The sequence below is a fragment of the Lethenteron reissneri genome, chromosome 65 (assembly GCF_015708825.2).
Source record: "Lethenteron reissneri isolate LAM-NWPU_2019-01 chromosome 65, ASM1570882v1, whole genome shotgun sequence".
NCBI lineage: Eukaryota > Metazoa > Chordata > Hyperoartia > Petromyzontiformes > Petromyzontidae > Lethenteron > Lethenteron reissneri.
In genome coordinates, this window is record NC_083843.1 from 13100530 (window position 1) to 13164737 (window position 64208).

Consider the following 64208-nt stretch of genomic DNA (forward strand, 5'->3'; position numbering starts at 1 on the left):
AAGTATGAGCAGTGCAGCAATAACACTTGAGCGCCTATGCAGAAATCAGCTGTCTGTCCACTGGTGTACTTCATGTTGGGAACTCTGTTGACTGCAGTTGAATCGAGTTTCCAATGCTGCCCTTGTGGTTTTATGGGCGGTTTAGACCGATAATTTTAACAACGTTAATGTGACAACAACAGAATATTGTGGCAGTTTAGATGGCGCTACTGATTTGTATCATTTATAATTGCCCAGTTAGATGAAACTATCTCTCGTGGGTTTTTTTCCTGCCAAGAAACTGGTCTTGTGTGACAAAATATATGGCTGAAAAGCTGCTCCTTTTTTAACAATAACGAAGGCAGCTCCAGCCAAAACCCTTCCTTATAAATGTGAATCAATACAGTGAGTAATTCATTCTCGTGGATAGGCAAAGACACGTGTGCTTCCTAAAAACTCCACGGTCACCGTGCTAAAATAACGTTTATATCATAAAAAAGGAAGTTTTTAATTCTTCCAGTCGAGGTCAATGACACCACCTGAGCCGTCCTAGGCTGGTTTTTCCACGGACCCGCCTCGGCTCGGTTTTGCAGTGGGAAACGGGCCTGTGGGATCCAAATCAGAACTCGGTATGTTAGGACACAGGTTCTCACTTTGTGTATACTCAGACAACCATTGCTGACACCGCCAGGAATGGTTGTTGTTCGCGTTATGAGTCACTACTGAAATTTGTTGTTATATTTTCTCAACAATTACACATTTCACATTTGCAGTACAGGAAACCAACGTTTAGATTTTTATAAACATGCAGTTTTGCCAATTTTACAGCAGGTGTCCACACTTTCCAGCATTTGATATCATAAGACGATGCATACAAAAACGGTAGCATGTGCCAATCGTGTACAAGTAATGTAGGCTCTTACTGACAATATTAACATAGTCAATTTACATTAAGCATTAAAGTAACATTTTCATAATAAAAAAATACACAAATAAATGAAGTGTAATTTACAAATATAATCTTCGTCAGCAGCTACAATGAATCCACTGCTGGATGACCCCCCCCCCCGCACCCCAAAGCCGTCACCATCCCTCACCTCTCTGCAATAATCCATCATCCCCCAACGTGTCCTGCCCATTCACTTTTGTTTATAGTTTACATGGCCGAATTTTTTAAATGATGAGAAAAACCCATAAGCAAAGAAATGAATAGTGTAATCCTGGAAAACCATGCATTCAAAAGCATTTAGCCTTCATGTATGGGGCAAAAAACCCCATCAGCAGTTCCTGAAGAAGTACATTAGCTGCCTATATTCTTTGACTCAACTCTTCCTCTTTTAGTCTCTCAATTTAAATTCAAAGCGTCCATGTGTCCATGCCTTTTTTCACAATTTCCTGCTTTTTGCGTTTGCTTTGTTTATAATCATATTCCTCAGCAATGCGTCGTTGCAGACAATACACACCGATTACAACCTCTCTCTCTCCTTTGAGCCCCTTGCTGTTGCTACTCTTCGTCGTCAATGCAGCTTCTCTGAGAGAACTCGAGTCGCCTCTCTAAAAATGTAAATCAACCCCAACGACAGCTCCCTATTATGTGTACAATGTAAGCACGATATATACATATACATGCAAAAATTCTTTTTTTCTCTCAAGTGCATTTTATTTATGAGACTGATTCGTTTTCAGTTCCAGGCACTTTAGCTGACTCACATATGGCACAGCAGAAGGTCACGTCAAGGCATAAAGGGAACTCAAGCAGATGAAAGCAGACGTGCGCTGCGTAGCTTTGTGTGGGTGATACGGTGGGTGACAAAAACACCAATACAGGTGAAATCAGCGGGGCTAAAGACTTTCCACCATATTACACCAAAGAGCGACATCATCTTGATGAGAAATAAAAACTACCAGAGTCAATGACCACTTGCCTGAAACAGAAGTGTCCCCCCCGTGCCCCCCTCCCACCTTACAGAGTTCATGAAAGCCACGTGCATTGTTTTAAAAAGGTAGTTGGTGAGCACAGCCCCAAAGGCCGAAAACGTCAAACAGCAACATTTTCATTAAATTTTTATCATAATTTTTTTAATAAGCCAATGTGTGGGCCCATTACATCTCGCTGTGATGCACGTTCACCCCGTCAATATAAAACTAAACCGGTTACAAAGAGCAGGGCATAGAAAGATGGGGAATGAGCAACGCTGTCCCAAACCAGACGGGTTCCCACCGAAAGGAGTAAGGGAAGTTTTTAAATGAAGTAATGGAAGGGGGGTGACAAGGTGAGGAGGGTCACCGAAGAACGCCGGAAATAAAGAAAATAAAAACACAAGAGGCGATCTTTACGAGCAAATTTCTTTCTTGACTCCCGTCCAATGGGCAGGGATTGTACCCCTTATCTTTGGCCCCTGTCTCCCGACCCTCGATCCGGCTGGCTTATTTCAGACATTGTATAAAAGTGGACCATCTGCCCTCTAATTCCTACACCTTTCCCTTGAGCTTATGGCTCAGATGCTCCATGCCAGAGTGTGTGAGGAGCGTACTGTACCACAGACTCGATGTAGGAGGTTCGTGGTTCTTCCAATTTACCAGAATAGCCTTCCTGGCTATGATGTTGAAACAGCAATTTTATGAAAAAGGTTTGGAAGTTCCTGACCTACTGGACAACAGCGTTGGCAAGGGAGCGGGTTAGCTTGAAGTGGCGATGTGGTCGTTCCCGGTGGATGCAACGTTTTAAGAGGAGGAATCTGCAGGAGCCTGCCTGTTTTCCCAGAGCACTCGCTGCCACTTCAGTCTGCCATGGGTAAGTGCCGTAGCCTATTCCTACTTGTGCAGATTGTTGTTGTTTCATTAGTTGTTTAAAGATCCTTTGTCAATACCTAGTGCTCCTGTGATTAAGCAAGGCAAACGGGATACGGTGCACCTGTTGTGATCTACCACAATGTTCAGAGGCAATCAATGGCCCAAATAAATGTTATCCAGAACGTTTGAGTGATTTTGGTAAAGTGGCCTTGCAGAAGACGAACTTGTGGCCAAATTTAGTTTAAAAGTTATACTGAAAATTAAGATAAATAGTGCTGTGACCGTTTGCTGTGTTTGAGTTGAGATGTTACCTACCTCGCCTGGTATACATGAGGTCGTGGGTTTGATCCCGACACTGACGCCTGCTGTATTTGGAGTTTGAATGCTCTCCCCGTGGTCACGTGGACTTTTCTCCAGGTCCTCTGGTTTTCCCCTCCACCTTTAGAAGCATGCGTTTAGGGTTAGGGGGTCCAGACCCTATATAATTAAAATCAAACGGAGCCTTGAGAACCAGGTGGTTTTACTTGACTAAAGATTCACGGGCAGGAGTGCAATCACCCAGCCACTGGATGACCACTTCTTCCCTTCTGCAGTGCATCCATGCTTCATCTCACACGTAATCTTCGAGTTATTTTCAGGTGAGAAGACAGACTACCCCCTATTAGACATTTTGTGTTTTGGCAGAAACATCTATCAAGATTTCAAAGGTATTGCTGAACATCCATATTAACATACGTGGAATGAATGTCCCTGACAGTGGTGTGTGACATGGGCAATATTTCACACAAATCTGGATATTTTTTTTTACGTTCAAAGGCTTGTGTGATTCAGTGGGATTTTTTTTTACTGGACAAAACCTTATCCCCATTTTACAAACATGTAAAATGGCTTGTTACACTCGCAATATATATCATGCACGCAGACGCACAATAGGATGCGAGCGGGCTTGAGAGACTCCAGCTACTGATGGGCTATGGAGTTTTTTTTCTGTGGAACGGTACTCCACCCATTCCTCAAGTATAAATTGACCAAAAACGATGTAATTAATTAGGCCAAAGCATGAAAACAAATTACATATGAATTGGGCCCTTGGGATGTTTAATGTAAAACAATTACCAGGCGGTAGCACTATGGTGCAGTGTGAACACAGTGCCATTTAAGAAAAAGCTAAAGTTTCAGTAGAACTCGGTCAAACCGTGGTGACGTGGCGGGTGGTTCGCGGGCCCTGTACTCCATGAGTTGCCGCCACACTACTCCAAAAATCCGTATCGACAGCATTAGCCAAAATTTTTGAGTTTTTAGCTGCGCTACTCCAATAATCTATTAAGAACTTGCATGGACTGTTGCATCTTGGGACTATGAAGGTTAGCAGCACATTTGGAAGGCCTTCATCTAGCTGTTCTAAATAGTAGATAATAAACATATTAGACAAGTATTCCAGACTTAAATAACAACAGAAAAGTGTTAAGCATTTTTTTTGTTAAGTACGAAGAAATAATTCAGCCAGGAAAGCCAGCTTCCCACGAATATTTTCAAGAGAGCATTGTGCGTTGGGAATTCACACGTGAGTGTTTGCCTTGTGGGAGGAAAACGGTGCGCCCAGAGAAAATCCTTACACATGATGGTGGTGCAACTAAAATTTCCACACAGACCGGATCACAAATCCACCTTTGTACTGATGTGTCTGGTCATCTCATAATTCGGCACGTTTGGGAGTAGCACACAAATCTCCACATAATCCACCAACCCTTGCCTGCAGAGTTGCTGGATTACGAACCGGCACCACAACGTCATACAGTGATGACACAAAATAGATATACGATTCAATTTTGAACTCTGGAAGGCCATGGATAGTAATAGTAAATAAAGGATAAAAAGCCTAGATTCACCAATTGAGTAATGACTAATGCAACCATTATTCACCATTAGGAAGAGGAATCGGTGGAAAAATTGAACTCTAATTCTAAACTAAATGCATCCGGTCATGACGACGCCTTACGTTGATTGGACCTATTTGCCAAACAGATTCCGATTTTCCGACGAAAAATTGTGTCAATTAGATTCAGAACCAAAGGTAGACTGGGTTAAACGCACGCACTTATACGTAATAGCGCCTTAAGCCTTGATTGACATCGGGGGAGTGTAACGTTAACGTGATTCAAATTTACAAGGTTGAGGTATGGATCGGCGGCGGTACGTGAAGCGGCAGCCAGCCCGGGTTGGGGTGGGGCGAATGAGGTGGAGCTAAAATTGCAACCACCTACCATTGATGAAAGGTCATGGCAGTAATTCTAAGCAAACGAGAGATTAATAGTGGAAGGGCATTTCCTTGGCTGTGTGACTATACAAGACCTAATTTCAAGGACACTAAGAATGCTGCATGTCACTCCGCTTTAAGGATGTGAATGTCTTTGGGATCATGCATTCTCTCATCGAAACTAGACAAAGACTCCCCGTGTAGTCTTAACAGACTATTGGGGCAAGTTCTGGAAGCGAGCACCCTATGAAGGCTGGCACGTCACAGGAGGGGGTGGTTGGCCAGCACAACGCACAGCCGCCCTTGTCTCCCCAATGGCGATGTTTACGCACTGCACCAGATACTTATTTTAGGCTGAGTCGACCTAGGGGAGGCCCAGGACTGGTTCAAATATGCGCCACTGTTATTGGTCGTGAGCGGATATCGAACTCAGGGCGCCCGGTTTGTGGTGCAGCACGCTAACCACTGCGTCACCGCTCCCCAACAAAACTAGACAAAGACACACACTGCGAGCACACCCCGTAAACCGAACGTTAAGAAGCTCACACCGCCGTGATGTGAACACCAATTAAGGCGCGTGATGTTCACTGGAACTGAACTCTAAATTCTCGTGTCAACCCAAGCTCTGCACACCACATTGTCAGACAATATGCAACGATTTCTTGAGCATTAATAATTAGTTCGCTGACCACCAAATCAGTCTCATTCAAAACAAACAATAGCTGTAAAAGAGAGGCTCGGCTATAATTAGTTTCAAGATAATAATGGAATTAGAATTGTACGGAGGAAGACTCAGTGCACGATGCAGGAATAAAAATGACTCATTCATGCAAGTATCATAACTATGAGATACTCCTACCTGGTGGGGAATGAGATAGCTGGAAGGGATTTCTTTTCCATGTGTATGCAGAGTCCCGATTTTATATGCATGATCCCTGGAAATAATATATGTTTTGCTTATATATGGAAAGATCCATCTGTTTAGTTTTCCAACACTGGCTTATCCAGGATTCCCAGGTGGGTTGGTTCGGCTTGTCGTGTGATGCATCATGTGGCAGCAATAATACGAATATTGTACAGGACAGTACTGTACTGTATTGTTATTGCTCAATAACAAGGTGGTGTTGCACAATCACAATGCTGGTGCAGTGGTGCTAAAGCAGTGTAGCGGTGGTGTAAGGGTTTTAATGGCAGTGGTGGTGGTAGTAGTGGTGGTGGCCCGGTGTGTAAGCATTGCCACTGGGGAAACAAAGGCGGCCGGTCGTGGTGCTGGCTAACCACCCCCCTGGTGTGCCGTGCCGGCCTTCATAGGTGCTCGCTAACAGCACTTGTCCCAACAGTCTGTTCAGGTTATAGGGGGATCTTTGTGTTTAGTCTGGCAAAAACAACCCCCACCTCCTCGATGGTGTCGGACGTCAACGCCGTTGTGGCTGTGAGAAATGCCATTGGGGGGAGTCCAATTCCAATTGGCTCTTCTCATCATTGCCCTCGTGGCTACCGCGGCGACAGACGGGGGCTCTGGACGAGTGCGAGAGGCTGGTGACCCCTCCACCTTCAATTCAATAAACACGAAACCAACCACGTAATGAATATCAAACCAAGCCTGTGCCGGAGGCCCCGGGGGGACACGTGTCGATGACGTCTCTTGGCCAAAGTCCATGTGGCAGAGCCAGGATATTGAACTCCCACCCTCAGGGTCCCTCTAGAAATGGCAAAAAGCCATTTCGAGTGGCCACGTGGAATGTTGGAACGCTCAATGCCTAGGAGAGGCTGCCACTCCTCTGCCGGGAGCTGTAGTCATCCACTCGTGACAGGAAACTGTCAAATAGGGAGTGCTCTTGTTTCGAACAAAAACATGCAGGGGGGCTTGGGAGTGTGACGGTGATGTGTGGGAAGCTGTAACCCCTTCCATCAACGGGAGGCGAGGAATGGTGGTGTGGTGGTGGTGATGGCTTACACCCCCACCGAAGATGAACATCGGTGATGGGATGGAGGCAAGGCCGATAAGTCAGATGCCTTCTACAGCCATCTGAACCAGGTGCTAGCTAAAGTGGTTCTTCAGGATATGGTCATCCTCTTGGGTGACTTTAATGCCGAAGTGGGTCAAGATGCAGACATCTGGTCTGGAGTGTCTTCTTGGTTCTTTCGGTAAAGTCACGTAGAAGGGAAGGAATAAAATAATAAAAATAAAACATAATAAAATAATTCTCACAACGTTTCGGCCACAACGCAAGCAGCCGTCCTCAGGTGGAGAACAGGTCCGTCAAGTAGACAGAGTCTGAATGTCACGCTTCAGGCTTGGAGCGACTATTTATGCTGGGATGGAGGAGCGAAGAGCGTCTTGACAAAATAATTTGCATATCAAGAGGAATTTAGCATATTTATGGGAAATGCGTAGGAGGTTTGGCGAGGGGTTGAAAGTCATAATGCCCATGCATTAGCAGCATCAAAGGGAGGGAGTAAGGTCAGAATTAATAAAGGGAAGGAATGCTAATAATATGGCCCCGCAGCAACTAATATGCTTATTGACTATACCTTGTCATATTCCACTATGTTTTAGTCTACCCACTCAACTGTATAGCACACTGCTATATATTCACTATAAAATTACAATACTATATATTACCTTATGCATTGTATTAAACATTACACTTTAATACTATTTTTTATTATATAATATGCTATACACTATACCATAAACCGTCTCGTGAAAGGTACTAAGAGGAAGCAACAAAATATGTCAATGGGAGCATGGTGGTAGGAAGCTTGCAGCGGAGCAAAGAATCCATTCCCTGCGGAGTGCATATCAAGAGGAAGTTAGCATATTTATGGGAAATGCAGATAAGCGATTAGGAGGATTGGCGAGGGGTTTAAAGTCATTATCCCAGCATAAATAGTCGCTCCAAGCCTTGAGCGTTGCCATTCAGACTCTGTCTACTTGACGGACCTGTTCTGCACCTGAGGACGGCTGCTTGCGTTGTGGCCGAAACGTCGTGAGAATTATTTTATTATGTTTTATTTTTATTATTTTATTACTTCCTTTCTACGTGACTTTACCGAAAGAACCAAGAAGATGAATCCCTGCAGTCACGAAAGCTTTAAATCGAAATTTGGTCTGGAGTGATTGGGAGGCATGGGCCAGATTAGCTCAATAACAATGGTAGGAGGCTGCTAGACTTCACAAAACATTATGGATGCATGCCGGGTCCAAGTTAGAACATATGGTGGACTACACAGTTATGCAGTGGCGGCTCCTGCAAAATCTCTCAGGGGGGGCAAATGTTTGGATGATTGATAAGGATAAGGTCCACCCATGCAATGGATAAATTAACAGCTTAAGCATGTTCTTAGGTTTTTTCGGTAAAGTCACGTAGGTAAAAAACATTAAAAAGTAAAATAAAATAAAAAATAAAAAATCACGACGTTTCGGAGGCAACACAAGCTTCCGTCTTCAGGTGACTCAACAAACCGCACCTCTCCACAACAAAGGCTCAGCCTTTGTTATGCAGTCTATTCTTAGTCTTAAGCCTCACCTTACCATATTAATAATAAGTATGCGCCCCTTGCACCACGATCTTCTCCAACCATTATATAAACGGAGTGGTAGCTACTGCAATCTCTAATTTACTTGATACAGCTGTCGTGGCTGTGACGGTACCACCTGAAGACGGAAGCTTGTGTTGCCTCCGAAACGTCGTGATTTTTTATTTTTATTTTATTTTACTTTTTAATGTTTTTTACCTACATGACTTTACCGAAAAAACCTAAGAATATGAATCCCTGCAGTCACGAAAGCTTCAAATCTATAATTAAGCTTAAGCATGTAAAGGCAACTTCACTACTTTAATATTAATGAAAAATAAAGTGACTCTTACAATACATCTCCTTGTTTGTTTCTATACTCACTATCATTACACTGCTTACATCACATTACTCGCTTAATACACTGCTTACTTATACTGAAATTTTGCTCTTCTCTCTTTCAAAGTAGCAATGTGATCAATGACTCTCTCATTGAAAGCAGGCATGTTCCTGACTAGTTCCCTCTCCATGGAAAGCATAGCCATTGCATTCAGACGTTCCTGTCCCATTACATTTCTCAGGAATGTCTTGATTTTCTTTAAGGTTGAGAAACACCTCTCAGCTTCAGCAGTTGTCATGGGAGTGGTTATGAGGATGTTCAACAGAGCAACAGTCTCTGGAAAAGTATCCTGGAGGTTGTACTTCAGCAAAGCCTGGTACAGCGCCAGTGCACCACAGCAGCCCTTGAATTCTGGACTCTCATAAATGAGAGACAGTTCAGTCTTCAGCTTCGCCTTATTTAACATAGGGTATGCCCTGACAGTGACGTTCAGAGCCTCAACAGGGAATGTATGGCCATGCTGTTGAAACATCTCTCCTTGTAGCAGCGTGGCACTTACAAGGTGGTCGGTAAAGGAGAACCTTTCTTTGGTGTGGACCAAGATTGTGTCGCAGACCTGACAAAATAAATACATTTATTTTAGTTATAAAATAAATTATTTATTATAATATAAATATTGAGATACAAGGTTTCTATCCCGATAGCAACAATGTATCAGGCAGAATCCATATTTTATATCTCCATATTTTTTCAAAAATTAATGCTATTGGTCACCCTTTACATCTGTCAATGTGTTTTACAAATATTTAACCAATGAAAAGCATTAAAAGAGCTTGTAAATTATTTTGGGGAAAAAACAGGTTTTCTTTCGTTTCCTGAAAAGTAACAGTTTTGGACATACAAGGCTTCCGTCCGACAGCGATGATTTGTGTGTGTGTAAATTACGTTAATTAACATTTTACCAAAATTCAAGCTCAAATGGAGTTTGACAAGGGTTTTTAACCAGTAAATGTATTTTCAATCCACTCAGTTTCTTTTATTAAAGATTCCACTAGGTGGCGACAAATAATATTGTTGACTGAAACGTGCTTACGTATGATGACGTAAGCACGTTAGTGCGAGCCCTCCCGGAAGCCATAGAGAATGCATTGGAGCGCCCGCCGTTCGAAAAAAAACATCTTTGAATGTAAGTCTATGGGAACACTCTGGGCGATTCTCAGCCAGAGTGAAATCGCCCAAAAAGAGGTGGTACTCCACAGAACGTGACATGACGCTGATTGGACTATATCCAGAGGCACAGTAACGGCTAGCGTGACTCTGTGGTTGAATGTTAATGTGATTGAAAAAGTCCCTTTCACACTTTGGTGGTGCGTCGCCCAATCGCCCTAATGAAGAAACCGCCCCTGCAGTTATGGAACAGCAAATGTGGGCCCACGTCCTTGACATCAGGACCTACCTGCCCGGCGTGAGCGATGGGACAGCCCAACGAGCAACCGCTGGCAGCCGGACCACCAAGGATGCCCAGCGGACAATGGGGCGGGGTAGGAGACGAGGGAGGAGAGTGGCGCCTCAAACAAAAAAAAAACCAAGAACGTCGCCAAATAAAAAAAAACAAGCAAAACTAAATAATGATGGAGAACAGGAAGAATACGGGCAAGAGAGAAGAAGGAAAGTGAGGAAAGGGATGGAGGAGGGAGAGCAGGGATTAAGCAGACGGTGGATGCTGCTGGCTAACACGACGCTGCCGCCTTTTGCTTCCTCTCCTGGAGGAGTGCAGCTGATTGGACTTTGCCGATGCTTGGAACCAGCAGGATTCAAGATCGGCCCCTGTGGACGAGGTTTGTGAAGGAAGCTAATGGGGAGTTTAAATAAATCATCCGTCAGCAGAAATAAGTCACCCGGAGCATCGGGTGGTTAAAACGAAGAGTTGGCACAATTGGGAGCACAGGTGGTGCATCTGTCAGTCATCTCAGTCAGTCAGCCCATGGCACCCTGGGTCTGTTCTATGACCTCCCGCCAGCGGGCCTTCGACACTTCACGTGGTCTCAAAGTGTACCTAGCATGGCACAAGCACCGTCATGACATTACTGCCACTTAGTGGGGAACGATGGTTTTTGTTCAAACTTAATTTGAAGCTTCTGTTCAGCAGATTAAGTGGTGTGGTAGTGGTGCACAATACATCACACATTCCCTCTGATACAAATGTATTAGATGTTCATTTTTAGAATTTTGGGGGTAGGAGTTAAACCCCTGCAGCCCCCTAATATTCCACCGCGCCAAGCCGGTCGTGGCTGTAAACAAACCTTACAGAATACGAGCCTCTGGGAGGCTATTCTGCAATAAACATTACAATACATTTTTTCCAATTATATCCCTGGATCTTATTACTGGGTGCTCGTGCATGTATGTGCTATGAAGAAGGGCCATTGCTTGAAACGTTGTCCATTGTATATTGTTCCTTTGAAAGCCACACAGTGTCGTTGATGAATGCGTTGAGTTTTTTGTGCGAAACAAGTCAGTACTGTACACTTCTAAAATGAATCTGGGAAAGACAGCAAGCTATCTTATGAGAGTAAAGTTAATTGCTATTTTAACCTTAGAATAAAGCAGCAATGTGGTTAGGATTAAGATCTGTTTATATCAGTCCCTCCAAGCATTGCATTTTCATCACACTGTGGTACAATTCTTATGATCACCAAAGCATGGTTAAACTAACGATTAATTAAATAAGGCAAAAATAATGTATCCACTCGAGCCAACGGGCTTGCTTTTTACAAAATCCAATTAGTTATTAAGATAAATAACCTTCATTGATCGCATAGTTTGAAACACAACATAGTCGTGGCTTGAGCGAATGCGCTGGAAAATGAGAATATTAAAAAGGCGAGTCTTGCTGGAAAACCCAATTAAATAAGATTAATTGTCACTCAAAAGTGCTTCAATTAGTCATGAACGTCATGTTTGCGTGTGTGGTTAATTTAAATTTTAAAGATAATACGTTTTGGTCATACCTAATTCCCCGCTGGCTTTTAACTTGGTTTCGATATTCCCTTGCGAGAGATGGCAGCCTTCAAATCCATGACATCCGCCTTGTAATTAATTGTGAGAAAGGCCATATACTGCTGTTGCAAGGGGAACACAATGATAAAGTACAAATGGAAATAAGGCAGTAATCAGGTGAGACGTTTATTCCATGGAAATTAACGTCCTCTAGTGCAGTAGGCAGCAGAATCTTTATTAATTGAATGTTTCCACGTTTGAGATTTTTACAATTCCCACTTTGCTTCTGTTCAGCAAATTTAGTGCAAACAAATTCTACTTGGAAAACTGTTAAACACCACAAACTGTGCTAAATTTGTGTTGTTGTGCTCGTTGTCATAGTTGCAAATATACTGCAGTCTCAAGAAGGAAATTAGGTCTCGTGTTCATTCTGACAACAGGTAATATATGAGTCAGGTTTCAGCTGGAGTCAGAATATTAATAGAATCTCGATAACGACACAGACTTTTGACATGTTTACTCATGATAACAATTTAATTGTTTCAGTAAATTTCGTTTGTTGCCCGAAAGCCCTTGTGGCATCCTCTGTGGCCCGTGAGGCATCTTGTCCCACAACTTCACAATCAAAGACGAAGATCCCCCGTATAGTCTGAACAGACTGTTGGGGCAAGTGCTGTTATCGAGCACCTATGAGGGTTGGCACAGCACACGAGGGGTGGGTGGCCAGCACCACGCCCGACCGCCTTTATTTCCCCATTGGCGATGTTTATCCATCGCACCAGGTACAAATTTGAGGCCGAGTCGACCTATGAGAGGTCCAGAACCCATTCAGATAATGGTCACTGGTGTTGACCGTGAGCGGGACTCGAACTCGGGTCACCGGGTTTGTAGCACGACGCACTAACCACGACACTACCGCTCCCCACACCACCACAAATATGATCAGCACTTCCACAATCACTGCCTTCACTACATTAACCACATCACCCTGTCACCAGCACCAATACCATCATCCACTACAACCGTCATTTGCATTACCTTTCTCAAAAAAAAATCTTAATTGATTTGTAAAAAAAAAAAAATCCATATTCAAAATGGCCCTTTGAGGTCTGGCCCTTGCAGTTGCATGTTGCCCATTGTTCACAAGCATCGATGGCTGTAGGCTTGCATGTTAATTTAAATTGGCATAGACTATGATGAGCTACGCTTGTATTTGAGTTTAGAGTCAATTCTGTAGATAATACAGTCGAGATGTAGGGATGACATTTCCAAAACAACGCTCGAAATGAATGGCACGTTCCAGGGGTATTGGGCCACACGTGGCGCCTTAGCATGTCGCTGTCTGGGTTACTTGAGGGACTCATTCATTGTCAGCAATGCAGCACACGTACAGGGCTGGATACACTGTCAAATCCAGCATGAAGTGGTGTTTCCTTGGCCAGCTGGCGAGGCTCGTATAACGTTCACTCGCACACCATCAGTTTTGAGAGCAGTGATTGGCATGTCTTTGATCCGTTCGCATTGCCTCATTTGTAGTACTCTTGCTAATTGTATTTTCGTGTGTTTGGCTTTCATACAAAATATTTATCTGGCCATGAAGGATAAGCCTGCATACACATTTTTTAATCACTGTTGAAAACTTTTCCGAAACAATTGACGATTTACAATGTAACTTTTCATTATATTTTATGATAATGTTAGTTTCCATATGAAAATCAGTTGTGAAATTGTATGTTTTACTTTGCATAGAGAAACAGGGTTTGAGTGCTTACGTTAAAGCAATTTTTTTAAATTAAGTCAACGACACCCGACGACTGTATACAAGTGAACTCTGCTCCTTTTGCTGAAATCACACAAATAACGAATGACCCAATTAATAAATCCACTTACACATATTTTTTTTTCTTCTGTGACCTGTATAAGCAAGCAATGTAATGAAGAGTGCCGAGTGGGCCGAGTAACTTTCCACTTGAAATTGCATTGAGAATATTCATTGTCAGAATCCAGAAACCCCGAAGAAAATTGGAAATATCATTACATGGCCCAACCCAAAAATGTATTTTGAATCTTGATATTGGCTGCAAAAACTCACGTTTTAGCTTAATAAATAAAGTTACAAAGTTGTCATTTATAGAAGTCACAGGTGAAAAATGAAAACAATATACCAGAGGCAGTTATCGAGCAAATGCAACGTCTGCAACAAATTACATTTCCTTGGACCATGTAAGAAAAAATAAATATATATGCATTTTATTTTTTCATTTTACCAGGAAATGACCACTGAGCTATATAGCTATTTTTCAGAAAGCAACCTGCCCACAAATGATAGCTCAACGAAGTGGCCTATCATGTGTAAATGTATAGCGGCCAAATACTCTAAACGCATGTTTCTAAACGTGTGAAATAAACCACTGCGACAACGATCTGGGCTTGTGTCTTTGTCTTTGTTATTTCTTCCACAGCTGGACAGCGCTGCTTCCTCTCTGCACTCCGTTCCGCGCGGCTGGTGGTTACTCGCCCCTATCTCTCAACCTCTCCCGCTCCCGCGCAACGCTGACAGGCGGTGTGTGGGGGCCGTTGGCCCCCGGGGTCCCTCCCGCCTGCATCCCCTATTCCGTTTACGTTACCCCACCTCCCTATTACTCGCTACGGTTTCGCCGGCATTCGAATGCGACGCCCCTACTGTTACAGCCTCGCGCCGCGCTCCCACGCTGCGAGCATACGTGCGCACATCATCGTCAATCAAACGCCGTGCTCGCAGTATAGCCCTGTGCGGCACGTTACCAATGCGCATCCGTATCCGACATGTAACGAACGTATGCACACACACACACACGCCGCTCCGTGCACTCCAACTCCACACCAACTACGCAAGTTATGATCGCGCACCTGTATCACACACGGAGTGAACACACGCGACACCCACTCTTGCGCCGCTCTGCGCAGCGCTCGCCGTCTGCTGGCCGCTTGCGTTATGATCGCGCACGTGGGGTACGCCTATTACGCACGCCGCGAGCTTACGCACACACAGTACCACACGCGTTCCCACACGCAACCCGCGCGCTCAGCTCCGCGCAGCGCTCACTCACGTGGCGAACCACTGTGCACACAGCGCACCCACACGCTCACACTGCACGACAAGATCACGCGAGACCACGCTTCGCTATTAATGATTTATTATATGCCACCTGCGAATTGATGTTGAATCAGTGAGTCGACGAGGCTGGCCTATTCCACTAAACCTGTACCTATTCCCTATTTATCGGCTATGATTCTAATTCACCTTCTTACTCACTGTTAAGTGTCCACGGCGGTCCGCTGATCCTTGTGTTTACCGCGTGCCTCGGTGCGTCGCACGGACGTCCGGGTCGCTGGCTCGAGCTGCGTCTGGTCGCCTGGCGCTGGAGTAAGAGAGCGATTTCCCCTCTGCGCTCCTCTATTTATCCTCCCTACCTCCAAAGGGGATGCTGCGCTGAACAATGGGCTCGTGCACCCCAAGCCCGCGCACGGCAGTCCCCAGGCGCTGTTGATATGGTAATCAGTGAGCGACGTTGGCGGCGTACATCCTAATTACTCCCTTACCCTTCCTAACAATGGGGCCTGCGCGCTCAAGCGCAATTATCCCAACCCCCCATGACTATGCGCAACAGCCCCTGTGACCCCGCTATTCATGCTGTCTCGTGCCTCCCCTGCTTGCCCCGTCGACTCGTGGGGGTGTGTGTGGGGGGAAATGCGCCTCAACCGCGGTGGCCGAATGCCCCACGCCGCGACCACACAATATTAAGGCCGGCAGCAGCGCCGCGGTACCACGTAGCACGGGGGAGGTCATCCAATTCCCTGATCGCCGGAAACCGTGAGAATTAATCCCGATAAGGGTCTCTCGGATAAAAACCGGTCGATCAGGTAACCTTCCCTTCCAGCTCTATGGGGGGGGGGGGGGGGGATGCGTGCGGGTGTGTGCTTATGTGGGGCGGGTGATGGGGGGCAGTGCGGTGGGGGAAGCCGGGCGGCTCCCTGGCTCGGCAGAACGGCCCCGTCGCTGTGGCACCACATAGCCCCCCGGGGTGCCAGTCCCCGTCCCGGGTTGACTTGAGCACCTCGCCTGGGTTGCCCCCACGAGGTATCGCCGCGGGGTCCGCGGGATTCGCCCGGCCCTTGTGGCTGGCCTCGGGGGTGGCGGCTCCGTCTCCTGGGGCTCCGGCGGTGGTCTCCTCCTCCATTCCAACGGCTCCCCTCGGCCTCTGGCACCTGCGGGCTGGGGAACAAACTCAGAAGCGGTGGGGTTTAAGGGTCGCCGTCCTCGTCGCCCCCGGCCCCGCCCGGGGCCCCTCGGAGCCCTGGGCTCCGTGGGGCCCATATACTGCGCGAGGCCCCCGGGCACGGGGGATGCGGGTACTCCGGGATTTCGGGGCCTTCGGGTGACGGGGTTCTCTCTCGCCGGGGCCGCTTTCCACGGTTTTAAGCGGCGGACATTGACCACCGTCTCTCGACCCCTCTCCCCGCCATCAATTAGTACCGTCCAGGGGGAGATCTGTCGCACCACGGTCCAGGGTCCCCGCCAGTAGGTCGTCAGTTTCCCCACCTGCCCGGCCCCGACGCGAGGGGTGTGTAGCCACACCTTAGCACCTGTCAGGAATAAGGGGGGTTCCATGTGGGGTCGGGTGCCCTGTTCCTGCCGCCGATGCGCGGCTTCCCCTTGCGGGTATGCTCGGCCCCTGGCCCCTCGCAGGGTCTCCAGCAAGTGCTCCACGGGGTGGCTCCCTTCCTCCCGTTGCGGCGGAGGGACACCGAACAGCAGATCTGCGGGCAGGCGAGACTCGCGACCAAACATCATTAGGAACGGGGTCTGTCCTGTAGAGGTGTGAACGGCGGTGGTGTAGGCGAACAGGGCATAGGGAAGGTGTTCGTCCCAGTCCTGTTGATTCGCGGCCGCCATGCGTTTAAGCTTCCCGGCCAGAGTCTGGTTCATCCTCTCTACCATCCCGTTCGCCTGGGGGTGATACGCCGTGGTTCGGTCCTTCTGGATCCCGAACTCTCGGCACAGCGCCTGAAATAGTTCGGCCTCAAATTCACTACCCTGGTCGGTAATGACTCGTTCGGGGATCCCGCACTTAAGTACGTAGTTTTCCACGAAGGCCCGGGCCACTACGAGGGCTGTTTTATCCGGGATAGCCACCGCCACGGGGTAGCGGGTGAAGTACTCCACCGCTACTAGGATATATCGGTTGCCTCGATGGGATCGCGGGAATGGCCCCTGTAGGTCGATCCCGACCAGCTGATTCGTGCGGCTGACGCGGACGGCCTTAGGGGTACCTGGTATCGTGCCGGTTTCGGCCCGCACTGCTGACAGGCGCGGCAGCCCTGTACCAGGCCGCCACGTCTTGTGCCAATTTGGGCCAGAGATACTGGCGACGCAGGGTCTCTCGAGTACGTCGTTCCCCATCGTGGCCCCCGAGTGGGTGGTCATGCACCAGCCGTAGCAGCTGGGGTCGCACCTGGGCAGGAACACAGATGCACCCCGGCTGGCCGGCCTCGGTTAACTCCCGTACCACTCCGTTCCGCACACACAACCGGGCATACAAACCGCTCCAGGGTCCTGGTAGGGCGCTCTTTTCCTCCCGCAGTGCCGCCTCCACTGCCGCCAGATCCGGATCTCGCTGCTGGGTCTGTCTCAGCTGCTCGTCGTTAGGCCCGGGAAGGCGCAGCCGACGTCCTCCTGGATCCGTCCGATCGGGTCCCGAGCCGCGGGTCCCGCGCTTGCCGGGCGGTCGACGGGATCCTCAGTGCCACCTGTGAGGGTTCTCTGTGGCGCACACTGCACTCTCTCTCGCTGGGGGGGGGTCAGTGGCCGCGGCCTCTCGGGGGTCCGTTGCCTGCCGGCAGCGTCCCCCCGTGAAACACGGGCAGGCCTCCTCCGCCCTCGTCTCGGCGTACACCGTGGGCCGCCTCGACAAGGCGTCCGCGTTTGCATGCGTCCGGCCAGCCCGATACTCGATTTGCAGGTTGTACTCCTGCAACTGCGCCAACCACCGGGCCATCTGCCCCCGCGGCTCCTTGAATGTAAGAAGAAACTGCAGAGCATAATGGTCAGTGCGTACGCGACATCTCCTGCCGTACAAATACGGCCGGAACTGTTTGCATGCGAAAATCACGGCGTACAACTCTTGGCGGGTCACGCAATAGTTCAGCTCGGCCCCACTCAAGGTCCGGCTGGCGTACGCGATGACTCGTTCTGTCCCATCCTGTACCTGTGACAACACCGCGCCCAGCCCGCTGCTGCAGGCGTCGGTGTCCAAAATAAAATCGGTGGTAAAATCGGGGAAAGCGAGGGTGGGGGCGTGGGTGAGGTGGTCTTTGAGAGTGGTGAAGGCCGTCTGGCAGGCCCCCGTCCACTGATAGGGGTGCTTAGGGGAGGTGAGTTGGGTGAGGGGGCGTGCAATCTCGCTGAATCCCTTTACAAATCGACGATAATAGGTGGCGAGCCCCAAAAATGATCTGATCTCCGTCAGATTCCTTGGCCGTGGCCACTCCACTACGGCGCGTACCTTCTCCGGATCGGTGTGCACGCCTGCCTCGCTGACGCGATGCCCGAGGTACCCCACCTCGCGTTGTGCGATGTAACACTTACGTGGCTTGAGTTTGAGATGAGCCGCTCGCAGTCGCTGGAACACCTCTCGAAGCCTGGACCAATGCTCAGACAAAGATCTACTGAACACTATCACATCGTCCAAGTAAATCAGGCACTGTTCCCACTGCAAGCCCCGCATCACCAACTCCATCAACCGCTGGAACGTCGCGGGCGCGTTAGTGAGTCCGAACGGCAACACTCGAAACTCAAACAGGCCCATCGGGGTGGTGAATGCTGTTTTTGGCCGATCCTCCTCCGTCATCTCCACCTGCCAGTAACCGGACGCCAGATCGAGGGTGGAAAAATACCGCGCTCCTGCGAGACTGTCGAAGGTGTCGTCGATGCGTGGGATGGGAAAAGCGTCGCCGAGGGTGACTGCGTTCAATTTTCGGTAATCAACGCAGAACCGAGTCGATCCGTCCTTTTTCGTTACCAGTACCACCGGGGCAGACCAAGGGCTCGCGGAGGGCTGGATTATGTTATCGCGTAGCATATCCGTGACTGCCTCTTTGATCTGGGTCCGTTCCGGCGCGCCCACTCGGTATGCGGGGAGTTTGATGGGTCGGGCTGCACCTGTGTCAATTTGGTGTTTGACCAGGTCGGTCCGGCCCACGTCCGAATCGTGCTCACTGAACACGTCGGCGTACTCCCGCAATAACCCGCGCAGCTGATCGGCCTCCCCCTTAGGTAAGGCTGCCCAAGGCACATGTAATGCATCCTGCAGTGGAACAATCTCGGCTCGGGGGGTCGGGCCGACCCGCCAGGCCAGATCCTGGCTGTCCTCGGGGCGGCCAGGGTCCTCCGCCCAGAGTGCGAACACCGAGTCGTTCGAGTGGCGAGTGTGCAGGGGGTGTACGGTGGCTACCGGGGTGCGTCGTCGTATCATTGCCGGGGTACTGTGTGGGTTAAACACACGTATAAACAGCTGGCCCCCATCTGCGTTTACCAGTGTGGCTGACCCTACCACCCCGTATCACGATGCCAACTCCGGGTGAGGAGTCAGCATTACCTCGCCCGATGGTCGGTGGGTTGGGTCGGTGGAGAGGGTTGCCACTGGCACCAGCATCTCGGTGAGAGGTCCGATGGTGACGGCCGACACCAGCGTAGCGGCCACGGGTGTGAAGCGTGGGTGATTCGGCTCCCGTCCTAGGAACGGAATCCGCTCCCCGCTGCCCTCCACCGTAGCGCATCGTTGCCGGGGCTGTACGTTAAGTCCCAACTTTTCCAGGAGGTCCGTTCCTGCAATGCACTCGTGGCACAACACACTCGACACGTAGAATTCCTGTGTGCACACCTGGTTTCCTAGACGGACCTCGAGGGAGACCTTCCCCAGCAACCCCATCCCGGCTCCGCTTGCCGTGTGCAGCGCGCGGTCCGGGGCCTGCAGGTGGCGCACGTCGACCCCGATCGCGCTGCAGTGCGCTGCGCTCACGAGCGAGGCCACCGCCCCCGTGTCCAGCAGAATTCGGGTACGCACTCCGTTTACCTCCCCTTCCACCAGCGACGTGGCCCCCGTGATCCCCGCCACCAGCTCCCGCAGCCAGTCGCCAGGAGTCACCGTTTCTGTGGGCGTTGTTGCTGGAACCTGTGTGGAGATCACTCGCTCGCAATTATTCTCACAGCTTGTTTGTGTCGGGGCTACGTGGATTTCACCCCCCGGTGGTCCCCTCTCTAGGGGGGCCTTAGTGTTTGACCTTAGCTCTTGTCTAGCTCGGGCGACCTGAGGACAGTCCCTCCTGAGATGCCCTCGCCGATCGCACACATAACACGCCCGGGGAGGGGTGGCGGCTCCGTAGTGGGCTCTCTGCCCACTCCCTCCTCCCCCAGTGCGCTGCTGCTCATACTCTGCTTCTAGTCGCGCTATCCTTCCAGTTAGCCCTCCTACCGTGGAGTCTAGTTCCCCCATCTCGGATCGGATGGTCTCAACGGAGGATTGCAGTTTGGTCATATTTTTATTTGCTTCCTCGCGTACCTGAGTTACCCTCTCACCTACTTGGGTTATCATATCTCCCATGCCGGCCTGTAACCCGGCTACCCACCCCGGGGTCGTCTCGCTGGGTCTCTGTGGCTCTCTTTCCCGGCCCCTTACCGTCCTCGCGAGCTCCTGTTCCTCCTCCTCGTCTTCCGAGAGCAGGCTCGCAATGGCGCGCTCTCGTCCCAGCCCCCGGAGCTGCGCGCGTTCGCTGTGAATTCTTTCACACTTACGTGCGCGCTCGACAAGGGTGTTAAAGGGAAGACGTGGGCAGCTCATGTCTGGCTGCCACCACGCCGTGCGAGACAGGTACCGCTGGATTTTCTCAGCGGCCAGTTCCTCAATAACATCAGTTGCGTACCCCGGGCGTGCGATCTTTGTTAACTCGCGCACATCCTCGGCGTAATCACGTAGATCTTCGCCAGGTTGGCGCCGGCGCGCCTCTAAGGCCGATTTTGCTTCCTCCTCGTCACGCGTGCCAAAACGCTGATCGAGTCGGCGCATCAGCTCCTCTAGCTGTGTCTGTGCGCTCGCGGGTAACGCTTCTACAAAATCGGCTGCCCGCCCATCAAGATTCATATTAAGTTGACGTACTGCCTGCGCGTCCGTCCATCCATTAATTTCCTTGGCCCCTAAGAGATTGCGGGCGAATGCCTTCCACGAAGGGGCCCCCCGGCCGGTAAATATTAGTCTTATTTTAGCGTGAGGTAACGCGGGGGTCCGTACCGCTTCCGACACCAATTTGTGGGGGCCGTTGGCCCCCGGGGTCCCTCCCGCCTGCATCCCCCTATTCGTTTACGTTACCCCACCTCCCTATTACCCGCTACGGTTTCGCCGGCATTCGAACGCGACACCCCTACTATTTACAGCCTCGCGCCGCGCTCCCACACTGCGAGCATACGTGCGCACATCATCATCAATCAAACGCCGTGCTCGCAGTATAGCCCTGTGCGGCACGTTACCAATGCGCATCCGTATCCGACACGTAACGAACGTATGCGCACTCCCACACACACAGCTCTGCACGGCACTCACTCTTGCGCCGCTCTGCGCCGCGCTGGCCGCTCACGTTACGATCGCGCACCTGGGGTACGCCGATTTCGCACGACGAGAGCTTACGCATACCCCGTACCACACGCGTTCACACTTATAACACGGGATCACACGAGCACACGCAAGCGGGGCACGCGCCGACACAACGACTCAAGTTGCCACCGCCGTGCGCGCGAGATAAACCGTACAACAATGCGCAGCTGATTACGCGCTCGAGCACACGCAAGCTCGCACAAAGCTAACAGCTCCACTGCGCACCGCGGTTTCGCACACGCGAGCGGGGTGCACGCCGACACGACGACTCGTCCCCTCCCGCACTCGCGCGTGCACGTCAACACAAGTATCGTGCAAGGACGATTCTCCTCTCACACGGCTGCATAGGCACGCCAACACACAAAAGTGCTCTCCCCGGGCGTTAACACACACACCTCCGTACCCGCACCATCGTACCGAGACCACGGCCTTTACGCATACAACGACCACACACCCGCGAATGCAGTGCACGCTAATACCACGTTCAAAAACACCCAACAACACAGTTTTGTTACTACGCTCGAGATTTTATTAACCCTTGTTAACTCACCGAGCCACCCGTGTGTGTGTACGAGCCAGCAAGGCGCTTCCAACCCACTCTCTAGTGGCGTGCAGCCCTATTCTATGCTGCGCTCTCTGTTACACCGCTTTCCTACTCGTCCTTACCCCGACTTAACCTTCTCCTACGGATCCTACTCTCCGCTCTGAGGTGTTGTAAGGCGCGTAATACGATACCGTCTGTAGTCCTAGGTGACCTTGCGGCGCTCAGGTTGTCCTGCAGACGATCCTGCGGCTCGCCCGATGACTCCCTCGTCGTCGAGCCCGTGTCACTACCCAAGAAGAAGAGAGTTCCCTACTGCCCCTGCGTTTTCTTTTAAACTATCCACATCAAAGCTAGGCGCCCCCGTCCCGACCGCCTTGGTCTCTCGACCAATCCTGAGCCTACGATTTCCCGCCCTTTTGCGATCCCGCCGGCCTTTTGACCTTTTTGCTAAGCAGCAGCCCCGGGTCCTGATCCTAGCTATCTGCCTTGCTGACCCGTGTTTGTGTTTGTATGCGTTTCTAACTGCGGGGCTCTCTGAGCTCGCCGTGGTCGTGCGATCTCAAATCCGCCCACGGCGCCGCAGTGTTACTTAGCCTGGGAAGGGTCCTGTCCAATTCCCTGGCCCTGAGAAACCGTGGGGTAACCCCCTGAGGGGGCCCTCGGGTGAAAACTCAGGGTAGGTGACCCGACCACAAGGCCCTACGTGGGTGCGGGTGCGTGCTTATGTGGGGGGGTGATGGGGGGCAGTGCAGTGGTGGAAGCCGGGCGGCTCCCTGGCTCGGCAGAGCGGCCCCGTCGTTGTGGCACCACATACCCCCTCCCCCACCTCTGGCCTCCATTGAGCTGCCTCTCTGAACCAAAAATCATAGAGCGACGCGTGGGGGAGGGGGGGCGTCTGGGGGCGGAGGGGCGACCCCGAGGTGTACTCGCCCAGAGTGCATCCCTCCTGGGTCCTCCTCCTCTTCCCCCCATCGTCGCCCACCTCGGTCGAAAAACCACTTTACACCTCGCGACCTCACACGGGTTAATATTCCACCCCGCTTCGTAGAGTAGGAAGTGCCCGTGCGGTCATCGGTTCATGGTGAGTGTGTCTCTATGTAGGTGGATTGCTCTAAACCAGGGGTCCTCAAACTATGGCCCGCGGGCCACATGCGGCCCACCGAGGACATTTATCTGGCCCATGGTCACTAATTGGGCTGTGCTTGTGAGCACTTATTGGGCTGCGCTGGTGAGCACTAATTGGGCTGCGCTGGTGAGCACTCATTGGGCTGCGGTGGTGGGCACTGATTGGGCTGTGGTGGCGAGCACTGATTTGGCTGCGCTGGTGAGCACTGATTGAGCTGCGGCGGTGGGCACTCATTGGGCTGCGCTTGTGAATGGTTCAATGGGCCAATTGACTGGACTTGCCCCCCAGGCCTAATGCTGCCAGCCCTCCCCTGGCTGCGCTTGACTGGCTCTCCCTCCCTCAGCTCCCTCACTTGCCCCTCGGCTCCACTCCCAGTGATATTCCTGTATGCTCATCAAACAAGTGAAGGAGGAAAACTTCTACCATCTCCCCACAACTCAAAATCTGTTAGCGGAAAAACCATTGGTTGCATTCCCAAACAAAACATGTTTGGATTCACTGGAAAAATTGCAAAAGGAGTTCCAATTTAGATTTAAAGAGCTTCATCTCCATGAACAGGACATAAAGCTTTTCCGTAACCCATTTTCTATTGACATTGAAAATGTGGATACAATTTACCAAATGGAACTGGCTGAACTGCAGAATTGTGACTCTCTGAAAGACGCATTCAAGTCAAGCAGCCTTCATAATTTCTATGCATCTCTCCCCTCTGAGACATATCCTCATCTCAGGAACCATGCACTCAAAATGGCAACCATCTTTGGCAGCACTTATGTCTGTGAACAGACTTTTTCCAGAATGAAACATTTGAAATCTCCAACCAGATCTAGACAAACGGATACACACTTGCATCACTTGTTACGACTAGCAGTGACAAATATGGAACCGGACATTGACCATCTCATTAGCCAAAAGCAGGCCCATAGTTCCCATTGAAATACTGGCAAGTTTGTTGATTTAACTTTACTTGTTCTTCATTTTAAATATTGTATTGTATTTGTTCCCGTTTTGTTTCTTCACTTCAAAATAAGATATATGCAGTGTGCATAGGAATTTGTTCATAGTTTTTTTAACTATAGTCCGGCCCTCCAACGGTCTGAGGGACAGTGAACTGGCCCCCTGTTTAAAAAGTTTGAGGACCCCTGCTCTAAACGTATCTGTGCGTCTGTGCGGGCATGTTGCTGGCCACTCACTCCCTCGTGTGCCATGCCGGCCTTCATAGGTGTTCGCTAACAGCACTTGCCCCAACAGTCTGTCAAGGCGAAATGGGGGATCTTTGTATATGTATATAACCAACAACGTGCTTAGTTTCCTGCTGGTGAGCCTTTCACACTTCACGTGGCACCTAGCCTGGCACAAGCGTCAAGGTACCGTCACTGCCACTTAGTAGTGAACGGCAGCTGTGGTTGGGGTATATCTATACCATTATCGGCTTGTGGGCATGTAATATATGTGTGTATTTCTACAGCTCTATAGCCCCCACCCCGCCCCGCGAAAACTTTGCTCCAGGATTTTCGGTGCAGAGACAGCTTAGGAGTGGTGTGAGCAAAACCTAAAGGAGGCCCTTCGCGCCACACACATACTGCGAATCGGCGCTTTCCTTGATTTTTCTCGACCTCTGGTGGTGCATGGCGGAATAATATCGGGCCGTGCCTGATCTCGCCTGATAGAGGGGGAACCGCTTCATTTACAATTCAAATTACCCGGCGGTGGTTCCTCTGCTTGCGGCGTGAGCGCGGCCTAATATCTGAACTAATTGTCGATGAAATCACCGATTCTGGTCTTCAGGCCTTTAAATGCAGAACACATGGTACATCTACTCACTTCACCACATGCATTGTAGGGACTGAGTCGTTGAGCTGCAGTGAACCAATTATTATTCCGAGTAGATGTACTCATGTCTGATATGGCTATTGTTCACAATTGCACCCAATAAAAAATACCCCTGCCACCCAAGGTCACGCGGCCTTCCAACAGCTCAGGGAGATGATTAATCGGGGTGAAGACCCCCTGTGCACGCCTCGCAGGTGGCAGGGAAGGTTTTCTAAATGGAGGGGGCCTCCCCTTCGGTCCCGAGCCATCTCATAGAGTTAGCTACTTGCCTACCAACAGCAGTCTCTTGCACACGACCAACGCATCAGATGGCTCTGCATCTACAGGCAGCGATTCTCTGCTCCAGCTTTTGCTCCCAGTCCCCCCTGTCACCCCTTCTTCCTTCCTCCCACACCCTTCGTATTTCAGTTCCCTATTTTTCCCTTTTGTATTTATTCTTTATGGCCCATTATTTTTGCTACGGCACCCTAGCCGGCTTCCCGACTCGCTGTCGTAGCGTTGAGCCACCACAAACTTTGGGCTGCTCCCCCCCCACCCCACTTCGTGGCGCACACTCGTCTGCTTTGCCACCGTCTGCCTTCCTGTCTGGCTCCGGGCTCCTCCGTGGATCTTCGCCTGACCTATCGGGTTGCTTTTGGGGTTGCCCTGGTGGACTCTCCCGCCTTGGTGCTGAGCCGGGAATCACCTTTGCCGCGACTGCGTGCACTGCTGGGGTCTCCTGCTGTTAGCTCCTTCAACATGTCATGGAAGCTGGTTTCGTAAGTGCGGGTGTTCGCAAGTTTCGGACTATTGGTCCTTTTTATATATTGTGTTTTAAGCAACTTGCTTATTCTTCATTTGTCTTACTCTCGTGACATCGGTTTGTTTGTATTGTTGTTGTTGATGTAACTCCAAGACACCCCATGCCTTCTACTGGATGGTTATCGGATTCCTCTGGTCTAAATAAAGATTCTGAATCTGTTTACTGTGTATACTGTGTGGTTTTGTGTGTACAATGTGTGTGTACTAACTGTGGATACTGGTGTAGTGTGTGTGTACTAACTGTGGATACTGCATGGTATACACTGTACTGAGTATACTGTGTGGTGTAGTGTGTACACTGTGGTGTAGTGTGTACAGTCAGTACACACACGTGTGTACTGACTGTATACTGTGGTGTAGTGTTTACTGAGTATACTTTGTGGTGTCGTGTGTACTGAGTATACTGTGTGGTGTACTGTGTACACTGTGGTATACTAACGGTATATACTCGGTTTGTATTTGTATTGTGTAATATAACTCGCCGACCCCGTGCCCCCTACTGGACTTCCAAGAAAGGAGCTTCATAGCTCATCAGATACCTCCTCCTGCAGTCTAAATAAGGATTATGATTGTGTTCTTGACTGAGCTGTGCGACCTACCCAACCGGTTCCTCCTGCTAGACAACAGTCGCTTAATGCAACGCGGTAGTGTTCCCTTTACATAAAGCGCAGAGTTGCTTCACAGAACTCCTGATAAACTCAGAATGACCAGTACCAGGTAACACTGTAATCATAAAATCAACAGAAAAAATCGGATCAACGAAACAACGAGACGGAAATGATGTACAGGGACTCACCTACTTACGAACATTCGACTTACAAACTCTCAGAGATACGAACAAACCTGTCCGTATGTCCAGTAGTATGTTCGGACCGAGAGTCGTAAGTTTAACCTCCAAGCAATAGATTATGGTGGTGGCAACTACATTTGCAGAACGTGAAAAAACAGTGACATCTACAGGAAATTATACAACTTTTAAAGCCATTCCTAGTGTTTAGTGTACATGCCGTGCAACATGTGTGGAGCTCCATGTCAGACCCGACCGGGGGCGCCCGGGTTGCCTGACTGCAAGCCCCAGTGCCCCGGGCTCCATCGGCCACTTCATCCTCATGAGACGATCTGGACCCCAAGCTCCCCTCCCCATCTGACTCTGGTGCAGGGCGGCGTGCTCGATTTGTGCACGATGTGCGGGTAACCGACATCCTGGTCCACTCTAAACATATATTAGGGGCTCTGTAATAGAGAGTATGGAGGCTTAAAAGAAACCTGGGAAAAGCAACTACAGTTGGAAGACGCTTTGGTTAAGCTACACAAAAGATTTAAAACCACGTGCTTAACAGAAATTATTGAAGAAATAGATGGGACAAGATTATAACGAGCAAACGAATAAACGACCAGAGAAGCAGATTATACCAAAGAGCTAGGCACCCCTACAATGATCGTTCTCCAGCCACTCTAATGATATTGTCAATAATTATCAAAACCAGGAGGCACCGCGCATACATCTCATTCATACGTAAAGGAAAAGATCTACCTCTTAGGAGAACCAAAGAGATCAATTAATGTTTCATGGAATATTATAAATCCGACTCTCCTTTCAGCAAGACTTTATTCCTTCCTGGGGAAAATATCTCTTCCCAAATTAGCCCAAGAGCCTTGTGAACCCATCACCCTTAAGGAATTTCAGGTGGCCTTGGCTGTGTCTCCTTCGGGGAATATGACCAGTCCCGATGGAATACCAGTAGAACTCAACAGGAGGGTTGTATCCCCTCTGTCAACTTGGTTAAAATATACCCTAGATGCAGCATTCGAATTACAACTTCTCCCCTGCTCTGTGAATGATGCCAGGATTACAGTTCTCCATAAGGCAGGTTCGCGAGAAGTTGCCATGGGTGGCTTTTGGCTAAGCTCCCTTTTAGACGCAGACTATAAAGTATTAGCCAAAGTCCTAGTCAGGAGACTGGAAAAGTTTCTCCCAACAAGCATCGGGAAAGTTCAGACTGGTTTTGTCAAAAATAGGCACTCCACTGAAAACGTTAGGACCTTAGTTAACGCAATATAGATTATCAACAGATATAACCTCCCTGCATATGCCCTGACATTGGATGGGGAAAATGCGTTCAACAGTCAAATGGGCCTTTTCTCTTCAGAGCAGTGGATAAATTTGGATTTCCTCAACAATTTATAGACATGTGAAAACTACTCTATACAGACCACATGGCCTCAGGTATGACGAATGGGTTGACTGCTAATGTCTTCCCCTTGGGGACGGGAACTAGGAGACTGGGCTTCCCACTTCCCCCAATACTTTTTCCCTTAGCAATGGAACCACTCGCTTAAGTGTTAGAGAAAATCACTATTGTGGGGGAGAGGTTTGTCCAGGGCTGAATCATGGTCCCGTGAGGCCCCTGGGCACATGTCTTTTGGAGCCCCCCGCCGCTTTCCTATATTGGTGTCTTTCTTGCCTTCCTCCTCGCAAAATCATCCTCAAGGTCTGACTCGATTGACATAAGTGACAATGAGCTGAGACGTGTTTGGAACATGCTACTCCACGGCTCATTTTTTATTCTGCCTAAAAGAAATGCCCACTTATCCTGGCAGTTTGTCACTGGTAAAGTTAGAAAAATCCGAAGTGCCATGAAAACATTTGGGAATACTGACTGCAGATTAAGTTCCTGCAACGTCTCAAGCAATTTAGTTGTGCACTTCTCACCCTCAGAGTCAGACATGAAAGACTTGAGTTATTTGGCAAAGTTCATGTCCAGGTCTGATGGATATGCAGCGGAGAGTGCATTTATCTTTTCCACTATGACATCACTGTTTGACACCTGATCTGACATGAACAGAACTCCAAAGAGACTGGTCAAACGTTTGTAAGCGTCCAAGCGATGTTCAAAGCATGCCACTAGCTTATCAATGACCACATAAAATGTTTCTATTTTGAACTTCTCCCTCCCCTCAAGTGTCACACCTGGCTCTGAGCTCTCATCTGCAAATGTTTTGCGTTCCCTCTTTCACTGAAGATCGTGCTTATATGACTGAGAGACACACGTCACATTTAAGGCTTCCCTTTCAAAAGACTCAAACTGGTCTCGCTGTCCTGCCACAAAATCCCTCAACGAAGACAAAAGCTGTGCTGCTACAGAGATGTAAATGTCACTTTTTTGTAGGTGCATGCTTGTAGCATGGAACCGGTCAAGTATGACGTCCCAGAAATGTGCCATGAACACCATCTCTAAGGTGTCCAATTTAGCACATAGTCCAGTGGCCTCAATTCGAGTATCTCTTTTCTCATCATCATTGCACATACCACCGAAAGCCTCTCTAATGTGGGTGTAATTTCTCCACAGTGCCTTAGTTGACTCTGCCCGAGCACTCCACCGAGTACTGGACAGCGATTTTAATGTCAGTCTGACATCTGTCTTCCGAAAGACTTTCCCCCTTCTGTGTGTGGATGAAGAGCCAAATGTGTAAAGTGACATGTTAAAAAACTCGTGAGCCTCTGGGCTACTGCCATCTAAGGTGTTAACACCAACTAAGTTAAGTAAATGCGCTGCGCAAGGCTTTTTTGTTTCAGGTGTAGCACATTGTATTTTCCTGACATGTTGCTTGCATTGTCATATAACTGCCCTCTACAGTTTGAGATTTCCAACCCAAGGCCATCAACGATCAAAGTCACACAGTCAGCTAAACTTTTACCGGTATGGCTTTCAATTGGCTCAAAACCCAGGAATCGCTCCACATTCCCTTCCCGCTGCTGATAACAAACCGGAATACGATCGTCAATTGGTCCACATGTGAGAGGTCTGGGGTTGAGTCAACAATTATTTAAAAATATTTGGCATTCCGAATCTCATCTGCTATTATTTGGTGAGTTTTCTGACCCATTAGCTTCATGAATTGTTCACATATTGTCGAAAAATAGGACACTGTGCCTCTTTTTAATACGTTTGGCTATGAATGGATCAAATTATGATAGCAATTCTAGGATGCCAAGGAAATTACCGTTATTGATTGACCCAAACCGTTGATCATCTCCCCTAAGCACAAGTTTTCTTTCACCAAAGAACTTGATCACTGCTACAACTCTTTTTAAAATCTGCCTCCAGCATTTACGTTCCCCATCAAGTTTCTGCATGAGATATACATCTATAGCACTGCCCTTTGTCTGCTGGTGCAAGGAAAGCATGCATTATCTGTGTTCTGCACTCTTTTCGTGTTTTCCTCTTTTAGAGTGCTTCCAGTCACTCAACACCTGACTAAAGCCATCGAGCTTTCTGGAGAACAGTTTGCAATTCAAAACAGTACACACAACCTGTTGAGGGTGAGTACAGTCGCCACTCTCTATAAACATTCTGCCCATTTGGCAATATACAGTTCACAAGTTCATTGTTGAAACTTCTAGTCTTTCCACCAAGCGCTCTATCTCGGACTGAAGCTGGGTATTTTTCACTACGGTTTTGGAAGGAGACTGCTCCTCCTTCAATATCACTGACTTAACAATGTCAATGGAAGTGCTTTGCCATAATTCAGGGTCAGTGACCTCAAAGCATCAGGAATGGCTTTGTTGCTGATTTTATTCTCGTGAACTGCCCAACTGCTCCTGAGGTGGAAATGATGGTTCTTGTATACCTGAGCTGTTGAGGGTTCACCTTCAAAGGATGGCTCTTGGGGAGTGACAACATTACTGGAAAATGAACTAGTGCTAGTTCCTTCCTCACAGCTGACAATAGTGCTGCTGTCATCATTGTTACTATTAGAGAGTTTTTGAAATAAGTTGTCAATGAGTGGAACACTTTGAAGCAAAACTGCCTCTCTTGCCTCCTTTTCTTTTTTGGCTTTCCTTTTGGAAGCACCACTATTCCAACGTTTGTTGTCCATATTTCATAACTAGTATGCTATTTATATGAATATATTTATAGCATATCTTCATACTTATTAAATAAACATTTAATGAATATATATTAATAATGACAACACACTTCAAATACTGTTGTTGGAAAATACAATCAAGTGGTAGTAGTTTATAGCCTACTTGTACTTAAATACAGCTTTCAGTAGATAAATGAACATAAAATAAAATAATCCTTACCCTTTAAAAAGGCTGTTAGAAAATAGCCCTTTGGAAGGATTGTTGAAATAGCCTTTAAAAGGCTGTTTTAGAAAAACATGAAAAAAGTCTCTGAATATATTACTGTGGCATACCAAGCAAGAAAACAGGCATCTGTCTGTGGCTTTTCCTGCCAATAAATGTCTTATATACCTGTTTGACACAGAGATAATTATGTTGCTTAAAATTCCAAAGATAACTTTTTTTCATTGGCTGAACAACCAACGAAGGTTTCTGATAAGTCAGTGAAATGACTTGGTGGAAACTATGTACATCGGCCACACCCTATCGATGGCGAGGGGAAAAAATACCTCGTAAGAGCTGTCGACAATTTGCATATCAACGTTAGCATTATCGACTTCGGTGGATCTAAGAACAGACGGTCTATGGGGAAAATGATTGGAGTTTTCCTTAATCTTTAAGAATAGATTGGGTCTCTTATATATGTGTCAGTGTATGGAAAAATATCGCTTTTTGCATCTTTTTTTATGTTTCACAAAACCGCGGTGTATTTTTAATACTTGATTAGCCAACGTCTAATTAAGCTCTCAACAAACGACGAGCACTCGGTCTCACTAGCTGGCTTTTTAATGCAGCTAATTTGGTTGTAAGGGCAGTGAGCTGGAAAAAATGGCAGCTAGCTAACTAATTTCTATTAACAAGCTGAATCATATGGGCAGCTAGCTAAGGAAAATGGACAGCTAGCTAAAATAAAGGGATAGCGAGTTAAGGTAAGTCAAATAATGAATGGCTTGCCATAATATGACGCCCTCCAAACTGTCCTGTTTTCATAATGAACTCACTTGCTGGTGAATATTGTATCATGTCACTGCATATTGTAGCGTGCCAACCAGTGGCTCAGTTTTGCAGAAGCACTGTACTATCCGAGAGGCCCTCGTTTTAAGCATGCACTGTATGTACCAAAGGGCCCAGGTGTTTCACTCGATGTATGCACTGAGGGGTCTTGGGGCCCTTGTGGTCAACTCACCCTGTAAGCACCCAGGGGCCTGATGGCCCTTGTGGTCAGCTCACGCTTTAAGAACCGAGGGGCCTCATATTGTAAGCGCTGCGGGGCCCGAGGGCCCTAGTTGTCAGCTCACGTTTTAAACACCAATGGGTCTGGGGGCCCTCACATTGTAAGCGCTGAGGGGTCCGATGGCCCTAGTGGTGAGCTCATGCTATAAGCACCCAGGGGCCTAGCGATCAGCTTGCGCTGTGTGCACTGAGGGCCCTGGCGTTCAACTTCCTTTGCAAGTCTTGGGCCACGCACTGCGTGGCCTGAGGCTTGGAGGCCCCCTGGCAGTCCGAGGTCCCAGGGCACTAGCCCCACTGGCCCGGTCCATAATCCAGCCTTGTCACTAACACTATTTGCCCCAACGGTCTGTTAAGGCTATACGGGAGGTCTTTGTCTTTTTCGTTATAACCTGGTTGAACGCTGTGTGGACATGGGTGGAGGAATCAATGAGTGAAGTTTACAGGAACGGTGACCACTCACCGATTCCTACAGCACACACACACTTAGCGTCAACAGGAATGGACGGAAATATTTTCAGAGCATTTTATTTCATGAATTGTCTGTGATGGGTAGAGGAGGGTGTAACGACACACTTTTTACTCGCAGCCATCTGACCAAAAAACAATTTTTAATTGCATCGGGTCGTGAAAGCCTGCACGCGTTAAATATGCACACGCGGTCACTTCCGTCCACCTTTGTATTTGTTAGTCTGCGTTTGACAATTCACACACGGTTTCCTGCTGACCTCACCTGAAACCCACAGACCACCAGAACTTCTACAAAACCTTGTCTTGTTTTTTTTCATATCCAATTATATGAATATGATGTGAAGCGCCACGTGAAACAATACATTTATAACAAGTGAAGTGACGGGCCAGGTGAAAACAAAGCATGGCCCGCATCTTGCCCACATACCACAGGACAGGGTCCCTGCTGTCCTGGGGTGACCTGGCGCTCGCCTTTGGTTTTATCAGAGTGTGGTGACCGCAAAGAGCGAGGTGAGTGCAGGGAGCAAGGTGAGCATGGTAAACATTGTGGTTGTGGTGAGCATTGTGAGCGTGGTGAGTGCGGTGAGCGAGGTGATTGTTGCAAGTGTGGTGAGCGAGGTGATTGTTGCAAGTGTCGTGAGCGAGGTGATTGTTGCAAGTGTGGTGAGCGAGGTGATTGTTGCAAGTGTGGTGAGCGAAGTGATTGTTGCAAGTGTGGTGAGCGCGGTGATTGTTGCAAGTGTGGTGAGCGCGGTGATTGTTGCAAGTGTGGTGAGCGAGGTGATTGTTGCAAGTGTGGTGAGCGAGGTGATTGTTGCAAGTGTGGGGAGCGAGGTGATTGTTGCAAGTGTGGTGAGCGAGGTGATTGTTGCAAGTGTCGTGAGCGAGGTGATTGTTGCAAGTGTGGTGAGCGAAGTGATTGTTGCAAGTGTGGTGAGCGCGGTGATTGTTGCAAGTGTGGTGAGCGCGGTGATTGTTGCAAGTGTGGTGAGCGAGGTGATTGTTGCAAGTGTGGGGAGCGAGGTGATTGTTGCAAGTGTCGTGAGCGAGGTGATTGTTGCAAGTGTGGTGAGCGAAGTGATTGTTGCAAGTGTGGTGAGCGAAGTGATTGTTGCAAGTGTGGTGAGCGCGGTGATTGTTGCAAGTGTGGTGAGCGAGGTGATTGTTGCAAGTGTGGTGAGCGAGGTGATTGTTGCAAGTGTGGTGAGGGAGGTGATTGTTGCAAGTGTGGTGAGCGAGGTGATTGTTGCAAGTTTGGTGAGCGAGGTGATTGTTGCAAGTGTGGGGAGCGAGGTGATTGTTGCAAGTGTGGTGAGGGAGGTGATTGTTGCAAGTGTGGTGAGCGAGGTGATTGTTGCAAGTGTGGTGAGCGAGGTGATTGTTGCAAGTGTGGTGAGCGAGGTGATTGTTGCAAGTGTGGTGAGCGAGGTGATTGTTGCAAGTGTGGTGAGCGAGGTGATTGTTGCAAGTGTGGTGAGCAAGGTGATTGTTGCAAGTGTGGTGAGCGAGGTGATTGTTGCAAGTGTGGTGAGCGAAGTGATTGTTGCAAGTGTGGTGAGCGAGGTGATTGTTGCAAGTGTGGTGAGCGCGGTGATTGTTGCAAGTGTGGCGAGCGCGGTGATTGTTGCAAGTGTGGCGAGCGAGGTGATTGTTGCAAGTGTGGTGAGCGAGGTGATTGTTGCAAGTGTGGTGAGCGAGGTGATTGTTGCAAGTGTGGTGAGCGCGGTGATTGTTGCAAGTGTGGTGAGCGCAGTGATTGTTGCAAGTGTGGTGAGCGCGGTGATTGTTGCAAGTGTGGTGAGCGCGGTGATTGTTGCAAGTGTGGTGAGCGCGGTGATTGTTGCAAGTGTGGTGAGCGCGGTGATTGTTGCAAGTGTGGTGAGCGCGGTGATTGTTGCAAGTGTGGTGAGCGCGGTGATTGTTGCAAGTGTGGTGAGCGCGGTGATTGTTGCAAGTGTGGTGAGCGCGGTGATTGTTGCAAGTGTGGTGAGCGCGGTGATTGTTGCAAGTGTGGTGAGCGCGGTGATTGTTGCAAGTGTGGTGAGCGCGGTGATTGTTGCAAGTGTGGTGAGCGCGGTGATTGTTGCAAGTGTGGTGAGCGCGGTGATTGTTGCAAGTGTGGTGAGCGCGGTGATTGTTGCAAGTGTGGTGAGCGCGGTGATTGTTGCAAGTGTGGTGAGCGCGGTGATTGTTGCAAGTGTGGTGAGCGCGGTGATTGTTGCAAGTGTGGTGAGCGCGGTGATTGTTGCAAGTGTGGCGAGCGCGGTGATTGTTGCAAGTGTGGCGAGCGCGGTGATTGTTGCAAGTGTGGCGAGCGCGGTGATTGTTGCAAGTGTGGTGAGCGCGGTGATTGTTGCAAGTGTGGCGAGCGCGGTGATTGTTGCAAGTGTGGTGAGCGCGGTGATTGTTGCAAGTGTGGTGAGCGCGGTGATTGTTGCAAGTGTGGTGAGCGCGGTGATTGTTGCAAGTGTGGTGAGCGCGGTGATTGTTGCAAGTGTGGTGAGCGCGGTGATTGTTGCAAGTGTGGTGAGCGCGGTGATTGTTGCAAGTGTGGTGAGCGCGGTGATTATTGCAAGTGTGGTGAGCGCGGGGAGCAAGGTGAGTGAGGAGAGTGTGATAAGCATGGTGAGCATGGTGAGTGTGGTGAGCGTGGTGACCGAGGTCAGTGCGGTGAGCGAGGTAAGCATGGCGAATGAGGTGAGTGTGGTGAGGTGAGTGTGGTGAGGATCGCGAGCATGGTGGGCGTGGTAAGTGCGCTGAGCGTGACGAGTGACGTAAGCTAGCCAGTCTGGCAAGCGCCGTGGCTGAGCTCGTGCAAGGGGTCCGCGCCATGGCGGTGGGGCCGCGAACGCAACAGGGCGTCACAACGCAGCATTAGGTCATAGTTGACGCGCTCCGAGATGACGCTGTCGTGTGCGTAGTCGGGGTGGCCGCTCACGAAGGCGCGAAGCCGCTGGGCCGTCGTTCCTAGCTCCCCTGGGGGAAACCAACGAGACGCGCACGCGGTCGCCGCAGCGTCGTCAGCGGCAGCGGAGGAGGAGACAACGACGACCACCGCTCCCATGCACGTAGCGGTGTGCGGAGTCTCTCGCGCAAGTTAGGCGCCCAAGCTTGTCGCACCACGCAACCCGATCAGGATTCCTGAGCCCGGAGAGCGCTTGGATGGGCGACCACCGTGCACGCCGAGGCGTTACATGCTGCTGCGGTGCTACGTCGTCGGCAGCGGAAGGCAGTGTCCCCAAAATCAATTGTACTGTACAACACTCCCGCTTCTATGCTCCTGGCCATCAACAATCTGCAGTCATCACCTCCTCGGTTGCTTCCCCTCTTATGGCTGCCATTCCAACACCGGTCTCGTCTGTCAGCCATCATCCCCTGCACAGCGACGATGAGGCTTGCACGAGATCAGGACTCCTCATCGCTCGCACTTGGAGAAGGGGTGATGATCCGCTGGAGTGCACTCACCGGACGCACGCTTGCTGATGAGCTCCATGTAGTGGGAGATCGTGCACCGAGTCTCCACGTCCACCTCCATGTCTTCCAGGAAGCTGTTGACTATGGGGACGAGGCCCTGGAATAACCCCACCTGTGCTTGCACAGCACACGACAGCACACATCACAGCTCACCGTAAATACCACAGCACTCCGCACACACCACAGCACACCGTAAACACTACAGCACACCGCACACATCATAGCACACTGCACACATTACAGCACACCGTAAATACCACAGCACTCCGCACACACCACAGCACTCTGCACACACCACAGTACACTACACACAGCACAGCACACCGTAAACACTACAGCACACACCGCAAACACTACAGCACACACCACACACATCACAGCACGTACCACACATCACAGCACACCGCAAACACCATAGCACACACCGCAAACGTCACAGCACACACCGCACATATCACAGCACACACAACACATCAGAGCACAGCCCACACATCACATACCGCACACACCCTAGCACACCGTACACACCACACCCCACACCACAGCACACCACATTACAATTGATCACACTGCACCGCAGCACACCACGCCATGGCAGGCAGTGTCAGCTGCAGCCTTCAGTTTATCAGTGTTACTCTCACCAGGCTTGTCACATCGATTTGTTGCATCAAAGGATGGCGACAAATGGCAATGACTTGGTGGAGGCCTGAATCCAGCAGTGTATTGATCATGGCTGATGATTATATGTGGGATGGATCCATGACTGAAGTGGTGAGCCAGTCTGCAGCACGGGAAGTGCAAGTGACTGGTTTGAGTGGAGCTGCATGCTTGAAGGCAGCTCACATGATCACTGGGAGACGAGCTCTAATCATAATGTACAACTGTCAATCCACCGCTTCGATGATGGCCTCCCCAAGCAGTCATGGGGTTTTGACCATTCATCACATGCGTCAGCATGGGGTTTTCATGGGCACGGGGGGGGGGGGGTGCGTGGCGGAGTCTCCAGAACTGGTTCAGATTTCGCTCCACAACTGATGTTAGCCACAGCATGCCGACCACTATGCCACCGCGCAAAACGGTGAGTGAGACGTTATACAGCAGAGATTGTTGCGGTGCTCTGGACAGCCATGGCGGTGGATGGCAAAGAGTGAGCCTGATGCTGCAAGAGCCCACAGGGCCTGACACTATGAGGATGACTGTGCGCCCTGCCCCGCCGGGTTGCCCACCTTGCCGTTGATGATGGTGTCAATGCTCATGAGGATCCCCACCTCGCCCTCGGACTCGGTGCCGTCTGCTGGGGGAGCGTCCACCTCTGGCCACAAAAAAATAGAAACCGCATGGCAATTTGACGTTCACGCGAGTTGGCGAGCGACCGTGAGCGAGGTTAAGCGCGCGTGTGATGTGCACAAACATGCAGGGCAGGCTGGGGTGAAGGCTTGGGTTGCGAGGAGGTCCAGATCGTTGGCTTGGAGATCAGAGTGGCTGAGCCCACACCGCTGCGATGAGTAGATGGTCTCAGCCCGGTCAACAATGATTGCTCAAAAATTACAAAATCCATGACGTAAAATTTGGTTCTGCACTTAACTTCGCCAAATTCCAGCTGTGAGACTTCAAATATCGCGTTGATTGCCATGCAACAAACATTGCTGTTGGCAGCGGGGCAAGTAGGAGAGTGCTGCCCCCTACCATGTGACATGGAGGTCATTTGCAGAAGGGATCTCAAAAATAGTTCCGGGATAATCACTTCTGTGGGCTATTGTCTAACACGGGGATGGGGGTGGGTCACTGCCATGTGAGATTTCTGAATGTATTCTTCATCTCGTGACTCGACACCGAGAGCACAATCAGAGTAAAGTTGTGAAAAAGACAACGTCTGATTTGTAATGGCTCGACTTGCCTGCTTGAATGTCCTTCCTGAAATAAAACATCTCCTCCAGCACAGCGTTCCTCTTCTGCGCCTTCCTGATGTTCTGATCTACCTGCGACAGAAGAGAATTGATGGTCAGGGACGTGCCAAACATTCAGGCGGCAACCTTATGCACCAAAGGTGCTTGAGAGAAGCAATAAAAAAAGTCGCAAATTTAAAAAAATAACATTTGTAATGCGCTGCAGTTTTTGTAATATTGAGGGGCGCCGGAACCAGAGCCTGGTGCTAAAAAATTTCCAAGCTCTGAGGCCCAATACAGGGACTCCTCTACGTATGAACATTCGACTTACGAATTTTTGGAGATACGAACAGACCGAACAGTCATAAATTCAACTGAAGCGCAATTGATGTCAGTGGTGGCATCTACATCTGAACCTTATGGTGGGACCCCGGGGTCCCGAATAAACGGATATTCAACCGTAACTAATTTGTTTTTGCCGACTCCGTCCCACCACACACAGAAACGCCGCAAACCACCTGGCATGGATCATTCTGTTGTCATGTCGTCTAAGCGCAGCGAGGACGAATGCGCAGAAGAAGCAAAACTTTGAAACTTTGATAAAAAATACTTTGCAAAGCAGTTTATGCGAGAGCCAGGGGCTTATGGGACCCCGGAGTCGCGCCTATAGGTTAATCTGCAGAACATGAATAATCAGTGGCATCTACATCTGCAGAACTTAAAGAACCAGTGGCATCTACATCTGCAGAACATAAAGAAAACAGTGGCATCAACAACTACATGAGATACTTCAACTTTTGAACCCATTCCCCGAGTTTAGTGTACATGCCGTACAATGGGTTTGGAATCGACGGGAGTAAAGTTGGACTTATGAACAAATCGATTTATGAACAGACCTTTGGAACCTAACTCGTTCGTAAGAGGAGTCACTGTATTTGGACGCTTAGGCCAACTCTATGAACGTGTGTTTGTACACGTGGGAGGAAAGCAGAGCACTCAAAGAAAACCCACTGTGTGTGAACGGAAGGGGGGGGGGGTTGCAGATGGAATACAGATGGCAATGAATCCACTTGCTGCACTGCCATACCCTAGCCTGAGCCAGGAGATGGCAACCTTGCAGCGCTAGCGGCACTGTGTGGGGAGCGGTGTACGTAACGAAAACGTACCGTTAGTCACAATGCTAACGTGAGTCGAAATTATGGGGTCATTATGGGAGGTGAAACGTTGACTGCAAAAACCGTCATCCTGATGTCACTGTTAACCGAGGGACTAACGTACAAGTTACATTTTGTGTGGAGGTTTTTTTGTTGTTTAAGCTATGGGAGGAAACCAGAGAACCTGGAGGAAACCCATGCAGAACAAAATCCACTCATAAAGGTACCCGAATCGGCAAGAGAACCCAGGGCATTCTAACTCTGAGGCACAAGCTCTACCATTGTCATAGGCTATCCGTCACAATCGAGGATACTTGTCTTCCATATAAAAGTCGGATTATCTGTGGGCCCGAAGATGGCTGAAGAAATGGATCTGGGATTGACAGATTCTGCGCAGCTCAGGCACGTGTCTAGAATCAGTGAGTGGGTGGAACTAGGTTAGGAAGTCGGGCTGCAGCGTCGTGCTGTTTCAAACATTCCCGCAATTCCTGTTTCCGCTGAATTGTAATGCGACCTGGTCGAGCCTTGCCGTAATGCTCACACGTGCCCGAGTCGGGAATCGAACCCAGGCCATTCTTACTCTGAGGCACAAGCGCTACCACTTGCGCCAGCCTATATACAAGTGGATGGGTTGCAATGCGACCAGGATGAGCCTCCCGGCAGCGCTCGCATGGTCGGTGGGAGGGACGCGACTCCTTACCTTTGACAGTGGCACGAGGAAGTTGAGACCATAGGAGATGATGACGCGCGTGAGCAACACCACAAACACCACGTACGCCGCGTTCTCAAAGTCCGTGAGCTGCACCTGCATCACACGCTGCCTGCTTCATCTGACCCACACTGCTCAACCACCACGATTGCATGTCACAGCACACTCACTCAGTCCTCCGCTCACTCACACGCTCATCCACTCACTCACCACACTGCATGTGACAACAACAATAACACACTCGCCCACACACTCGCCCACACACTCATTCAACCACTCAATCGCCCACTCACTCACCCGCTCACTCATTCACTCAATAACCACACTGCATGTAACAACAACAACAACACTCGCCCACCGACTCAATCGCTCACTCACTCATCCACTCACTTATTCACCCACTAACTCACTACACTGCGGGGTCAGAACGCTTCTGGTTCTGCTTCTTCGCATGTACTGCTCCATTTTGAAATTCCCTCCTCCCATCATCACCTCTTTTTCCCAAGCCTCAGAGGCATCTCAGTATGACTCCACCTCAACGTATAATCCGCGTCGCCCTCTCGGAGAGGCTTACGTCCATCGGCCGGAACTCGACGCGCCACCCGATGTTGGTGTTCGGCGGTGGAGGTTTGAAGCGTAATGTCTGCCAGTTTGTGGACTGGATGCACTGCAATGCACATGCACACGGATACACGCACGCACACGGGGTGGGCGCTCCGGCCAGCGCCCACGATCACGGAAGACACGTGCCGATCCCTTGCGGGTGTTCTCCAGTCAGGCTATCACTTCTCACGGAATATTTTATGGGGTTACCGGTTAGGTAGGCACACGACTGGTAGCACCGCAAGTGGGGAATTCGAGGGTTGGCAGGGCGGATCGGTATTAACACATCTCAAAGCAGGAAGATGCCTGGGTTAGATTCCCGACTTGGGGACCTTTCAGCGTGGAAATTTTTGTGTCTGTTTTTCCTCCTGTTCTTTATGGGTCTCCTACGGGTTCCCCGGTTTCAACCCACAGCTTTAAAAAAATACACCATGCGATGCAACTGACGTTTGCCAAACAACATAAAATGCTGAAATTTACCTGCAAATTACTCAAATTAGCAGCACACAGAGGCAGCTGCAGCAATATCGCAACCCCCCCCCCCCCCCCCCGCTTATGCAAAAATTGGCGGCACCCTCCTGCAAAATATTTTTGGGACCTGGCGAGACCTTTATGGGTAAACAAGCGGAATAATATTCATAAAGTACACTGGCGGATGACTCACTTCAAAGTGGTAGGCCTCGTTCTCATCGTCGTCGGCATGGATCTTCTCGCAGAACAGCACGAGGGGGTCGCGGATGAAGAGGTGAGCAAAGTGCTGAGCGAGCAGCGGATCGATGCCTGTGAGCCAGAGGCACGGCTCATGCAAAAAGATACAAAGTTCCCCCCCGTGTGCCCTTGAACAGAGGCTGCTGCGAGCAAGCGCTGTTAGAGAGCACCGATGACGGCTGGAACGGTATACGAGGGGAGTACATGGCCAGCACCACGTCCAACCGTCTTTGTCTCCCCAGTAGCGATGATTACACACCACACCAGGTACTCATTTGAGGCTGAGTCGACCTAGGGGAGGCCCACGAACAGTTCAGTTAATCATCACTGGTCACCAGTTTCGTAGAGCAGCACGTGCTTACTGCTACACTACCTCTTCTCCACATGCACACACAGCTCATGCAAACACACATTGCATGTCACTAGATTAAGAAGAAAAACACATTGCATTGACAAATCTAAAAATAAAATAATTAAAACCAGCTTCATTAGGCGATAGCCAGAAATGGGGAAAATTACTCCTGTTTTGGTCTTAATTGCTCCTGGAATTACCAGCAGAAATATCGCAGTACTCGAATTGTAAATGTTGTAGGGTTTACTCTCCAACACCCAACTGGTGTGCTGAACAAGTAACTAATTGGGTATGTTTTGTTTAAGTGAAAAACCTTACCGATTGCCTTGATATCCTCGATCTAACCAGTTTAAAAAGCGAAGAGGGGAGAGCTGGAGCAGATGGAGGTTGGGAACTGGGGGCCTGCAAGGGACACCAGCCAGTAGACGTACTCAGCCCAATCACAATCGACGTGGCGTATCATGATTTCCTCGCCGGCATGCCTGTGGTCACGCAGCACCGAGTCACGTGCCCTCGACCAGTGAGAGCAGTAGATAGTTGCACCGGCACGGCAAGTCAAAAATCCTTTGGTGTTTCACAGCATGCGCGATTAATCCATAACCCCAATAAACGGTCGGTGAAATTGAAGGAGGGGAGAGGTGAGCATGGCGGGGGAGGTAATTGTTGCAGAGAGGTGAGCGCGACGGGGGAGGTGAGCATGGCAGAGGAGGTGAGCGGCGAGTACGACAGGGGAGGTGAGTAAAGCAGGGGAGGTGAGAATGTTGGGGGAGGTGAGCCTGGCAGTGGAGGTGAGCATAGCAGGCAGAAATTCCGTGCCTGCATCCAGGAGCTGCAGGTGGACGTCCTCGTCCTTGGGCAGCTCCAGGTCATTGAACTGCGCTCCGCCGGGCGACAGGAAGCTGTCGATGGAGTCAAACCGCGATTTGGCGATTCGCCACTTGCACGTTGTCAGGGGCTGCAAAAAGGGAGATGCGCAGATTGATATTTTGATTGTGAAGATTCTCAGTGGTGCCAGCTCAACGCTGTCGCCTCATGGCAACGACAACCGAAGGCTGCAAAAACAAATGGCAATCAACCCGGTGCCTAGGGAACAACGCGTTATGATGTTTATTATTATTTAAAATGTCCAGAGCTAAATGTTCCGATCCATAGTCACGTATTTTCGCGAGCACGTACATACTCCCCCTGCAGAGTTAATTGCAACGCGGTGTTTATCACCGACGAGTCACGATATCTCAAGCGCTGTCCAGTGATCAGTTAACAGGCGCGAACAAGGAAGCACAGCCAAATCAGGGCTTGAATTCAGCCAGGGGCTTGTCTGGGTTGGCGATCCAGAAGATGTTTCTGATCCCGGCATGCCCTTGCCTCCCCCAGGTTCCCAGAACATTGCTCCCTGGACAGAAGCTCTGCTTCACTCTGCTGTCCAGATATATAACTACCTCTTTGAACACATTATCAGCTAAATCACTGATTCTGGTCTTCTCGGCCTCCAAATGCCGAAAACATATGGTACATCATAAGACCTCCTTTGCCAGTAGCAAAATATAATAGTTTTTTTACCCTTTTATTTGGCACAAAACTGACACCTTTTTACAAGGGATAATGTTTGCATTTTGATCACAATACCTGTGGTCAAAATGCAAACAAACACAGCACTCTGATAATGTATGCATTGTCCTTGAAATTGATTGGTCCACACCAGAGACGGTCTCAGGGTGTTCGACCAGATGACGCCAAAAGGCACACGTGCCTCTCTCTTACATCTCTCATGCTTCCATGTCCTTTGCATTGCACTCTCATGCTCACATGTCCTTTGGATTGCGCTCTCATGCCTTTGGATTGCACCGCTCTCCATTCTTACAGTTACATGCTAATTTCTCACATTAATATCACTAGCCCTGTCCACTTCTTTATGACCCTTGGGCTACACCCATTTCAAACCTTTTAAAACAGTCTGCCTCAGCAGCAGATCATGCTTTCCCACCTGATGACAGACACTTGTGTTGCTCCCGAAATGTAGTGATTTATTTTATTTTATACCTATGTTACTTCACCGAAAGATCCAAAGAGTGTAGAAGTCTTAGGGCATGACTACGTGATGCAGACTACGTACCAGGACATCGGACAATGAAGATGAAGACCTCATCCCTCAAACAGCATGGGGGATGGCAACCCCTGAGGTGCTGTCGGCGGAGTAGTGCACCGACCCGGCGCGCAACGGCTCACTACCATCGGGGAAGGAGCGCCGGATGGCATACTCCAGCCTTTCAGAGCTCCTGCAAGCCACAGCGTCAATCGTCATGGAGCTCCACCGCAAGGAGCCAGCGGTTGACGGAGGTGCAGCGGAACCGCGTGGAAACAAAGCCTCCGCCGCCATTTCCCCCCAAGTGGGAACCTCTGTGGCGCAGTCCGCGCTTGTGGCTGCCATCTTGTCAGAAGAGAAGAGTGCAGAGCCCGCCAAATCCGAAGCTACATCCAAATCGCCTGTGGAAATTCCATCTCTCCGGTGATGACTGCCCTTCGTGAAATAATTTACAGCCGCCGGAGGGGACTGGGTGGCCGTCAAGCGTCGGTTCCTGATGAACACCGACTTAGCGGAGTGGACCGAGGTGGAGTCATTGATGACGACGCCCTGGCAGTGTTTCTCACCATCCCACCGTCAAAGAGGACCATGCTGACTCAAGCCTTTGACCAAATGGCAGCAATTTACAAGTCACCGTCGAACATGCACCACAAGTTCCCCTCGACTTCCATAGCGCACTTTTGATGCTAGTGAAGGCTGCCTTTCCGAGGATGGGCCACAACGGAGTCGACTCGTTGGTCCTCGAGAGATTGCTGGCTTTGGCTAAGGACCTCAATATCGTCCTGCCGCCTGTAGACGACCATCTTTCGCCTATCAATGTTGAAAGATGCATCCAGGCTCAACAGCTCTTGCAATGGCACAAGGGGTTGGCGGGGTGTACCACGTCCTGTGAGGGGACGAATACACCTGAAGACGTAGAGCCCATCCCAGCCTGCGCATCAACCCAGAGCGGAGGCGGGTGAGGGGACGGCATGGTGGGATGGGCGGAAGACCAGCGATGGCGGAAGACATCTCGTCCTGGGAGCGGGCTCGTCATGTACTACAGCTGTGGCCTGCTAGGGCATGTCTCGTAGGGCTGACGCGTGCCACGACGATGCCTCCCCGGACCACCACCATCATCTGCCCGACCGTCCTTTGCTCCACTGCACCCGAAGGCGAGTCACGACACATCCCACACCCATCTCTTTCATTCAGTTTCTGTTCCGGTCGTGCGTCGGTGCAAGAGGATTCTGACTTCAATCGGGCCGGCCGGCCGCTCCTACTGGGTCAGTGGTCAAAGCTGGCCAATTGAGTGGTGGCCGTGACTAAAGGTTCATCCGCTGTCATTTGATTGATAGAAGGGGTTGAAATTAGGATGCTCGTTGACACCAGTGTGTCAGCGACCATCATTTCAGAGTTGATTTATAATATCTTGACCCCTAATTGTTGTTCCTTATGCTCTGTCGAAGCTCTGTGCTTCACCACAAACGGCGGCTCATTGGGATAATAACAACAGAGGTGTGTATTTTGGATGTCAAATTTATGGGGACCAGTTCTTGTTTCAACGTCCTTTGCTATTCCTTGCTTGCTCGGGACTGATTTTCTGGGAAGGATGCCCCTGGAAATTTAGATTGACCAGAGGTGCCTGGAATTACCATCCGGCCGTTGAATAGCATTCTTGCCTTCTCCCACTTGCTTGTGCACAGCTAACGCTACCGTGCAAGCATTTGCATGTAGGATGGTTAAAATTCCCCCCGACGCACGAATGTTGGTCCCCCTACGATTGTGAAAGCCACTAGACCAGGAAGTGACGGCGGGAGGAATTCTCTTGGGACCTAATGAAGCCAGTCGTGGATTGACGTTAGTAGGGGCTCAGATGTTGGTATCCAACGATCAGGAACCCTTCATTCAGGTTCATAACGCAGGGTTTAGACACGTTTGTCGAAGAAGATACCATGCTAGCTCATGCGTCACCAGTGCTTTATGAGGAAAGCATTGTTGGCAGTGTGGGTGCCACATCGAATACGCGGCCCCACCAAAGTCCTGATGAGGGGTGGATGGATACGCTTTGTTCGGAGAATACGGATTTGTCCAAGGTCCAGAGGGGGAAATTGAGGGCGCTTTTGCGCGAATTTTCAGATGTTTTTAGCTAAAGGGAACTTTGACATCGGCCGCACTATTCTTTTGAGTCATCACATTGATACGCGTGACGCTACTCCCATCCGGCAGAATCCCTACCGGTTGAGCCCTAAGGAAGAAGAACACGTTTGGCTGGTGGTTGACAAAATGTTAGCCACAAATATTATTTAATCATCCACCAGCCCATGGGGAGCCCCAATTGTAGTTGTTAAAAAGCAGGATGGTAGCTTGCGCTTTTGTGTTGACTTCCGTAAGGTTAATAAGGTCCCTGTTGCTGATGCGTATCTTCTACCTCGAATGGACGATTCACATTATGCTCTAGCAGGAACGCGGTTCTTTTCCACTCTTGATCTCCTATCCGGGTTTTGGCAGTTGCCGTTAGACAAAGCCTCTAAGCCCAAAACAGCCATTCATACACCACAAGACTTGTTCAAATTCAATCAGCTTCCGATGGGTCTTCATTCCACGCCGGCTATGTTCCAGCAATTAATGGAACTGGTTGTGGCTGGTCTCCAGCGGGACTCGTGTGTGATATATCTCGATGATGTTATAGTTTTCAGCCGTACGTTTGACGAACACCTGGAACGGCTACGCACTGTCTTTCTCAAAATGCGTGCGGCCACCTTCAGAAATTGGTTCGGTATCTTGGCCACATAGTAAGTGAATCGGGTATTGTGATTGACCCAGACAAAACCGCGCGTGTTCGTATTTGCCCGACCCCCACGTCGGTGGGGGAGGTGTGCAGTTTAATAGGATTTGCATCCAAATTACCACTGCTTTTTAGTCAGGGTCACTACCATCACTAAACCTCTCCAATACTTCATGGAAAAGGGTCATAAATTCCATTGGGGGGAGGAGGAGGCCGCATTTGTTGCGCTTTGGGGTGGCTTGGTGAACGCCCCTACCCTCTGCTTTCCTGACTTTTCCTTGCTGTTCTTCCTTGATACAGACGCTAGTAACACCAGAATTGGAGCTGTTCTGTCTCCAGATATCGATGGCCTTCGATAGGGTTGTCGCATACGGAAGCAGAGAGCTGTCTCCGGCCGAACAACGGTACTGTGTCACACGCTGGAAACTGTTAGCTATTGTGGTTTACGTGCAACAGTATCACACCTATTTGTATGGTAGACGCTTTGAGGTGCACTCTGACCACGCAGCGCTACAATATGCGCTGCGTGTTAAACAGCCATCTGGCCAACTTTCACGTTGGTTGGAGGTCCTCCAGGACTATTCCTTAAATGTTACCTATTGCAAAGGCTCCTGACACACGAACACTGATATCCTGTTGTGATTGCCGGGTGCGCATGTTTTTCGGGCTCCGGGCGCTGTAATTCACCCAACGAGTACTCGCCCCCTTCCCTTGCGGCAGCAGCCGAGGTTGTAACATCTGAAGTGGCCGCGGGTCCAGTGGCGCGTGATGCCGTCATTGGGTTGGACCAAGACGAATGGGGCGCCTCCAGGTTGAGGTAGCTTCCCTGCTTAAATTGTGACGCTGTGTCAGGGAGGATGATGTGGGTGGGGATCGACGGGTGTCGCCTTTCCCATTCTTAGAGGCGGATTGCTCATGCATTGGGACAGAGGGTTGTGCCGTTATAACATTGTTGTGCCCACTGCCCTGCGGGGCAAGGTCATTTGGGTGGTACACGAGCACCTGTTGCACCTGGGTGTGCATAAGACATTGGCCAACTTAAGCTGGACTTCTTCTACCCTAGCATGGCTGAGGATGTTACTAATTTGTTGAAAGGGTGTGTGCAGTGCATGGGGCAGAAACCGCTGGTGAAACCTTGTTGTCCAATATTGTAATCGATTCAGGTCTCCCGCGTAAATGAAATAGTTGCTCTGGACATCCCTGGTCCATTTCCCACTACCCCTCGTGGGACTAAGTATTTCCTAGTGGGAGTCGAGCATTTTTCACGATGGCCTATGACCTGGCAGCTCCCCAACCAGTCGGTGGCGACGATCACTGAGGCATTCCTCAATGACTATGTAATGGACAAGGGTGCTCCTGAACGTCTTCTGACTGATCAGGGCAAAAATAAATTCTTCAAAATTGTTGCGCGAAGTGTGCGATTTGTTGGGAACAAAGAAAGTACGCACATCACCATACCACCCGCAGACGGAGGGCATGGTTGAGCGTCTGCACAGGATTCTGACCTCTACGTTGAGCCATCAGGTCAGCGAGTCACAACTCGACAGGGATTTGCAAATTTCCGGAGTCCTAGCTGCATATAGGATGGCTCCTCATGCATCCACCGGGAACTCGCCGTTTTTTTAATGTACGGGAGACAACACAACCCCCCGATTGATGTCCAGTTACAAGCCCTGCCCAACAAGGCTAAATCTAAAATTTCTGATTCCGTGCGCTAAGCCTTCAAAAGCTTTCCGAAGGGCGGGAGGCTTCCAGGGAAAATTCCAATTCGCGTAAATTAGCAAATGAGCGGCTGAGGGGTTCCCGTGCTTGTGCACATGAGTGGGCACCTGGGGATAGAGCCTGTTTGCACTGTTCACAGGTAGTGATGGGTATGTCGCCCAAATGATTCAAACCCTGTGTGTATGACCCTACCCCACACTCACACACTCACAACGCATCGCCCGGCGTCTGCTTAACACAACAGTGTTGAACAAGAAGACAAACCACCAACACGCACATATCTGGAATAAGAAGAAGACTAATAATAATAGTGCGTCAACTATTAGCTGATGATGAAGAACATTGATGACCATTGAGTTATGTGGATACGGTCGTTTAGAAGTATGTTAGTCGTTATTTTTGTTAATTGCATAACTTACCAATGAATTCATTGATGAAACTAAACGTCTAGAAACCTATGTTATGAATCCACACACTCGCAGAGAGACTATTGTGTTGAAATCTTTCTTTTGATCACAGAATCTTGCCTGCGAATTAATTGAAGCCTTAGCCAATTGATAAGCATTTGCTGAAGCAGGCACACTGCCACACACCATTATTCCAAGATATTTCGTTAATTACATAATCTTACCAATGAATTCATTGAGGCCTACTTTTGCCTTCGGAACATGTTTCTTTATTGCCGTTCGTTTGAATATCGTCACATTCATTTTAAAGGACTTTTTCCAACTGCCGTATATGCTCGTGTTACTCTCAGGAATGAATATATTGTTCTGTTACCCAATTTTACAAACGTAACCATTGAGGGTTAAATGTACGGATTAATGAGGAGAACACCTCCAGGTGTACTGTGTGGACAATTCCAAGCATATTAGAGTGTTATGTTTTTGGTTAGAAATGTAAATTGCTTAACACAGAAGTGTCTGAATGGTGCCTTCCAAAGTTCATACTTAATAATCTTAATTATGAGAACTGTATCCTGCGGTGAGATTTGAATTTGGAGACCTGATATAAAAACACTAAGACACAATCAGTAAATGTTAAACCAAGAATAATTGTATTATCCTGATTGATAATACAACCCTAGACAACGAAGCCGACCTTAATTTAGCATAATTACATCACAATTGTTTAACTTCATACAATTCATTGTATTATCCTGATTGATAATACGACCCTAGACAACGAGGCAGAGCCTAATTATCATAACGACATGCATTAGCATGATTCTATGCATTTGCATAACTAATCACAATTAAACATTAACAATTAGCGTAATTTATGCACATACTTACATAAATCAGCATGGTTTCTGATAATTACGCATTTTCCATTTTAATGTAATTTGTATTAATTTAATTAATTTTATAAATTTTTCAAGACCCGACATATACAACACCATCCACAAGTCTCCTGCCTGCTTCCGTGCCTGCCAAGTGTCCTGTCGGCGATCTGGCTGCCAGCGGTTGTTTGCGGCACCGCCTCAGCCATTACCTGCCCTTCCTACAATTTTAAAAAATTATGTTTGTCTCGTGTATGGCACTTTTGGGGAGCTAGATATAAATGTTGAGGTCTGCTGGCAACGAAAGGGCTTCAGGAGAGAGCACATGCAGTCCTGTTATTCCTCCAATGAAGAGACGGAGACCACACTGGTCTATTATATGGTCCATCATTTGGGTTCACAGTTGCATTGCTTATTAAAATAGTCTAGTTTCAACTTGCTACACCGTTGTGAAATGCCTGACAATAGTTTAATAGTTTTTTTCTTAGCTCTACCTGCAGGCAGCAGTTTCCCGTGCCGAATCCCGTCGCGTCCATGTAAATGTGGTCAGCCTTCATCGCGATGGCCGCCTCCTCGTCACCGTGCGGGATTTGGTCGATGAATGGGGATGGAGTGTTTCTGTCCCTGAAGACTAGGGGGGTGGGGGAGGTAGACGAGGGGGGAAGCGAGGTTTGAAGCGCAGCACATACTCCTGTTGTTGTACGTTGCAGGTGAAAGGGAAAAGAATGGGGGAGGGGGGCGGCTGGTTTTAATGATACCCACTTGGTACGTTCACCACGACCTTCTCTCCTCGCCTCTCGCGGATGTTCCTCGTAATCGTACTGCGGGCAAGAGATGACAAAAAACGAAACCCGACGACGTTTCTGTGAAATTCAAATGAATGCAACGGCCCTCCGTAATGGTACCCCGCAACATCAACATTATCTGCCCCCTGACGTCAATCCCGGGGCACTACGGTGGCGAGATGTTAACTACATTTCCTGGTATACAGGAGGTCGTGAGTTCGATCCCTATGCTGCCACCTGTATATTTGGAATTGCATGTTGTCCCTTTGGTTGCGTGGAATTTTTCCGGGTCCTCTGGTTTTTCCCTCCACATTTAGAAACATGCGTTTAGAGTATTTGACTGCTATACATTTCCACACGATAAGAAACTTTGTTGAGCTATCATTTTTGGCCAGGTCGCTTCTGGAAAAGAGCTGCATAGCTCTGTTGGCCTTACCTGGTGAAAAAAAAAATTGTTTAGTTTATTTTAGTTTACTCCAAAGTACTCGTTTGAGGCTGAGTCGACCTAGGGGAGGCCGAGGACTGGTTCAGATCATCGTTATTCGTGTTGACTATGAGTGGGAATCTAACTCGGGCTACCGGGTTTAGTAGGGCAGCGCACTGACCGCTACTACACTATCCCTCCCCACACTGTCCAGATCTCACGCACTCACTCATGTACTCACTCCACACACTCAAACACTCACCACACACTCTCACCTGAAGCGCGGGTGGCAGGTGATAGCCTCGTCCGGCAAGAACACAGACGCAGATAGTCCATCTCGGTGCTGGGGCACACACTCAGGCTGAGAGAAACCTGGGCAGCCGAGTCTGCATCAACAGGAGCCACGCACAGGCGAGTCAGCGGGTGAGCGAGGGCGCCCATACATGAATGCGGGCGAGCCAGCTATACGTGACATGCAGGCTGGCCCTCCCTGTTTGAACCGAAATCTTCACAGCGACCGGGTCGTACAGCAGCGTGGTCGTGAGAGAAATGAGGGCAAATATTCCAGGCGGTGAATTCGGGCCCCCCACTCGCCCCCCACACGTAGCATTCTGTGCCGGGCTTCTGGGAACATCTGGGCGGGCCTTGCGCTTTTTAATTCAGATCGAAAAGTAATTACTTTAAAACTGTGTGGTGCCACAACGACGGGGCCGCTCTGCCGAGCCAGGGAGCCGCCCGGCTTCCCCCACCGCACTGCCCCCCATCACCCGCCCCACATAAGCACACACCCGCACGCATTCCCCCCCCCCCCATAGAGCTGGAAGGGAAGGTTACCTGATCGACCGGTTTTTATCCGAGAGACCCTTATCGGGATTAATTCTCACGGTTTCCGGCGATCAGGGAATTGGATGACCTCCCCCGTGCTACGTGGCACCGCGGCGCTGCGGCCGGCCTTAATATGGTGTGGTCGCGGCGTGGGGCATTCGGCCACCGCGGTTGAGGCGCATTTCCCCCCCACACACACCCCCACGAGTCGACGGGGCAAGCAGAGGAAGCACGGGACAGCATGAATAGCGGGGTCACAGGGGCTGTTGCGCATAGTCATGGAGGGTTGGGATAATTGCGCTTGAGCGCGCAGGCCCCATTGTTAGGAAGGGTAAGGGAGTAATTAGGATGTACGCCGCCAACGTCGCGCACTGATTAGCATATCAACAGCGCCCGGGAACCGCCGTGCGCGGGCTTGGGGTGCACGAGCCCATTGTTCAGCGCAGCATCCCCTTTGAGGTAGGGAGGATAAATAGAGGAGCGGAGAGGGGAAATCGCCCCTTCTCTCCAGGCCAGCGGACCAGCAGGAGTTCCAGCCAGCGACCCGGACGTCCGTGCGACGCATCGAGGTACGCTGTTAGTGCAGAGAGCAGCGAACCTCCGCGGGCACCAAACAGTGAGTGGGGAGGTGAAGTAGGGTATCGTAAGCCGATAAATAGGGACTAGGTACAGGTTTAGTGGAATAGGCCAGCCTCGTCGACTCACTGATTCCACATCAATTCGCAGGTGGCATATAATAAATCATTAATAGCGAAGCGTGGTCTCGCGTGATCTTGTCGTGCAGTGTGAGCGTGTGGGTGCGCTGTGTGCACAGTGGTTCGCCACGTGAGTGAGCGCTGCGCGGAGCTGAGCGCGCGGGTTGCGCGTGGGTACGCAGTGATTCTGTGGTGCTGCGGCTCGCCTCGGGGGAGCGCTGCGCAGAGCGGTGCGAGAGTGGGTGTCGCGTGTGTTCACTCCGTGTGTGATACAGGTGCGCGAGTATAACGTGAGTTGAGTTGGAGTGCGCGGAGCGGCGTGTGTGTGGGCGTGCGTGCGTAATCGGCGTCCCCCAGGTGCGCGCTCATAACGTGAGCGGCCAGCAGGCGGCGAGCGCTGCGCAGAGCGGCGCAAGAGTGGGTATCGCGTGTGGAGCTGTATGCGTGTGTGCGCGCACGTTCACTACGTGTATAATACGGATGCGCATTGGGAACGTGCCGCACAGGGCTATACTGCGAGCACGGCGTTTGATCGACGATGATGTGCGCACGTATGCTCGCAGCGTGGGAGCGCGGCGCGAGGCTGTAACCGTAGGGGCGTCGCGTTCGAATGCCGGCGAAACCGTAGCGGGTAATAGGGAGGTGGGGTAACGTAAACGAATAGGGGATGCAGGCGGGAGGGACCCCGGGGGCCGACGGCCCCCACAACTGCTTGTTGTGTTTAGTTTGTTGTCCTCCCCACCCCCACCCTCCCCCTGCACACTGCGATTAGCCCGGTTGGCTACGTTCAGTACGAAAGAAGTTAAACATACATATGTAGCGACACAGCACTGACTGCTGCACAGCAGCTGCACCTGAACCGTATGGCAGGACTCCGGGGTCCAGAATAAACGGAAGTCAAAATCGGAATAAATTAAAAACGATTTTCGCGACTCCGTTCCATGGCGCACATAGACACCGCGACCCACCTCTGTTGTCATGTCGTCCAAGTGTAGTGAGTCCAACTGAGTCGCAGACGTTGTCCTGCTCCCAGGACAACGTCTGCGACACAACCTACACTTGGGTGTTGAATGGCAGAACTAGACACGATTCACTATCCCTGCCCGGACCACAAGCTGGGTCCCAGACCGCGTAGCTAGAGGCTTCTTTAACCCGACCGTGGATCTTCATCACCAGCAACACGAAGAACCCCGAGCCCCTCACGGGGCCCCCGTTATATTGTCCTGGGCTCGGCCTAGCTCCATCCCTCGCCCCGCCCACCTCTCGAGTTCTTTCCTGAAGGCTCCCCGAGAGCTCTTTTAGACCACGTAACCGCCCAGCGTCCCCCGTCCACCGGTGGCCCCCCTCCAATATCATCCGGTCACGTATCGGCAGGTCAACCAGCGTATCATGCCCCAACGTAACCCTGGCTGGCTGACGCTCCCTCTCGCTCCCTCACCGGGAGCCCACACCGCACACTGTACCTGGTGCCTCCGCGCTGACCAGCGCTCACCCAAGCCCTGCTAGGGCTGCTACTACACCCAGTAAGCGGGCTACACATAATGCCAACACATTATCCGCCGTGGCTTCATAAGCCCGGCACCCCACAATGACAATCACAGTCACTACACAAGCACAGTGAGGACGACGCGCAGAAGAAACAAAAGTTTGAAACTTTGATTAGAGCATCATGTAGAGCTCGCAGTGGAGAGCGAGAGCTCTGGGCTGCTGGTTCTGGGAGTGCACTCGTCTCGTCGTAGATGTCGTCATCACCGCCTTAGTCGCTGCCGCCTTTGCCCGATCATTGCGCGGCCGGACAGTAGTTTACTTTCTCGGTCGACGCCATCGGTGCAACGTGGACAGGGTCGTGTCTAGGCTGGGTCATACAGAAGTGTGGTCGTGAGAGAAAGAGGGGGCCGGAGTTGGGGGAGTGAATGTAATGAAGGAAGGACGGTGCCTTCTGCGACTACCTCGTCTCCAGCTGAGTGTGTGCGCCGCACGCCACCCGCACACACACAAGCCTCAATAAGGGAGAAGAGATCTACGACACTACACATACATACAAAGGGGCTCAGCTTACACGCAGGTGCCTACTTCTTCTCCTGAGAGGAGAGCGACGCCGACGACACTCCCTCTCACCTGGGGAAGGTGGTGAGGGAGCATATTGTCTCGTTCGAGCGTAGCCGAGCCAGCACGTCTCTCCGCCGCAGCCTCATGCTCGGCTCCACGCTGGCCAGCTCGGCCATGGAGCTTCCGTACGGCTGCATTGGGATACCCTCCAGCATGTAGCTGCCATACTCCAGGTGCCACCGCGATGGGTACCTGCCACATGGGAGAGATATTACCATTATTATTATTGCGTTGCTTCATCCTGCTTGTTCGTGCACGCAAGGAAGTCTCACTGAGCCAAAATCACTCTCATTAAGTGGAGTCCTGCTATATTTTCATAGCAGCGTGGAGATGATTGATATGTATATTCTAATTCAGGCAATTTTGCGGGTATTTTTTTCTTCATAATAGGCAAACTATTTTTTATTTTACCAGGTAAAGCCCATTGAGCTTTGTAGCTCTTTTCAGAAGCGACCTGGCCACAAATGATAGCTCAACGAAATAGGTTATCGTGTGGACATGTATACTAGCCAAATACAGTACACTATAACCATGATGGTAAATGTGGAGGGAAAAAACGGAGCAGCTGAAGAAATATTCACGCCACCACGGGGAGACCATCACAAATTCAAAATATACAACGGGCGTCAAGGTCAGGATCTAACCCATGACCTCCTGCACACCAGGCGAGGTAATTAACATCTCGCCACCATGGCGTACCCTTGGATGCTGGTTGTACAACGGGCCTACTCCGGCAAATGAAGTCACGAGACTTTTAGCGTCCACTTTGAAGGAGACGGCAGGCGCGAACCATGTGACTCACTCATGAACTAGCCGTTCCCATGATGGTTAGTTGCATTCGTTCGACCGCGTTTGATTCCACCATAGCGCACTTCTCCTCTCATCCGTCTTTTTGGTGCAATGTGCCTTTTCGTTTGGTTAATATTTTCACGTTTTAGTGATCCGATGTCGTCCGTTCCTCTGTACCACGGATCACTCTGTCGTTGTTGTGCTCGCTCCTTGCTGATGCACCACGGACCTTTGTCGAAAAACTGCTGGGTAACTGGCTTAACAGCATACTCCGTGTAAGAAATAACCGTTGAACTGAAAGATGTCCTGCGATGCCACATTTTACCTTCTTATGCATTTCGTCAACAAACGAAAAGTATCCATAACATAGGTGTTTTGGGTTAGATCGCGTTAATATAAATGTGTCGTAAAACCTGCCACCACCCGACAAACCCAACTATGAAGGGTTGTCGCATAAACAAAACTTGCCAATTACTCAGTAGTTCAGCACAATTGTGTGTTGGAGAGTAAACCCACAACATTTACAATTCGAGTACGACGTTTTGCAGGTAACTACACCCAGCATCATCAGGCGAGAGCCATAATTGTCTTAAAGGTGGGGGTAATTGTATTTGAATCCATAGTTTGAAAAAAAATATATAGCAGTGTAATAATTGGTTCTTTACCCTTCTATCTGGCAACAAAACTGACACCTTTTTGCAAGGAGTCATGTTTGCATAGACCGCAATACCTGCAGTCATAAATACAAACAAAAGACATAACTCTGATAATGTGCACTGTCCTTGAAGTTGATTGGTCCACACCCGAGACAGCTTTCCTTCGAGCCTAGTCTCATATGGGTTGGACCAGATGACGCCAAAAGGCGCCTTTTGGCGTCATCTGGTCCAACCCATATGAGACTAGGCTCGAAGGAAAGCTGTCTCGGGTGTGGACCAATCAACTTCAAGGACAGTGCACATTATCAGAGTTATGTCTTTTGTTTGTATTTATGACTGCAGGTATTGCGGTCTATGCAAACATGACTCCTTGCAAAAAGGTGTCAGTTTTGTTGCCAGATAGAAGGGTAAAGAACCAATTATCATATTTTTACTGGCAAATGAGGTCCCCATAATATAGCAGTGTAATTTCGATTCCATTTTATGGAACTCAATTGTTAGCTTGTCCTAGGATGGAAGCTGTAATATTAAAAATGTAAATTAACGTTTTATTGTGGCATTGTAAATTTTATTAGGAAATGTAGCACATAAAGAAAACATTCTTAACTTATTAAATTAAATTAAGGACTTTGGAAGATTTCTCGGTATACAATATTTTGTGTGAATCTCTTATCACTTTTCAAAAGTTGTCCTTGCAGTTGGCTCAGTTGGCTTTCCTTGATGAACATTTTGATCCGCTGAGGATATGTAGATCTAGACAGAGCCACGTACAGCTGGCCATGGAAAAATACGGGTTAATTGAGATAAATACCCACATTTTCTAAAGTCTGATCCTGCAACTTGATGATCGTCATCGCATATGCAGGAATTATTTAAATTTGTCGTCGTTTCAGTACGAAAGGAACAGTGACATCACTTTGAGTTAGGTCGATTCTCGGGATGAAGACGATTTCGCCTCGGTTGCATTCCAATACAATATCTGCGGTGATTAAGTTATTTTGTAATGATTTGACCATCAAACGCGTTCCATTGCAAAGGCCATTCTTCGGGTTAAGATTTGGCAGCAGCATGATGATAACGCCTGTCTTCAGTGCCAATGTGTGTGAAGACATTCCTGAAGGTGTTTAAGCGTGAAGAAATTCTGGAAGGTAAATAAATGCGTCCGCAGAATCTTCCGACACGATCAAGTCAGAGCTGTAATGATTTTGGATATCTCCGGACAGCTGTGTGATGATGTTTCTGTTCATATCGAGAGTATCCTTGTTGGTAGGTGCCAGAATCGCTTTTTTCACAAGTTCTTCGGCAGGCATGTGTTGCAAGCTTTGACCGTACATTGCGGTGACCAGATCATCAACCGTGATCATTTGAGGTGGAATTTCAATGGAACCTAACCACAATCGAGATAACTCCTGCAAACTTCCCAATCCAACTTTCAGCAGCCAATTGTTATGCTCATTTTTACCATCACTCCGAAGATTTGTCGTGAAAGTCAACTTGCAAAAATGCTGCCATAATACGCTGGATTTGATACAGCACTCGACGACATCAACATTCGTGCCTTTTGGTACAACTGGCAAAGTCTGTCTGAAGTCGCCATCGATAACGATGACTTTTGCACCAAATGGGCATTGAATCTGCGCGATGTCACGCAGCAGCTGATCGATGCATCGAAGGCCATGCTTTGTCAGCATCGTAATTTCATCAATTATTATGAATGAAGCTCATCGTTTCGCCTTCTGGCGAATTAAATCTCATCGACAAAGAAGAGGTGTCAAGGAGGGGAACTGGAAGCTTGAATCCGCTGTGCACAGTTCGTCTGTCTTGCAGTAAAGTAGCTGCGATTCCAGTGGTGGTAAAAGGAAGAGCGATGTGACCTTTTTCACAAACAAATGAGAGCAGTGTGGAGTACAGGAAAGTCTTACCAGATCCGGCAGGATAATCTAAGTAAGAAAGTCTGTTCTGAGCATGCTCATCATCGACAGCTCTCATTATTGCTGTTAAAGCTTCAAACTGTTGGCCATTAAGGGAGGAAATTCCCGTTTCCACTTCTCGTTCTTCATGCACTGCATCGTATAGCTGAGCTTTGATTGGATGGCATATCGGTTCGGGAATACCAATTGATGCACAAGACAATCCATGTTGCTTGAGAATAGCGTTGATGTCGTGCAGAGGCATGTTGCAACATTTTCGTCATGACACCGTAGATAATCCAGCAACATGTCAAGTTAATGGTTGTTCCACAACTCGTGAGCAAACGTCTGTCGCATATAATTGGACATTTCGTGGACTCCTGCACGCATCGAGCCCATTCTTCGTCTGAATCCAGCAAATGACGATGAAAGGCAGCTTCCTTGAATGCGTTGTAAACGACACCATCGACGGTTCAGAGCAATTCAAAACTGGTAGCGCCATTGACGTGATGCAACAGCATCCTCAGATAGAAGCGCTCCTCATCTATTATTCGAACACTGTATAATCTCGCAACGATCTTAGTGCCTCCTCTTTGTCGCTGCTTCCAGTTGTTGTTGACATACACAATTGTAGGGAATGTCGTTGTAGATAGATTATTGTGCGTGTGGATCTATGAAGCATAGCTGAAACCCAGTGGCGGCTCCTGCAAAACTCTCTGGGGGGGCAAATGTCTGGATGATTGATAAGGATAAGGTCCACCCATGCAATGGATAAATTAACAGCTTAAGCATGCAAAGGCAACTTCACTTCTTTAATATTAATGAAAAATAAAGTGACTCTTACAATACATCTTGTTTGTTTCTATACTCACTATTAAAACAAACCACTCAAGTTTATTTTATTAAAGATTCCACTAGATTTTGATTTAAAACTTTCGTGACTGCAGGGATTCATCTTCTTGGTTCTTTCGGTAAAGTCACGTAGAAGGGAAGTAATAAAATAATAAAAATAAAACATAATAAGATTATTCTCACGACGTTTCGGCCACAACGCAAGCAGCCGTCCTCAGGTGAAAACCAGGTCCGTCGAGGCGACAGAGTCTGAATGAAACAGCACACGAGCTTGGAGCATATATATAAGCTGGGCGCCTTGACAAAGGAATTTGCATATCAAGAGGAATTTAGCATATTTATGGGAAATGCAGGAATGTGATTAGTACTGCATATGCATGTGCATTATGCAGGATTAATATCATCAAAGGGAGCTGCAGTTGCTGCTGCTGCAGTTGCTGCTGCTGCAGTTTCTGCTGCTGCTGCAGTTTCTGCTGCTGCTGCAGTTTCTGCTGCTGCTGCAGTTTCTGCTGCTGCTGCAGTTGCTGCTGCTGCTGCTGCAGTTGCTGCCTTATCCATTTTAATATAACACTATGTATTATTCTACCCACCCTAATGTGTATCACACTGCTATATATTTACTATACAATTACGACACCATACATTACTCTGCACACTGCACCATGTCAGTGAGTGGAACGTTGTGGCCGAAACGTCGTGAGAATAACTTGCGTTGTGGCCGAAACGTCGTGAGAATAATTTTATGTTTTATTTTTATTATTTTATTACTTCCCTTCTACGTGACTTTACCGAAAGAACCAAGAAGAAGATTCCACTAGGTGGCGATAAATTATATTGTTGGATGAAACGTGCTTACGTATGATGACGTAAGCACGTATGATGACGTAAGCACGTATGATGACGTTAGCACTTATGATGACGTAAGCACGTTAGGGCTTGCCCTCCCGGAAGCCATAGAGAATGCATTGGAGCGCCCCCGTTCGAAAAAAAACATCTTTCAATGTAAGTCTATGGGGCCACTCGGGGCGATTCTCAGCCGGAGTGAAATCGCCCAAAAAGAGGCGGTACTCCACAGAACGTGACATGACGCTGATTGGACTATATCCAGAGGCTGCAGTGACGGCTAGCGTGACTCTGTGGTTGAATGACATTGGTGGTGCGTCGCCCAATCGCCCTAATGAAGAAACCGCCCCTGCTGAAACCTAGCTTCGAGCTTCGTGTGACCTGTTCGTGCGGCTTCCAACGCCTCATCTTCTCAACCCTCTTGGAACACAAGTCATTGCTGAGGTGGCAAATGCATGGGCAATCTCATCACGGCATGCGAGCTATCATGCATTGGCGACTCGAGCAAACGCCACATAGCTCTGGTGCACTGACGTATCTTGCGTTGATGAAATTTCACAGCTCGTCGTGTGTAAGAGCAATCTCGCTGGTAGTGATCGTCATATTGGCGCAATAGAATCCTTTGTAAATATATTTATAAATATATTTAACAGCTCGTAGTGACGTGCAGACCTCAACATTGATGTGAGCATTGTACATCAGCAACAGATATGGATTGTACGGCACCACATATCTGTTATCCATTGACGATCCACGAACTTCAGCTGAAATTCCTTGTCGCCGATAATACAAAGGATATCCGTTAACATTGTGCACTGTCATGGTAGCAAATTCCTTCGGGAACGCCTTTTAGTACCTTCCATTTTGCATGCAGGCTGCGCGAGAATTCGCAGCTGCGCATGGGCCATGCATCTTGTGACAATTTCGTGTAACCGCGGATTTTTAGCCGCAACGGGAATTTCAGCAGGCACAACCTGATGAATGTGCTCAGAGCTTGTGAATCTATCATCAACTTGCAATGTTCCCAGGATGTGTGCGTGAGGCAGACCACGATTCTGGAACTCGATGGTGTAGACAAAAGCCGTTGAGATTCCCAGAACGCCATGGACAGTGAGATCCTGCATCAACGATTTCAGTTTCAACTTCAAAACACGTGCTACTAAGTCAAGTCGATCAGATGCTTGTTCACCTTGCTGCAAATTGTTGGTGATTTCTCGCCACCTTGGATTTCCAGTGAATTTTATGAAGAGATCGGGAGCGTATTGCTTTGTGAAAATTGTAATTGCGTCCATGCTTTGCTCTTTCATGTTCCGCGGTGAACCTTCGAAAGGCGAAGGCAGAATAACAGGAATTCCGGCTCGTCTTGCAGCCATTTGATAGGCATTCTCTATGTGATCGGCAAGTTTTTGATAAAGCTCAACTCGTAATTTCTGCTAATGTTGACGAATGTAATTCAAATTATTAGGTTCAACCTGCAGGTACGAATCGACAATACACGGTTTTGTAAGCTTTCCAGCACTGATTTGTGGGTTGAATGTACCTCTGATCACCGTTTGCGCTGCAACATACTGTAATTTGGAGATATTCACTCGCGTTGCGTTGACTTGAGCTCCAACATCAAAGTGTCTTGGCTCTGGCGAGCTCTCCATCTCTGCTGTCTTTCTCTTTGCAAACGGCGTTTCTTAGCTGCAGTATCTTCGTCCTCCATGATGTTTATCAATCCTGGGCTCACGTATTTAGATCTTATGACACTTAACGTGCTCCAGCAGCTGTGAAACTGCGAATAAGGTTGCCCTCGCGCTTTTAGATACTGTAGAGGGATAATGTGATCTACAGAGGGGCCAAATTTAGCTGGCAGAGTCAAAAGAAGCATTACAATTGGTAATTTTTTGACCAGGAATTCTTCGGTATCTTACACAATAGTCAAAGGTGAGCAATCTATGTGGCTGTCTAATTTGAAAAAAAACTGTAACTTCACTTTAGCACTTTTTTAAAATCACCTGAAGCTGTTAACTAGCAAATGAATCTTCTCCAAAGGGCGCTTAATAGGGAAGAGTGAAGAAAGTAGAGTGGTGATACTGTCTGAAGTAACTTAGCAAATAACGAAGACCAAAGAGAAGCATTAGAGTTATGAATAAATTGATCAGAGTATAATTGTATCTTTTCTAAATGTAATGGCAAAGAATATTGAAAAATCTTGACTTAAAGCATTCATGACTGCAGTAATTCATATTATTTGGGTCTTTCGGTAGAGTCACATGGATAGGTTCAAATAAAATCACAAACAATAACAAAAACTACGTTTCTTTGAACCTATCTATGGGACTTTACCGTAAGACCCAAAAAATATGAATATTTTAAAAAGAATGTCATTAAACACTTCACTGCATTTCGCTGTAGCACTGTAATAATGGCAGTGAATGTTGCACAAAACGAAGTCATAAAACACCTGACAGCATTTGACAGCAGCACTGCATTAATCGCAGTGTTTGTTGCACGCAACTATTTCATAAAACACCTGACGTAACATCATAGTAGCACTGTAATTAACGGACCTATCAATTATTTGATATTTACTGCTCTGACACTTACCTTCCGCTTTCGCTCGCTGGGTTGAAAACAATTCGAATTCAATATAATGTCTGCAAAGTAGCAGAGAAATGTTTATTATAGCATAATTAGGAAGCTAAAGACACCAAATGCACAGTGATGCGGCATATAATGATTTATTTCCTTCACTTTGTATGAAGATACGTAAAATCGAAAGCGAATTTGCATTTAAAAAATGTCATAGCCGCTCGACCTTCTTCTGCGGTCGTCTGAAAATCCAGGCACACGTGAATAATAATGAGGGGAGGGGCGCATGTGGAGTAATGTCACGCGCGGGACACAGACACAAACTTTTTTGGTTCGTTATATTAGTTGATGCGTTGATTTATTTATTAGGTTTATTTACCATGAAGAAAGGTTAAAATTAAAGCCAATTTGCGTAAACAAATTTTCTTTTCTGCTGCACCTTATTATGCGGAGTGAAGTTACCCGTTCATGATTATTAATGAGGGGGGGGGGGGGCGGTCCATGTGGAGGACACCACCTGTTCATGATTATGTGACGTTACGCACGTTACACACAGACATTATTGGGCTCATTATATAGTAAAATGCACGGCTGGGTCTGGATATTTTGTACCAAAAATCTAATCGATTCCGAAACTTTACGAAAATAGAATCGGAAAATCTGTGTTGGGTTTAAAAACGGTTTGGGGCCGTTGGGGCACGGCCGCTCTCACTGTGAGCACGTGGCAGGAGGAGGGAGGGGGGGGGGAGGAGGGGGGGAGGAGGGGGGGAGGAGGAGGGGGAAGAGGAGGGGGGGGAGGAGGAGGGGGGGGGGAGGAGGAGGGGGGGGAGGAGGAGGGGGGGGGAGGAGGAGGGGGGGAGGAGGAGGGGGGGGAGGAGGAGGGGGGGGAGGAGGAGGGGGAGGAGGAGGGGGGGGGGGGAGGAGGAGGGGAGGGAGGGGGGGGGGGGGGAGGAGGGGGGGGGGGGGAGGAGGGGGGAGGAGGGGGAGGAGGGGGGGGGGAGGAGGGGGAGGAGGGGGGGGAGGAGGAGGGGGAGGAGGGGGGGAGGGGGGGGGGAGGGAGGAGGGGGAGGAGGGGGAGGAGGGGGGGAGGAGGAGGGGGAGGAGGGGGGGGAGGAGGGGAGGGGGGGGGGGGGGGAGGAGGGGGGGGAGGAGGAGGGGGGGAGGAGGGGGGGGGGGAGGAGGGGGGGGGAGGAGGGGGGGGAGGAGGAGGGGGGGGGAGGGGGGGGGGAGGAGGAGGGGGGGGGAGGAGGGGGGGGAGGAGGAGGGGGGGGGAGGAGGGGGGGGAGGAGGAGGGGGGGGGGGGGGGGAGGAGGAGGGGGGGGGGAGGGAGGAGGGGGGGGGAGGAGGGGGGGAGGAGGAGGGGGGGGGAGGAGGGGGGGGAGGAGGAGGGGGGGGAGGAGGAGGGGGGGGGAGGAGGAGGGGGGGGGAGGAGGGGGGGGGGGAGGAGGAGGGGGGGGAGGAGGAGGGGGGGGAGGAGGAGGGGGGGGGGAGGAGGAGGGGGGGGGAGGAGGAGGGGGAGGAGGAGGTCTCACCCGGGTTGGCCTCCTCGTCCATGGCTCTCAAGTCGTTGATCAGCTCCTCTGCGTTGACAAGACACGGGCCCTGCGCGCCGTGTGATCGAAGGAGACGAGCATGTACTCGACCTGCGTGCTCACACGGGGGCAGACGCAGAGGAGGGAGAGATGGAGAGGAGGGGGGAGACGGAGAGAAGAGGGGACACGGAGAAGTGGAAGTATGTAATAGTGGCACTGCCATATCATCACGGCCAAGCCGATGCCCTTTCAGAGTGAAAATATCAACAAACGCATTCGTCAGTAACACTGTGGCGCTAGAAGTTAAACGACACGTTTTTTGTTGCGTGATTGTGTTTTGTTGATTATTATTTCATGTTGAATTGGCCTTCCCCCCGCACCTTCCTGAGGTGTGACGGAAGTTCAACATTCAGACGACCAGCAACATCATCATCACCTTCACCAAAGGCAAATCCCCCCGAAAAGTCTTAACAGGCTGTAGGGGCAAGTGCTGTTAGCGAGCACCTACGAAGGCCGGCACGACACATGAGGGGGTGGTTGGCCAGCATCACGCGGCCGCCTTTGTCTCCCCGTGCTAATGTTTACACATCGCACTAGGTACTCATTTGAGACGAGTCGACCTAGTGGAATCCCAGGTACCGGTTCAGACAATCGTCACTGGTGTCCGTGAGCGGGCATCTAACTACCGCCAAAGATGCCCCGTACAGGTCCACCGAGTGCAGGAGCAAGTTGTGAGTGAGCAACCACCATCGACCGGCTGTCACTCACACAGTCACACTGCAATGGGCTCGAGGCACAGGTGTGTAATTGTAATTGCTGCTTCTGACTGGGCATAGAGGCAAAAGGGAACGCACCTCATCACGTTAGATACACACATCGTCACTTCACACTGACCTCATCCTATCACCTTGTCTTATCACCTCGTCTCATTTACCTCACCCCTAAATAATATCATCACCGCGTCCTATCACATTTTT

General features: G+C 49.5%; 2 protein-coding genes across 2 annotated transcripts in view; both read right to left on the bottom strand.

Moving 5' to 3' along the window:
• Nucleotides 1–35273: 35273 nt before the first annotated feature.
• On the bottom strand, nt 35274–54257 carry LOC133359481 (glutamate--cysteine ligase catalytic subunit-like). The gene is made up of 12 exons (XM_061577897.1): nt 54082–54257; nt 50719–50829; nt 49997–50055; nt 49729–49865; nt 42197–42335; nt 40985–41100; nt 40292–40384; nt 39709–39813; nt 37866–37947; nt 37195–37280; nt 35960–36080; nt 35274–35470 (listed from the first exon to the last, which is right to left on the bottom strand). Exons 1-12 carry the CDS (start codon nt 54225–54227, stop codon nt 35274–35276), a joined length of 1392 nt encoding a protein of 463 aa, XP_061433881.1. The 5' UTR covers nt 54228–54257.
• A 9013-nt stretch (nt 54258–63270) lies between these two features.
• LOC133359482 (probable RNA-binding protein 46) overlaps nt 63271–64208 on the bottom strand; it is a 4764-nt gene continuing 3826 nt past the window's right edge. Inside the window, 1 exon segment of the mRNA XM_061577898.1 lies at nt 63271–63342. Coding sequence (XP_061433882.1) covers nt 63271–63342 — 72 coding nt within the window.

What these genes read in the sequence shown, in the direction of transcription:
- LOC133359481 (XM_061577897.1), bottom strand. Translation starts at nt 54,227, where the DNA reads ATGCTGGAGGGTATCCCAATGCAGCCGTACGGAAGCTCCATGGCCGAG. An exon ending in ACCTGCCACCCGCGCTTCAG is followed by an intron (nt 50,056 to 50,718) that starts GTGAGAGTGTGT and finishes TCTTGCCCGCAG; the next exon opens with TACGATTACGAGGAACATCC. An exon ending in CAGGAAGGACATTCAAGCAG is followed by an intron (nt 37,281 to 37,865) that starts GCAAGTCGAGCC and finishes TTTTGTGGCCAG; the next exon opens with AGGTGGACGCTCCCCCAGCA.